This window comes from Xyrauchen texanus, chromosome 49 (assembly GCF_025860055.1).
Source record: "Xyrauchen texanus isolate HMW12.3.18 chromosome 49, RBS_HiC_50CHRs, whole genome shotgun sequence".
Lineage (NCBI taxonomy): Eukaryota > Metazoa > Chordata > Actinopteri > Cypriniformes > Catostomidae > Xyrauchen > Xyrauchen texanus.
In genome coordinates, this window is record NC_068324.1 from 6,907,988 (window position 1) to 6,968,935 (window position 60,948).

At 36.3% G+C, this 60,948-nt stretch overlaps 6 protein-coding genes across 10 annotated transcripts in view; 5 read left to right on the forward strand and 1 right to left on the reverse strand.

Annotated features, from left to right (window-relative positions):
* LOC127640524 (uncharacterized) overlaps positions 1-3,616 on the reverse strand; it is a 9,522-nt gene extending 5,906 nt beyond the window's left edge. The window contains exons 1-3 of the mRNA XM_052123139.1: positions 3,451-3,616; positions 2,792-2,833; positions 1,975-2,169 (exon numbers count right to left, since the gene is read on the reverse strand). Coding sequence (XP_051979099.1) covers positions 1,975-2,140 — 166 coding nt within the window. The 5' untranslated portion in view covers positions 2,141-2,169; positions 2,792-2,833; positions 3,451-3,616. The remainder of the gene's footprint in view (positions 1-1,974; positions 2,170-2,791; positions 2,834-3,450) is intronic.
* Positions 3,617-4,094: 478 nt separating this feature from the next.
* Positions 4,095-9,945, forward strand: LOC127640554 (AP-3 complex subunit sigma-2). Its single transcript, XM_052123176.1, has 6 exons — positions 4,095-4,255; positions 4,741-4,832; positions 4,967-5,078; positions 6,880-6,951; positions 7,642-7,749; positions 8,723-9,945. Exons 1-6 carry the CDS (start codon positions 4,187-4,189, stop codon positions 8,846-8,848), a joined length of 579 nt encoding a protein of 192 aa, XP_051979136.1. The 5' UTR covers positions 4,095-4,186; the 3' UTR covers positions 8,849-9,945.
* A 2,655-nt stretch (positions 9,946-12,600) lies between these two features.
* Positions 12,601-25,958, forward strand: LOC127640406 (aminopeptidase N-like). Of its 3 annotated transcripts, XM_052122938.1 has the most exons (21): positions 12,601-12,775; positions 12,842-13,349; positions 13,778-13,920; positions 14,174-14,307; positions 14,468-14,594; positions 17,710-17,864; positions 17,968-18,081; positions 19,520-19,663; positions 19,769-19,834; positions 19,936-20,001; positions 20,199-20,371; positions 20,465-20,541; positions 20,834-20,967; positions 21,093-21,148; positions 21,483-21,630; positions 23,403-23,494; positions 23,646-23,756; positions 23,924-24,091; positions 24,220-24,360; positions 24,652-24,733; positions 25,617-25,958. In XM_052122938.1, the coding sequence occupies exons 1-21, from the start codon at positions 12,607-12,609 to the stop codon at positions 25,767-25,769; spliced, it is 2,961 nt and encodes a 986-aa protein (XP_051978898.1). In that variant the 5' UTR covers positions 12,601-12,606; the 3' UTR covers positions 25,770-25,958. The 3 variants fall into 3 exon arrangements, with proteins under 3 accessions (XP_051978898.1, XP_051978899.1, XP_051978897.1); XM_052122939.1 differs by having other exon boundaries at positions 12,601-13,349; positions 20,465-20,564; positions 20,854-20,967; XM_052122937.1 differs by having other exon boundaries at positions 12,601-13,349.
* A 3,250-nt stretch (positions 25,959-29,208) lies between these two features.
* LOC127640407 (aminopeptidase N-like) lies at positions 29,209-40,722 on the forward strand. 2 transcript variants are annotated; one of them, XM_052122941.1, is made up of 21 exons: positions 29,209-29,450; positions 29,484-29,913; positions 30,493-30,635; positions 30,816-30,952; positions 31,049-31,175; positions 31,622-31,776; positions 31,963-32,076; positions 34,450-34,593; positions 34,740-34,805; positions 34,921-34,986; positions 35,275-35,447; positions 35,914-35,990; positions 36,172-36,305; positions 36,485-36,540; positions 36,634-36,781; positions 38,384-38,472; positions 38,595-38,705; positions 39,301-39,468; positions 39,565-39,705; positions 39,803-39,884; positions 40,276-40,722. In XM_052122941.1, the coding sequence occupies exons 1-21, from the start codon at positions 29,216-29,218 to the stop codon at positions 40,429-40,431; spliced, it is 2,952 nt and encodes a 983-aa protein (XP_051978901.1). In that variant the 5' UTR covers positions 29,209-29,215; the 3' UTR covers positions 40,432-40,722. The 2 variants fall into 2 exon arrangements, with proteins under 2 accessions (XP_051978901.1, XP_051978900.1); XM_052122940.1 differs by having other exon boundaries at positions 29,209-29,913.
* A 617-nt stretch (positions 40,723-41,339) lies between these two features.
* Positions 41,340-53,444, forward strand: LOC127640408 (aminopeptidase N). The gene is made up of 20 exons (XM_052122942.1): positions 41,340-41,874; positions 42,296-42,438; positions 42,692-42,825; positions 42,986-43,112; positions 43,406-43,560; positions 43,664-43,777; positions 44,812-44,955; positions 45,060-45,125; positions 45,257-45,322; positions 45,521-45,693; positions 45,787-45,863; positions 46,871-47,004; positions 47,159-47,214; positions 47,559-47,706; positions 50,203-50,294; positions 50,446-50,556; positions 50,724-50,891; positions 51,008-51,148; positions 51,440-51,521; positions 52,309-53,444. Exons 1-20 carry the CDS (start codon positions 41,345-41,347, stop codon positions 52,459-52,461), a joined length of 2,814 nt encoding a protein of 937 aa, XP_051978902.1. The 5' UTR covers positions 41,340-41,344; the 3' UTR covers positions 52,462-53,444.
* Positions 53,445-57,270: 3,826 nt separating this feature from the next.
* LOC127640582 (MHC class I polypeptide-related sequence A-like) lies at positions 57,271-59,769 on the forward strand. Of its 2 annotated transcripts, XM_052123217.1 has the most exons (6): positions 57,271-57,424; positions 57,674-57,919; positions 58,410-58,688; positions 58,899-59,189; positions 59,285-59,378; positions 59,633-59,769. In XM_052123217.1, the coding sequence occupies exons 1-6, from the start codon at positions 57,373-57,375 to the stop codon at positions 59,637-59,639; spliced, it is 969 nt and encodes a 322-aa protein (XP_051979177.1). In that variant the 5' UTR covers positions 57,271-57,372; the 3' UTR covers positions 59,640-59,769. The 2 variants fall into 2 exon arrangements, with proteins under 2 accessions (XP_051979177.1, XP_051979178.1); XM_052123218.1 differs by lacking the exon at positions 57,674-57,919.
* The last annotated feature ends 1,179 nt before the right edge of the window (positions 59,770-60,948 follow it).

Below are 60,948 nucleotides of genomic sequence, written 5' to 3' on the forward strand. Positions count from 1 at the left end.
CATCTGGGTTACAATGAGGCAATTACAATGGAAGTGAATGGGGCCAATCTGTAAATGTTTAAATACTCACTGTTTCAAAAGTATAGTCACAAAACAAAAACAATCTGATTGTTAACATGATTTCAGAGTGATAAAACCACTTACTAAACTTTTTTGTGTAAAGTTATATCCAATTTTACAAACTGTCTGCCATTACAATGTAATGTCAACAAACCCTAAAACGACTATAAGAATGATGATTGAAACAACTTTACAGCTCAAATAATACATGAGATTTAACAGAAGAATGTAGGTGCTTACACATAAAATTTTCACATTTCTGCCTTTAAACCCTCTGAAAATTGTCCCCATTCACTTCCAATTGTTAAGTGCCTCACTGTAACATTTTTAAAGAAAAGGACAGACAGGTCGAAATTAGTTATTGTGGTAATCATCATAAGGGCACAAATGCTGTCGACTGAGCTTAACTTGTATTGAACCTGGAATATTCCTTTAACCCTTGGAAACAGAGGAATGGCATCCAAAAATCTGTCCATTTAATTAGTTTTTTTTGTCTCACTAATGTCTGTTCTACTGGCAAATGCTGTCTTGAGTATATCAAACAATGGAATATGATGGTGATGATATTCTATTGTTTGACATACTTCAATACAAGCTCAATCAACAGCATTTGTGGCATAATATTGACTTCTACAAAAACTATTTCAAACTGCCCCTTGTTTGTCAAAAAAGGAAGAGAAAAAAGGGGATACTGTATGGCATTTAAAACAAAAGTGAACAGGGCAAGTCTATGCATGTTAAAATACACTCGGTTTCAAAAGTATAGCCATAAGACGTAAACAACATACACGTTACCATAATTGTAGTGTGCTAAAATCACTTACTAATCTTTTCTGTGTAAAGTTCTATCCAATACTCTTACAGGGTTCTGTTGTCATGACAATGAAGTTGTATTATTGGATCACTCTAGACAGATACGTTTAGTAAGTGATTATCATCACACTAAAATAATGTTAACCTGTATAATGTTTACTTCTTGTGGCAATACTTTTGAAAAAAATATACATTTTAGCATTTATAGACTGGCCCCATTCACTTTCATTTTAAGTGCCTCACTGAAACCTGGATTTATTGCTTTTTTACAGAAAAGGAAGCTAAATCAAACAAATCTGTCAATTTAAGCTTTCTGTCTGCATAACGTCTTTCTTTCATGTTCTACTGTTGAAAGATACTTAAAGTAACCAAACATTTTAATTCTCATAATTTACTCACCCTCATGCCATCCCAGATGTGTATGACTTTCTTTCATCTGCACAACATAAATTATGACTATGATTTGATATAATACCCACACCTATAATACCACTTCTGAAGATATTGATTTAAACACAGGAGTCTTATGGATGACTTCTATGCTGACTTGTGTTGATATTTTTTGAGCTTCAAAATTGTGACACCCATTCACTTGCATTGTATAGACCAAAAGAGCTAAACAATTATTCTAAAACATCTTCATTTGAGTTCAGCAGAACAAAGTCATGAGAGAATTTCTATTTTTGGGTGAACTATTCCTTTAAGTAAATCTAACAATAGAATATATTGGTGACTTTATCAGGTCACATTTTTAAACTTCATTTTTTGTTAAAGTAGTTAGACATGACCTTTATCCCAACATGCTAGCAAATACTCAAAAAAGAGCTGCTTACTATGAGATGAAAACAGAAGGTAAAGAAACAAGAACAGAATATACAGTCTGTGATATTCAATAGTAAATATATATATATATATATATATATATATATATATATATATATATATATATATATATATATATATATATATATATATATATATATATATATATACACACACACACACACATACATACATACATACATATATATGTATATGTATATCCAACAATTTAAGCACTCTACTAAAGGGTTATTTAAAATGTACTAAAGATAGCCTTACACAATGTCAGGTTACATTTTTCCGGGCCTTGCACAGTCCGATAAGACACTACACTGAGGTTATCATCCAATTGGTTAGACACACATGGAAGCACATGGAACCCCAGGATGGGCAGCAGGATCAGGATGGGGTGGACTGCCATGATCACATGAGAGACTGAGCTCATAATGTGAGAGAGGGGCACATTTCCAACATCTGTGGGATAAAGTCAATCAATTAAAAAAAACTGTAATATAATACACCAAAACCATGTATCATTTTCGATAGAAAGGATAGATAGGTAGACAGACAAGACTTCCAAGGTGTCAGAGAAACAAGTCAGATTGAATCCAAGACTGACTCAAGTATGCCATCTAGTATAAATTCCAAGACACTACAAAGATAAGTTACATTTTTTCTGTGATACCTTAAAAACAACAAATACAAGAATTTTAAACTGAACATTAAAATAGATTAAAAATACAACTGGAGTCAAAATGTTGGCATATCTTAAAGTTAGCTTTAAATGTAGTTTTTTTTTGTAAGGTGCTCCCATTCACAAGGACTCACCTGTTCTAGAGGCAAATTCACACTGCTTTGGACTTAAGTGTTCATATTGCACCTGATTTGTTGCAGTTACACAGACATGGTTGAGAATAAGAAAGTTACCAAAGTGAATAAATAGGCTTTGGGTGCAGCACTTAAATTACTGCCACACCCCTTTGCACATTGGTTACTGACAGCACTGCAAACAGCACCGAAGGGCTCATTAAACCTGTTCCAGGATGTAGAGATCATATGACTTCAATCTAGTTTGGAACAAAGGAATAAAACTCACTCAGAAGTAAAGTAGATCCACGGATGGTCCTTCCGAAGAGAACTGGAGTAAAACACAGTACAACAATAAAAAACGGATGTTTACATAACTATACAAAGAGGGCAAAGTTCAAATAAAAGCAAAATAATCTTCAGATATTATTACAGCTGTTCCTGCTACATGCGATTATGTTATTTAAGGCACACATTATGCTGATTGTCATTCCCCACGGTTTATAATTTTAACATATCAAATAATCAAGCCCAATTTCTTAAAATTCCTATGTGAGTGAACTCTAAATCAATTAGGTCACTTAAGCCATTATTAGGGTTATGTATGTCAGTTATGAGGCGTGTAACGACAACAAACAGGGACATTGTTGTTTACAAAGAAACACGTGTTCTATAAAATCACAATTTTAAATTCTACACAAACATTGTTTTTTTTTTTTTCAGAAAAACAACTTTCCCCACCCATATTATATATTGAATACACTAATTAAAAAATGACTTACACGTGCACTTGAATTATGCACGAGAAGCTTAACGCATGTGGTGTCAGTTATACAATTAATCTAAAATATAAACTTGATAGTTTTGTACAAACTGCCAATTAAAATATTTCCCACATTAACACTCAAACTTTGTGTAGATGTGAACAGCAGCGTTTGAAACAGTTACCTTAACAAACCAGCAGAAAAACAGATCCGTTACAGCCGTTTTCGAGCGCATTCAATTTAATACTCTAACATTCTTCATGAAGTGTGTGTTTAATGTTACTCCCCTGTCACATAATATTTTAAATCGACAAAGTAGCAGCTAGCTGACAGACACGACGCCAGGGTGATGTGACAGGAGGAGGCGGTGCAGGACGTCCGGTTCAAGGAACGTTGATATCTGACAGGATGTCAAAATAAAAGTTATTCACTTTATTTATTTATTAAATTTATTTTTAGACGTTTGCGGAATATTCCTGTTAAAGCTGTCGAACTCGAGTTGGAAATCTTTGATCTACATTTAATAGAAAAACTAAGCACAACACATATAGTGTATATGGCGGCCAAAAGGTTGGAATAATGTACAGATTTTGCTCTTATGGAAATAAATTGGTACCTTTATTTACCAAAGTGACATTCAACTGATCACAATGTATAGTCAGGACAATAATAACGTGAAACATTTATATTACAATTTGAATAAATAAATACAAATCTGTGTAATATTTCAATTGTAAACTTGCACTGAATGTATTTTTATTTTCTAGTCTTGGACTTGCGCGTTCATCATGGACTTTTATAATGAAACCATAAGCCACGTGAAAGGGAAGTACTTATTGTCGAATGTTTTTATTTACAAGAAAAAGCTTTGCGAATCAACCCCTTTTTACCCGACATTATACATTTAAACGAAAACAAGTATGATCAAGGCTATTCTCATTTTTAACAACCATGGGAAACCAAGACTCATTCGTTTCTACCAATATTTCGTAAGATCATCCAATAAAAAGACACGTACACTGAATTGAACACGAGCTGTTGTATTCTTTCTCTGCTATTGGGTGACTGTCAGCGGATTATGTGTTGTTATAACATAATTTAACGAGTTGTATCTACAAAAATCTTGTTACACAAACAATTTTAGCTTCACACATTGTTATAATTGTCAAATGTCATGTTTTATGAACAGAAAGCAATCTTATTGTATATTATTATATTTCCAGCCTCTCATTAGCTAAAACCAGCATAAAATGTCAGATTAATATTATTATTATGTAATGCGCGTTATTTTTGTGTATATATGTATAGGCCTACTCATGATTTTAATTATGTTAATACAATATTGTCTGTGGTGTATACTGTAATTATTTAATAGCCCCTCTGTTCATATATTTTTAATTAAGGTATAAAACAAAGTCAAAATCCATATATAATAAAATACATTTGAATCAATTTATCATTTATTGTCTTTCAGGCAGAAGACATGCAGCAGCAAATTATTAGGGAGACTTTTCATCTGGTGTCCAAAAGAGATGATAACGTCTGCAATTTTCTGGAGGGTGGAAGGTGACTGATGGGTTTTGCACACACACACACACACACACACACACACACACACACACACACACACACACACACACACACACACACACACACACACACACAAGTTATTTATTGTAGTTTTCCTTCCTATTTTTTAGTTTAATTGGAGGTTCGGACTACAAGCTGATCTACAGACACTATGCCACTTTGTACTTTGTGTTTTGTGTGGACTCATCAGAGAGTGAGCTAGGGATTCTTGATCTTATTCAGGTAAATATACTGCAGTTTTCATGCTCTAGTTAGTACTACCCTACATCCACAAGAGGGTGTTTAACATCTGCCATATTACATTTATACTCCCCCATAAGTAAGAGTAGTGTACAGATAATACAATACATTTTAAAGACAATTAATTGATTTTGTTTTTTGTAAGATGAAGACTTCTGATCAGTTATTAATTGTGTAAACATTTAATGTACAGGTGAAACTCGAAAAATTAGAATATTGTGCAAAAGTTCATTAATTTCAGTAATTCAACTTAAAAGGTGAAACTAATATATTATATAGACTCATTACAAGCAAAGTAAGATATTTCAAGCCTTTGTTTGATATAATTTTGATGATTATGGCTTACGGCTTATGATAACCCCAAATTCAGAATCTCAGAAAATTAGAATATTGTGAAAAGGTTCAGTATTGTAGGCTCAAAGTGTCACACTCTAATCAGCTAAACACCTGCAAAGGGTTCCTGAGCCTTTAAATGGTCTCTCAGTCTGGTTCAGTTGAATTCACAATCATGGGGAAGACTGCTGACCTGACAGTTGTGCAGAAAACCATCATTGACACCCTCCACAAGGAGGGAAAGCCTCAAAAGATAATTGCAAAAGAAGTTGGATGTTCTCAAAGTGCTGTATCAAAGCACATTAATAGAAAGTTAAGTGGAAGGGAAAAGTGTGGAAGAAAAAGGTGCACAAGCAGCAGGGATGACCGTAGCCTGGAGAGGATTGTCAGGAAAAGGCCATTCAAATGTGTGGGGGAGCTTCACAAGGAGTGGACTGAGGCTGGAGTTACTGCATCAAGAGCCACCACACACAGACGGGTCCTGGACATGGGCTTCAAATGTCAAACGTCTTACCTGGGCTAAAGAAAAAAAGAACTGGTCTGTTGCTCAGTGGTCCAAAGTCCTCTTTTCTGATGAGAGCAAATTTTGCATCTTATTTGGAAACCAAGGTCCCAGAGTCTGGAGGAAGAATGGAGAGGCACACAATCCAAGATGCTTGAAATCCAGCGTGAAGTTTCCACAGTCTGTGTTGGTTTGGGGAGCCATGTCATCGGCTGGTGTTGGTCCACTGTGCTTTATTAAGTCCAGAGTCAACGCAGCCGCCTACCGGGACATTTTAGAGCACTTCATGCTTCCTTCAGCAGACAAGCTTTATGGAGATGCTGACTTCATTTTCCAGCAGGACTTGGCACCTGCCCACACTGCCAAAAGTACCAAAACCTGGTTCAATGACCATGGTATTACTGTGCTTGATTGGCCAGCAAACTCGCCTGACCTGAACCCCATAGAGAATCTATGGGGCATTGCCAAGAGAAAGATGAGAGACATGAGACCAAACAATGCAGAAGAGCTGAAGGCCGCTATTGAAGCATCTTGGTCTTCCATAACACCTCAGCAGAGCCACAGGCTGATAGCATCCATGCCACGCCGCATTGAGGCAGTAATTAATGCAAAAGGGGCCCAAACCAAGTACTGAGTACATATGCATGATTATACTTTTCAGAGGGCTGACATTTCTGTATTTAAAATCCTTTTTTTTTATTGATTTCATGTAATATTCTAATTTTCTGAGATTCTGAATTTGGGGTTTTCATAACTGTAAGCCATAATCATCAAAATTATATCAAATAAAGGCTTGAAATATCTTACTTTTCTTGTAATGAGTCTATATAATGTATTAGTTTCACCTTTTAAGTTGAATTACTGAAATTAATGAACTTTTGCACGATATTCTAATTTTTCGAGTTTCACCTCTATTTATTAACTTGTATGTGTAATTTGCTACTGCAGGTATTTGTGGAAACCCTGGACAAATGCTTTGAGAATGTGTGTGAGTTGGACTTAATCTTTCACATGGATAAGGTTAGTTTTTACCCTATTACTCATGTATTATTGAACTTCTAATCCAGCTTTATCATCTTTTACTTTTTCATTTTCATGCATTGTTATTATTTCATAGTGTCTTAGACAACACTACCCCATTACATAAAAGGTGAACATTATGCTGTTAAATTCCCCTGGCGGTAAATAATAAGAGGGCAGAGGCTGAGATATATTGTGGTTTCTCTCAATATAAGAGAAAGAGTGGAGGGTCAACTGTAGGTCACAATATCCAGTCTGATAATAGCCATTTTGTTAAATCATGGCACCATCTTAAAATTCCCTACTGATAGAAATGTGCGCATTATTGCCTTCATTAGTGTGTTATCTATTCAGTTATACAATTTTATGAGTGGAAACAGTATTGAAAAGTTATAATCCAAGGATTTACGGTAAATGGACACAGATGTTTTTAAATATTCCGTTCTCTTTAAGTTATATGTAACATGTTTGATAAAATGTACCATTGTGTATTTTTAAAGATATGGAGGTCTCTCTGTTTCACGCTCTGATTCCTACAGCAAAGCTGTTTGGTGATAAATATTTCATGTAGCCTATTGTGTTCCTTACTCAGACAATGATACAAAGTGGTTCTAGTGTTAAATAAAGATCCAGCCGAACTGGATTCTGATGGTCTTGAATGTTTGATTTAAGGTTTGTTGTTAATTTCAGGTACATTACATTCTCCAGGAAGTTGTCATGGGAGGTATGGTGCTGGAAACGAACATGAATGAAATAGTTGCGCAAGTGGAGCTGCAGAACAGGATGGAGAAATCAGAGGCGAGTTCACATTTACAAGAAGCTGTCGGGAGTCAATCCAGTTCAGTTTGAATACAACAACATTAAGTCACTTTTTACCTTTAGTGTTGTGCAATAATGTAGCCTGATACCAAAAAGAAAGAAGCATTTGTAGATTAAAAGTAGTGTTAAATACTACACATTAACTTGATCTTAAACTGCATGTTTGGCACAGAGCTTTGAGTTTGTTTTGTACATTTAATTTGTAGGTCACATTAGGACACTTACTCAAAAGTAAAAGTTGTCCATCTGTCTTGTTTAGTTTTAGTGTAATGTCTTGGTTTTTCCTGCATATATTTTGGCTGTGAGAATAGGTGAAGAGCCTAAAACGATATATGATAGTGGTGAAAGGTGTCTTGGCCTGTATCAGTGGTTCACGGTCAGTGTGTTTCAGATATTCTATCTGAAAGCTGTGCAATCAATAATGTTTGACAACACTAGACATATTTGAAAGCATGACACTAACTTTTTTAAATTGAGGAAGCGTTACCTAATACAGTACACTGCACAGGGGTGACAAAAAAATCAGAATCAGAATCTGGGCACCATGTTTGGAAGGATACTAGAAAAGGTTGGTGGTGCAGTGTACTGTGGCCTTGAAAAAATAGCTCACACAAAAATTAAAATTCTCTCATCATTTACCTACCCTCATGCCATCCCAGATGTGTATGACTTGCTATCTTCTGCAGAACACAAACAAAGATGTTTAGAAGAATATCTCAGCTCTGTAGGTCCTCACAGTGCAAGTGAATTGTAGCCAGAAGTTTGAAGCTCCAAAAAAGCCCATAAATGTTGCATAAAAGAAATCTATAAGACTCCAATGTTTAACTACTCCATTAAAATACATTTTCATCTGCCTTAAGTCATTGTTTATAATATCTACTTTGTACTGTACTCTGCTAGACTGTACTGAACATTGTACATTTTGTGTGTTTGTTGGTTTTTTCTTTTTTAGGGTGGACTGTCTGCAGCACCAGCACGAGCTGTCTCGGCAGTGAAAAACATGAACCTCCCTGAAATACCCCGTAACATCAATATCGGAGACATCAATATAAAAGTGCCCAGTCTTTCCCCATTTTGAGGCTGCATGTTACTTATCATTACCTGTATGTTCTTTGTTGTTATTGGATGCTGAGCTTCAATGCCATACATACCGATACCCTGAAGCCATTTATGGACTCATAACTGACCATAGTCAGCAGGATTTTTAAACCCTGAGGACCTACATTTCATTTTAATTTTGTTGAAAGCACACTACTGGGTCCAAAAATGTATAAAATAACCTCTCATTTCAAACTTTGGTTTATAGACAAACCATTTTTCAAGTTTTGATTGTAGAATTGTTTTGTATTTTGTCTGTGATGTAGCAACATTCCATTGCATTGTTTGATTTCCGTGTTTTCTGCAATATTCCAACCACTAAAACTGTAAATGTTACACATGTATTATTTAAATTGTATCATTAAAATAATGTTTTTGTCCAATCTTGTTCATTCTTAAAGGGATAGTTCACCCGAAAATATCACCCTCATCCTCATGACACCCCAGATGTGTATGACAAACTAAGATTTTGAAGAATATCTCAGCTCTGTAGGTCCATACAATGCAAGTGAATGGTGATCAGAACTGCATAGCTCCAAAAATCACATAAAGGAAAAATAAAAGTAATCCATTTGAGTAAAAAAATAACTTCCACCTATAATATTGCTTTTGAAGGTACTGAACCACTGGAGTCTGGTATGTTTTCTTTATGTGATTTTTTGGGCTACAAAGGACTGGTCACCATTCACTTGCATTGTATGGACTTTCAGAGCTGAGATATTCTTCTAAAACTCTTTGTTTGTGTTCTGCTGAAGAAAGAAACTCAAAGACATCTGATATTGGATGAGGGTGAGTAAATGATGAGAGAATTTACACCATTTCAAAGAGGTTGTTTCTAATTTACTCAATGCATTATTCGTGTTTGTGAACTTCTAATTTGAAAATGTATTTGCCAAGTTTTACTTCCTTTTTTGCATTGTGGTCATTTCATTGTAACTTGACATATGACCTCATTAGAATTGTATGAGGGTGAGTAATTGTGGAGAGGAGGTGGAAGAGAGAGATATCATGGTGAGTAAAAATTACGCCACCAATTTATTTCCCCACCATTTCGGAGAATTAAAAAATAATTATTTGGACGCATATTTTACGAGTATTTCATTTTTGCTACTGTTTTTATTCACATGTTTTTCAACCATCCTTTACTGATTTTTGAAGCATCCATATCTTCTGCTGCTGTATTTGAACAGTTCAGTCTCACTTAAGATTAATGAAAATCCCTTAAAAAAAAGAAAAGTGTGTTAGATTTGAAATGATAATACATACAGTATACTCTTGAATTATAAAACAAAGCATTAGACACTTTTTGGTTGCCAAACACTAGTGGAACATTTCATAGTTAATGTGATGAACTACACATGTGGTAAATATATATTTATTTATCTAAGCAAATGAAATCAAAACATTTGATATGTGACCTAAGTGTCAATTTCCAGAACTAACATTGTACCTTATTGTATTTTGGAGATACATTGGAAATACACACACAAAGGCACATTCTTTCTTCATATACAGTTGTATCACCTATTTCATAAACTTCACATGAACTTTAGTTACAAAACATATATATATATATACTGTATATTTGAACTTGATATAAATTATACATGTAACATCACTAATCCAAGATATAAAAAAATGTATATGTGCATTTGCACTGATTACTTAAAAAAATAATATAACCTAAGGTCTGTTTCATGCATGGCAGCTATGCATCAGCATATTTTTGACAAATCACGATTGTGACCATTAACAACCTCACCATGTGTTTGCAGTGCTATCAAAACAGCTTAAATGCGTTTAAAAATTGTGACCTCTAAAGGTATAGTCAACAGAAAAGAAGTTCAAAAGATAACATTGGCATCATAAAAAAGTGACGTGATATATCTAATTATCTCTGATATCATGCAGTGTTATCTGTAAATACTCCCCCACCAGAGCGCTCAGGTCTTCTGATCAACTTCTATTGAAGTGTCCTTGTTGCCACTGTAGATCTAAGGATGACCTTGTCTTTTCTGTGATAGGTCCTAATCTATGGGAATAGTCTCCCTTTCCATGTGAGGTCAGATTCATCACTAGCCATTTTTAAATCTTTAAAAACTTGTTTTTATTCGGTGGGTTTTGAGTAGGTCATTGAATAGGTTGAAGTGGATTAATACATGATGTTGTATTTAAATGTTTTTATGTATTTATTACGTTTGATATTTAACATTAAATCAGTCTTTTTATATATATTTTGTTTGTTTGATCTGTAAAGCACTTTGCACTTGGGTCAACTTCTGTTATTTTTAAATGTCCTCTATAAATAAAGGTTGACTTGTCAAGGGCCATCAGTAACTCCAAGTAACTCCAATTTTAACTCGGATAAAGTGACTCAACATTTTCGTCCTTTTTTCTTTTGAGATATGTTTATCAGAGTGTTTAGTCGCAAGAGTTGAAGGTCCTCTGAAACAATTCTTAAAAAAAAAAATACAAAGATTTACATAGAAAGGGGAAATCACTACTGAGGTTCTGCTAGCCTTTTGATTAAGTGTTACTCATATAAAAAAAATCCATGATTGGACACAATAAATGGACACATAGAAATATTTTTTGTATGCCGTAAATGAAAATGCCTTTTAAAATGAATAGATAGATAATGAAAGTTTTAGGCCCTTTGTTAACATCCACAATTTTTTATTTAAAAATAAAGTTAATATTTATCAGTGTGATTTCTTAACTGCTATTTTATTGTATTTATGTATTTATTTTGACATACTACAGGTCATTTATGACACCATACTGTTAATAAATCTTTATAATGTTGCTTTGAGATTAGACAACAAAAGCCAAGGTCTTTATTATGAAGATTTGTGACTTTGTTGAATACCTCAATTATAGTGTAATTGTAGATAGGAGTTAATGTGATGAGGAGGAGGTATTATAAAGACTGATTACCTGTAACATCAATGCAATCACCCCTTACCAAAATACTATTTTGAAGTATGCACAAAAAACAGCGTGACAACCACAGGGGGAGTATTTTACAAGTTAATTAGTTATAAATCCTGTCCTTTGCTCATGGTAAATGCAAAGTAAATCAGCCAAACCAAGATTAAACTTGGGATTGTTTCACTCCTACTTAAAATGATGTTGTATGACATGAGAGTGACATTAAGTTATCCTTTTACATTTATTCCAGCAAGTAATTGTCTATACCAACAGTTACATGGTTACAACAGTGTACAATACATTTGCTTCTGAGGACATTGTCCTTTTTGTAAAATGCAAGTTTGTGTCAGCAAATTGAATCGATTTACATCAGTGAAATTATAGAAGCTTTATCAATATGAACCTACTTGCCTTTACTGCAGATCGCCATCCACTGTATTTCAAAATCAATAGAAGTAGCAAACAACAAGTTCAGAGTTCAGAGAATAGTCCCTAAAAGAGAGGCACTGAAAAATAAAGTTGTAACTAAAGCCTATTGTTCAAGAATAGTGGCCAACAACATTCAGAATTGTGTTTTGTTGTTTTGATCGAGCCTTATCACATTAAGATAATGGTTTGCATGAATTTACTGTCACAGATATCATTGACCCTTTGAAAGAGGTTCCAGATGCCCTCTTGTACACTGAAGAGTTGCTGTGGTAATGGATGAACCATTCATTCTTGTGGGTGGGGAGTTTTCCCTTGAATGCCTTAAAAAGTCATGCAGATGTCCACTCCTCTCATCCTGTCATACGGTAAACTTCAAGCATGGGGAAAGGTTTCTACATCAGTAAAACTGTCGGGATAGTGGGGATTGTGCTAGCTGCTGGAGCGGTAGCCACAATCATAGCCCTCTCGGTGGTCTACTCCCAAGAGAAGGCCAAGAACAATGAGAATGAGGTTCAACTGACCACCCCAAGAACAACAGCAGCAACAGGTTTGGTTCCAACAACATCAGGAACAATCACAGGTTTGGTTCCAACAACATCAGGAACAATCACAGGTTTGGTTCCAACAACATCAGGAACAATCACAGGTTTGGTTCCAACAACATCAGGAACAATCACAGGTTTGGTTCCAACAACCGCTCCATCCAATGAGCCTTGGGATCAGTGGCGGCTTCCTCAAACCCTGCTTCCAGAATCTTACAATGTCACCCTATGGCCACGGCTCCAGCCGGACCCTAATTTGGGTGTCTACTACTTCACAGGGATGTCCAGCGTGGTTTTCAAATGTGTGCAAGAGACAGATCTCATCCTCATTCACTCCAATAAGCTGAACCTGACCTCAACAGATGGATATCAAGCAAGACTGTTGGGACTTGGTACCACAGTGGTGCCCACAATACAGAAAACCTGGATGCAGGAGACAACTCAGTACCTTGTCATAGAGTTGAAGAGCAAACTGAAACCTGGGGACTTTTATGCGCTTTACACAGAGTTTGTAGGGGAGCTTGCAGATGACCTGGCGGGGTTTTACAGGAGTGAATACAATGAGAATGGAGTAAAAAAGTAAGTCCAATAATTTTTTTAAGCAACAAACTCATATCTGCAATTTAAAGAGGCAGGTACATAATAAACTCTCAGGCAGCAGATTGGAAATGAAGCTAACAAGAGCATCAAGGCCACTGCAATGAGCAGGTCACATGTTTGTTTGATGAATCTCTCAATAGCTTTATGTCAGTTTGACTCTTGTACAATTTAAAGAGGATAATAACTCACTGGATCTCTAAAGCTGTTTTTAGACATTACATAACATACACAAGGATATCTTAGTCAGGCATGATTAAATCATCATGTGCTTTAACACATTTCATTGCTCACTGAAATGGCATTCTAAAAACCCTACTCTTGTTGTATATTTTCTATCTACCTTTGGTGTAAATGTTGGGGACACTGTCCTTATCTTAGTGTGATATAATTAGAGTTATTTTCTCCAGGATAGTTGCCACCAGCCAGATGCATCCCACACATGCTCGCAAAACTTTCCCATGTTTCGATGAACCTGCAATGAGAGCAGTTTTCAACATCACTCTTGTCCATGACATGGGAACCGTCGCCCTGTCCAATGGAATGGAAACTGGTCAGTTCTCTTAACACACTTAATGTTAACTATCCTAATGTCAATGATAGCCATGAAGGCCAGAACAGGATCACTTGTCTACTGTAGTAGTCTGTACTGAAAATCAAATATGTGCGCTTCACAGTATGATGGTAGTTACAACACAGCAGTAGTTTTAAAAATGTGCAAGCAATTTAATCAATATATGACAAAGATTTAATTGAGATTGAGCTGAATCTATGCATTTAAACTAACCTTGTGTTTTTCAATGTAGAGAAAGTGGACACCATTCTTGAGGGCCAAGCTGTTACGGTGACAACATTTGAATCCACAAAGAAAATGTCCACCTATCTATTAGCACTGATTGTCAGTGACTACACAAATGTTATATCAGCGGAACAGACTTTGGTATGGCTCATATTTAACACATTTTTACAGCTGGAATGATCAATACAAGTTTCAGATGTGCTGTACAACTGTTTTACAAGATAAAAGTCTCACATTTATTGGCCACAAAATGCACCTTAAAGCATATTTGCAATTACTTAATTATGTTTACTCTGAATAGATACGGATATGGGCCCGTAAGAAAGCCATTGAGGATGGCCATGGGGATTATGCCTTGAGGATAACTGGACCAATTCTCATGTTCTTTGAAAAATATTATAATGTACCATATCCACTCTCTAAATCAGGTATGTTTAAATGTCTAAATCATCTCATAAGGTTCATCTTTGGAAAGGAACTGCTGTTCATTTCTGTTAGATCCAAATATACTTGAAGAAACTGATTATTTAGTGGTTCTGCTAACAAGTTAGAAAAAACCTTATTCCTAAGATTAAACTCACCTGTACAATGTTGGTTAGGCTGAGAAACGACTCGGTTACTAACGTAACCTCGGTTCCCTGAGAGGAGGGAACGAGTATTGCGTAAGTAGCTTACGCTATGGGAAAACTCCGTTTCTCGAGAAATATTGAAGTCTTTATGTAAAACGCATTGCAGCTGCACAGCAGACAGCAATGAGCGAGGCAGCTCGGTCATTGGCTGTGCTGCAGCAACTTGCTCGAACCAATGACGGGGCGACTCTGAACGCAGCGACCATGGCGCGCTGCCAAGCGCTCAGAGCCCGCCAAGATGGGCGTGGCTTAGGGCTATATATTAGGCGCCCGGCCATGAGAGTTCTTTAGGTTCAATCGACTGAAGCTTAACTGACCAAGCACTAGCACGGCAGCTTACGCAATACTCGCTCCCTCCTCTCAGGGAACCGAGGTTACGTTAGTAACCGAGTCGCTCCCTATCGAGAGGTCTCTCCTATTAGCGTAAGTAGCTTACGCTATGGGAACACCATGCAAAACGCCGTGCGTGCTGACTTCGCTCTATAAAGCCAGAGGCAGATGCCTGAGCCTTAAAGCAAAGTGATTATTCCACGAGCCGCCAACGCGCGAGCTACATAATGGGATAGTATAGAGCCTTCCAAGGTGGTCCATGGTGGGCGCTCATAGTACAAACACAAGCACATATCTTATGTACTGAGTTTTCTATGTACTGATATGCATAAAAAATCCTTTAAGTCAGTCAGAGATGGACCTATAAGGGAGGAGATAATGCTCAGCATATACATACTCCAGTCCATTCTATAGTCAGGCTGATAGAATGTTGGAATGCAATGAGGGGACCTGTAGGTTATAAAACCTGATAAATGTCGAAGGTGAGGCCCAGCCTGCCGCCGCACAAATATCTTCAATGGGTATCCCACTCGACCACGCCCACGAGGAGGCTATGCTCCTCGTAGAGTGAGCTCTGATGCCTAAGGGGCATTGAAGGCCATTGGCTTCATAAGCCAGCTTATAGCATCCACTATCCAGCCGATATTCTTTGCTTTGAAACTGCGAGACCTTTAGTGCGGCCGCCAAAGCATACGTAATAATTGTTCCGTCTGTCTGAACAGGGCAGAACGCTCCAAATATACTCTGAGCGCCCTGACCGGCAGAGTAAATTAGCGCCGCTGGCCTGCTGGGGACGATAGCGCTGCCAGAGATATCACCTGTACTCTGAAGGGTGTGGAGAGCACTTTAGGAATATACCCGTGCTTTGGCCTAAGGACAACTCTGCAGTCGTTAGGTCCAAATTCCAGGCAAGCAGCGTTGATGACAGCGCGTGCAGGTCGCCCACTCTCTTGACTGAGGCGAGCCAGCAAGAGCGCAGTTTTGAGCGAGAGCTGCTTAAGGATGCACGGTTCGGAGAGGTTCGAACGGGCACTCTTGAGTGCGTCCAGGACCGTGGGCCAGGTCCCAGATCGGCACCGAGGGGGCGCAGGAGGGTTCATCCTCCTAGCCTCTTAGGAAACATAATGATTAGGTCGCTTTTCCCTAATGAACGCCCTTTATCAGGATTGTGTGACGCCGCTATGGCAGCCACATAGACTTTGAGCGTGGAGGGTGTGCGGCCCGCCTCCAGCAGCTCTTGCAAAAAGGCGAGTACACTTGGTATCTCGCGACGATTTGGGGTTCAAGCTCTTGGTATCACACCAGTCACTGAACACTTTCCACTTTTGGGCATATAAGCGCTCGTAGAGGGCGCCACGCCTCAGTGATGGTTCTCAAAACTCCACTGGGGAGGTTCTCGGAACCCGTTGAGGGGCCATGCATGGAGGGCCCACAGATCGGGCGGGATGAAGAATCATCCCGTTGGCCTGCCTGAGGAGGTCTAGCCTCAACAGAATCGGCCATGGGGCAGATTGCATCATCTGCATCAGTTCTGGAAACCACGCCTGGTTTTTCCAGAGTGGGGCTACCAGGAGCACTGCACATTTCACTTCCCTGATCCGACTGATGACCTGAGGTAGCATCGCGATCGGGGAAAAGCATACAAGGGGCGGCTCGGCCAGACTTGGGGCGAAGCGTCCGTGCTCTTTGAGAAGAAAAGGGGCAGTGCGCATTTTCCCTGGAGGCTGAAGAGGTCGACCTCTGCCTCGCCAAAGGTTTGCCATAACCACTGAACCGTCAGGGGTGGAGAGACCATTCTCCTGGGAGAACCTTGTCTCTGGACAGCATGTCCGCTCCCTGGTTCAGGGCGCCTGGCACATGCGCTTGCTCTCAGCGAGCGCAGGTGGTGCTGTGACCATAAGATGAGCTCCCTGGCCATAGAGTGCAGGGAGCTCGACCTGAGTCCACCCTGGCGATTTATATACTGAAACTACCGGCCATGTTGTCCGCTCGACCAGGACGTGTTCGCTTTTCAGGTACGGAAGCAGGGCTCTGAGAGCCAAGGTGACCGCTTTCATTTCCAGACAGTTTATATGTAGGCGCTTTTCCGGTTTGACCAAAAGCCGGAGACAGGCCTGCCCTCGTAAAGGGCCCCCCATCCTATTTTGGAGGCATCTGTCGTGATCATTTTTCTCCGCGTATTTACGCCCAGACTCACGCCGGTTTGATACCAGTTGACGGCTTTCCAGGGCGTCAGGGCTTTTATACAGCCGTGATTCGCTCTGATCAAAAAGTGGCCCGAGCGCCACGCGTGAGTCGGGACACGGCTCTTGAGCCAGCGCTGGAGAGGACGCATGTGCAACAATCCTAACTGGAGTACAGCTGATGCCGAGGCCATGAGACCGAGCATTCTTTGACATCGTTTGACGGGGGCGCGCGTTTTCCCATAGCGTAAGCTACTTACGCAATAGGAGAGACCTCTCGATAGGGAACAGATCAGGGATGTTTCATTGATCTTCAAAATGTGGTGCAACCCACTCCAAGATTTCTTTTAACCAGAAATGCATTTGATATTGGTGCTTAATTTTAAATCTCCATCTTGAAGACCAGATTGCTCTGCCAGATTTTTACTTTGGGGCAATGGAGAACTGGGGGCTTGTGACATACAGAGAGACAAACCTTCTGTATGATTCAGTCATCTCTTCCAATGCAAACAAGGAGAAAACAGCAACCATTATAGCCCATGAACTGGCACACATGGTAGTCATTTTTTTAAATCTTGATATATCAGTATCTTTCACATTCTTACCTATTGTATGTTATCATATGGTGTAATGGCTTGTTTATACTCTTATTTGGTCAGTGGTTTGGCAACCTTGTGACTCTGAGGTGGTGGAATGAAGTTTGGCTGAATGAAGGTTTTGCCTCTTATGTATCATATCTTGGTGCAGACTTTGCTGAACCATCTTGGAATGTGGTGAGTTTTCACAGACTAATAAAGTTGTCAAACAAATGTTTACATGCAATGGTCCAAATTAGCTTACAGCTTAGAATTGTATTTTGTATTATTTAATTGGGGTTAAACAAAATTATATATATATATATATATACAAAAAATAATATATACATTTCCTATGGGTTGTTAAAAACATGTTTTTAAAAAATGTTGTTAACATGTTTCTAGATAAGAACTACAAATATTACTAGCATTTGACTAAACTGTACATGACTGATGAAATGGAAAACTCTTTTAGGCAATTTAACAACTTGTTGGCAACATGGTATTTAAAAAAAAATAAAAAAATAACTTAGGCTTTAAAATTCACTTTTGGGACATGAATGTGTGTAACTTTTTTTTTGTAGAACAAAATATCCAAGTATCTTAAAACAATATTTCGCACAGACCTTATTTGACTCAAATCCAGAAACGCCATTATAAAAACCCACAGGAAAATTCTGAGAACCAATGGCTCGAAAATGATAATTCTCTGCTGGGTTTTTTGGATTACAACCCAAACAGCTTGTCATGAGTTGTTGCTGAGATGAGACAGAGGACCTATTTGCAGGCTTATAATAAAAACCGATGACAAACAGAAACTCAAAACAACAACAAACAAGAACTGACAAAGGAATACAAAATCTAAGGGTTATTTATACACACAAAAGCTAATGATGAAATGGAAAACAGGTGACAACAATCAGAAGCAGATGGCAGTGCATGATGGGTAATGTAGTCCAGTGGAAACACTTCAAAATAAGTGTCCTATGAAACACAAGGGAGACCGACTGTGACACAGCTCTATTATTTTAGACATTATGTTTTTCAATCATGAGATTTGTAAGATTAATAAAAAAAAGTGTACTTAATTGTAAACAAAATCTCTTAAAATGTCCTCATATTTTCATTTTGTTTGCTTGTGTTGCCACGTGGACATATCGAATTTGGATAAAAATGCTCTTTTTGCTTTTTTAGATAAACTGTTGTTGGTAACTGTCCTTCCAGTGTGGTACAAGTTTGAGTATGCAAGCAACTTGCAACAGTCAATATTCATTTGACAGTTTATCACAAAGATTTTTGAAATAAAATAACATTATTATTTTAGACCTTTTTTTTTTTTTTTTTTTAATCATGAGAATTGCCATATTCATCAGAAAATTGGTACTTTGTAAGTGAAATTTCATAAAATGTCTAAATTAATTTTAGTGATATGTCAGCCTGATTAATGTGTCAAAAATCTAAACACTGAAAGCCTGTAGGCCCTAATATTATTAAGGAATTTAACTTATTATTAAATCTCTGATATTCATTCTGACCTCTTTTCCTTTTTACACATAGGCTTTGTGTGCACACATATAGACATATAGCATTTCTTCTTTTCTCTTTACTTCTTTTCTTTCTCTTTTCACTCTCTCAGAAAGATCTGATTATCCTCAAAGATGTACACCGTGCTTTTTCTGTGGATGCTCTGGCTTCCTCTCATCCCCTGTCTTCTAAAGAGGAAGATATTACAAAGCCAGAGCAGATCAGTGAGCAGTTTGATGCAGTGTCCTATAGCAAGGTGCAAATACCTTTCATAACTTTGACTTTGGTAAAAAATTTTATGGACTAATTCGGTTCTAAAATGGCTGACAAACTCAGTGTTATGCTCTTTTTTTATCTGTAGGGGGCGTCAGTGCTGAGAATGCTCTCAGACTTCCTCACCGAACCTGTGTTTGTCCAAGGGCTAAATGTGAGTAATTTAATTTACAGTTTAGTTAAAACACATCAGATATTTCTGTGTATTGTTCCTCATTTTCTTGCTCTATATTTTCCATGTCCCTCCTCTAAAAGACATATCTAGACACGTTTGCCTATCAAAACACAGTAGGTGAAGATCTGTGGAAGCACCTTCAAATTGTGAGTTGCACAAAAATAAAAGCATACTCTGTTCTCTTAATAAGTCCAAATAATGATTGAACAAATATTTAAATATTTAATTAAAGAGTAATTCAATCTCACTACTCAGGCCTTACTCATTTATGTTTGTCAATGCTGTCATCTAGTGGATGAGTGTGACCACATTTAATATAATTACTATAATTTTACACCACTAGGCAGTTGATAAGACTGGAACAGTTCTTCCCTTAAGTGTCAAAGAAATAATGGACCGTTGGGTTCTTCAAATGGGCTTCCCAGTGGTCATGGTCAACACTACGACAGGCCAGGTCTCCCAGAAGCACTTCCTTCTGGATCCTGACTCCATAGTGGAGCGACCATCTCCATTCAAGTAAGCACAGTGTCTTCTCCAGATCTACCTGAGAAGATATTCTTGTTGTTGTGGTCAATTCACTTTAGTGTTCCCTCTTTCTGATCCTTGTAGTTATGAATGGATTGTGCCCATCAACTGGATGAAGGCAGAAGTGGAGCAGTCACGATTTTGGCTCCTGGAAAGAACTGGTATTAATGAATTCCCACAAAATGTGATATTTTTGTCCTAAGAGTTTCTAATACATTTTGTATTTCTTTTTATCTTGGCATTGTAGAGACTCAAGAGTGGAAAAAAACAAAAAACAGCAATTGTGAAATTTAGCAATTTCCTGCAAAACACACACACACACACACACACACACACACACACACACACACACACACACACACACACACACACACACACACACACACACACACACACACACACACACACACACACGCACGCACATATAAGGGTTGTAATTCTTTCAATACGCAGCTTTTCACAATGAAATGAAGACAACTGGAAATGAGTGGGTTTTGGTAAATCTGAACATCACAGGATATTTCAGAGTGAATTATGACACTGACAACTGGGAGCATCTACTGAATCAGTTGACTGAGAACCACAAGGTAAAGACACAGAAACATATAAGCTACTGAAATCACAGAAACTCAGTTCTGATGAATGAAATTGCCCATGTTTATCTATTTCTTTTTCTTTCTTTCTTTCTTTCTTTCTTTCTTTCTTTCTATAGGTCATCCCAGTCATCAACAGGGCTCAAATTGTGGATGATGCTTTTAACCTTGCAAGGTAGAAATGTGTAAAATACTATATTTTAAAACAGAACATGCCTTTATCCCACTCTCCTAAATATATATTATATTATATTTATATTAAACTAATATGTATTCAAGCACAATCATTTAAATTAAAGAAATGCATAAAGTACCATTTTTTTAAATCCAGAACGTGCTTCTGTCCCACTCACCAAAATATATATTGTATTATATTATATTACATTATTATATATTGTTTTAGATTGTTTTAAATTATATGATCTAATATTATACATATTTATTTATGCATGATTATTGAAATTAAATTATTTGCATACTGAATCTAAAAATAGTTGTTCTTTTTCAAGGGCAAAGATGATTCCTGTCACTTTAGCACTCAGCACTACAAAATATTTATTTCAAGAAAGAGAATATATGCCATGGCAGTCTGCTCTTGACAATCTGGATTATTTCTACCTGATGTTTACACAAACTGATGTCTATGGGTTTTTACAGGTCCGTTCTTAACAACGATTTACTAAAATATTGAATGTACATATTAATGTAAAATGTATGTACTGTGTGTGTGTGTGTGTGTGTGTATATATATATATATATATATATATATATATATATATATATATATATATATATACATACAACAGTTAGTTCTGGTCCTCGAATCTGATTGGACGAGAGACGTTCCATTAGCACTGATTGTCTGACACCATTAGCACTCAGGCTTTTCACTCTGTGTGTATCACTCCGCTTGTGTTCGTGCCATTCTAAACTAAAGTGTAAGAGCAGTGCATATGTGTATCACAAATGCGTTTTTATGACCGTACTCAGTTTAAAAAAAATAATAATAATTTACTTGTTCATTGAACTGTTGTATATAAGCAATATAAGTGCACTTGCAATCTTGCTGCTGGATCAGCACTGCTGTGATTACCTGTGGCCGAATCACAGCAGTGCTGATGTAGGGCCATATCACACTCTTGCTCATGTTATATTTCTTAAATATATACATGTATGTACACTGGCAGCCAAAAGTTTGGAATAATGAAAAGTTTTAGCTGTTTTGAAAGGAAATTGGTACTTTAATTCACCAAAATGGCATTCAACTGATCACAAAGTATAGTCAGGACATTACTGGTATAAAAAACAGCACCATCACTATTTGAAAAAAGTAATTTTTGATCAAATCTAGACAGACCCTATTTCCAACAGTCATCACTCCAACAACTTATCCTTGAGTAATCATGCTAAATTGCAAATTTGGTACTAGAAATTAACTTGTCATTATATCAAATACAGTTGAAAGCTATTTGGTTTGTTAAATGAAACTTAATATTGTATTTGTTTATTTTTGAGTTGCCACAATATGCAATAGACTGACAGGTCTTAAGGTCAATATTAGGTCAGAAATGGCAACAAAGAAACAGCTTTCTCTATAAATTCATGAGGAATGAAGGCTGTATAATGCTTGAAACTGCCAAAAACTGAAGATTTCATACAAAGGTGTACACTACAGTTATCAAAGACAAAGGGCAACTGGCTTTAACAAGGACAGAAAGAGATGTGGAAGGCCAGATGTACAAGTAAAAAAGAGGATAAGTACATCAGAGTCTCTAGTTTGAGAAATAGATGCCTCACATGTCCTCAGCTGACAGCTTCATTGAATTCTACTCGCTCAACACCAGTTTAATGTACAACAGTAAAGAGAAGACTCATGGGAAGGCCTTATGTGAAGAATTGCAAAGAAAAACACACTTTTGGAACAGAAAAACAGAAAGAAAAGGTTTGAGTGGGAAAAGAAACACATTGAACAACAGGTAATTGGAAAAGAGTGTTGTGGATCTTAACCCCATTGAGCTTTTGTGGGATCAGCTAGACTGTAAGGTGCGTGAGAAGTGCCCGATAAGACAAATCTATGGCAAGTGCTGCAGGAAGTGTGGGGGGAAATGTCACCTGAGTATCTGGACAAACTGACAGGAGGATTTTTGATGAGAACTCTTTCAAGTAGTTTAAGAAGACATTTTCTCACATTTTAATAGTATTATTTCACATTATTAATGTCCTGCTTATACGTTGTGATCAGTCGAATTTCACTTTGTTGAATAAAAGTACCATTTTCTTTCCATAAGATCAAAATCTGTACGTTATTCCAAACTTTTGGCTGCCAGTGTGTATATATATATATATATAAAATCAATGATACATGTTTTGGATTCATTTAATATATATATGTATATAATTATTATTATTTTATTTTATTTTATTTGTAGAACTACCTCAAGAAGCAAGTGACCCCCCTTTTTGCATATTTCAAGAATATTACAGAGGATTGGTCACATGTACCCTTTGGACATACAGAGCAGTATGTGAACTTTACTGTATTTATGAATGTAATCAATGATAAAAGTTTCATGACGGCATTTTGTTTCATTAGAATAACAGTTGGATGATTATGTTTATTGGGTAAAAAAATCATAAATATTTTACAATGTTTACATTATTATTTCATGTAGATACAATCAGGTAAATGCTATTAGAGTTGCATGCAGCACTGGTGTAGATGGCTGTCAAAACCTTACCTTAAGCTGGTTCAGACAGTGGATGGACCTACCAAACCACAACCCGTAAGTTTACTCACTTTTCTTTACAGGATGACCAAAATATGGAGAGTGCCCTAAAGTGATCTAAATTTAGAAGGAACAAACTTTTAAATAACCAAACTAGACAAAAGTGATTTTCAATCTAGCCATGAATGTTTATCATTGACCTTATTTATGTCTCTGTTTGAAAGGATTCACCCCAACTTGAGGTCTACAGTGTATTGCAGCGCTATTGCTGCAGGTGGCTCTGATGAGTGGGATTTTGGCTGGCAAATGTTTAAGAATGCCACCATTGCTATAGAAGCTGATAAACTCATGTCATCCCTGTCTTGTACAAAAGATCGCAATCTTTTAGAAAGGTTTGCATTAAAGTTTTCAATCAGTGAGACCATATATAATTGTTAAACATTTTTTAAGGTATTTTAGGAAGATCATTGTACAGATTAATTAACAAAAGTTGTTTCCCCCTCCATTTTCATAAATCTAGGTACCTTGAATATACGCTTGATGCATCAAAGATCCGTAAACAGGATGCTACATCTGTTATTGTGTATATTGCCAGCAACCCAGATGGTCAGACACTGGCTTGGGAATTTGTCAGAAAGAACTGGGAGTACATGTTCACAGAGTGAGCACAAACATTCATATACAATATATATGTATTGCAGAACTTTTCATGGTAATTAATGAACTGTAAACTGTAAAGGAATACAGTATGACCAACAAACATGATAAACATGATGAACCTTCTTCCTGTAGCTTGACTGGTAGATCATGGCATTTGAAATGCAAAGGTCACGTGTTTGATTCCCAAGGAATGCTCATTCTGATCAAATGTACACATTAACTGCACTGTAAAATGCTTTGGATAAAAGCATCTGTCAAATGCACATGTAAAATCAGTGATTTCTCTCCATAGGTATGGTGTTGGGTCCTTTAACTTTGCCAACCTTATAAGTGGCATAACCAAATCATTTTCAACAGAATCAGAACTTGAGCAGGTTTGTATGGAATTAACATATTTGTTCATCATGTTTAGTTAAAGGGATAGTTCACCCATTATTTACTCACCCCATGCCATCCCAGATGTGTATGTCTTTCTGTCTTCTACAAAACACAAACAAAGATTTTTAGAAGACTATCTCAGCTCTGTTGGTACCCACAATGCAAGTGAATGGTGACCAGGAATCTGAAGTTCCAAAAAGCACATAAAGACAGCATACAAGTAACCCATAAGACTCCAGTGTTTAAATTCTTGTCTTCTGATACTAAATAATAGGTTTAGGTGAGAAACACATACATATTTAAGTCCTTTTTTACTTGTAATGTAAACGTTCACTTCCACATTCTGGTGTGTAATTGACATTCACTTTGACATTGAGCCACCTACTAGTTGGGTCTGGTCAATGGTGGAGATTGATGGTAAAAAAGACTTTTGATCTGTTTCTCATCATGAACTATCATATCACTTCTTATCATGAACTATCATATCACTTCTTAACACATGGATTTAACCATTGGAGTTCTATGAATCCCTTTTATGCTGCCTTTATTTCATTTTTGGAGCTTCTGAGATGTGGTCGCCATTCACTTGCATTGTGATGACCAACAGAGCTGAAACATTCTTCTATAAATATGAATTTGTGTTCTGCAGAAGAAAGAAATTCATACACATCTGGGATGGCTTGAGGGTGAGTAAATGATGAGAGAATTTTAGTTTTTGGGTGAACTATCCCTTTAATGCAATAGCATGATAAATGGGTTAATTGATCACCTTTCCTAAATAGTTAGCACAATTAATTCAGTACTTGGACACTATATCAAACTTTAACACATGACATGTCTAATTCATTTCTGTTTCCACATATCTTAATCTGTGTAAAGCTTCAGCAGTTTAAGAGTGACAATGCAGAGATTGGATTTGGCCCGGGAGCAACAGCTCTGGAACAGGCCATCGAGACGACAAAAGCCAATATAAAATGGGTGACCGAAAACCTGACAGAAATTAAAGACTGGCTTATGGCTGAAACAGCTTAAACACATTGCACTCTCTACAATTGACATCAGTCTTTTGTGTGTTCTGTATAAAGGATGCTAAAGAAAAAAAATATTCTTGTCTGTATAGGAGGACAGTGTATATATTAAATTAAAGGTGCACCCAGTATCCAAAATAATTGTCATTTTATAACATATGTATAAACCATGACCACTCACATGAGAAAACATTATATAAGCTTGATGCAGTGAGATCCAGCAGATGGAAAATATCTATATGGAGATGGTCCCCTCATGGGGAAACCATGTTAGAATCACATGACCTGCTGAATACTATTTGCTTCATCTCAGTAACTGCCCTATTATTGGACACTGCAGCTTGTATTATTATGTATTAAATTAATCATAGCTGACATAGAATAGTGAATATCTACAATGGCATCTGTGACTGGAATCTTCTACTATACATCTAATGCCTACAGGTGCCATTGGAAGTCCAAGATGACACAAGCACAAGAGTTACTCAGGGCACCTTTAAAATAATTTTATGAAATAATGAATAATCAGTCAATACTAATAGTAGTAAAAAAAATAGTTTAATTATTTAGTATAATTAATATTGTTTATAAGTTTTTGGTTGTTTGTTAAATTGTAATTTGCTCTGTATTGATATAGATGGTTTGTTTGTATTAAAAAAAGCATGGCTTACCATATCAACACTTTTAAATGCTCATTTCTATGAAGAGGCCCCTCTTTGTAGAGCTCAAACTCTCTTTGTCAACTTGTAATAGTCAACTTGCTTATAACTTGCTAATATGTCACACACACACACAAAGTTGAAAGTAAAATTGTGATTGGTTTGCCTACGTGACCATTATCCATCTCAGCTTATTTCAATCTGAGTTCAGAGTTCTTTGCACGACATGAAATATGAAGTTTTTATGGAGAACAAGTTCTACCCAGATTCTCTGAAAGGTTATGAAGGTGGGACAAAGCTGAATAAAAGATTAAAACACAAGCCTGAGATTCCAGTCTTCTGTATATGAACTGTGCTCGATTTTTCTTACAGTACAATGGTCAGATTTTCTATTCTTCTTGTCCTTGCACTTCTATCAGTGAATAAAATTGCTACATTAACAAATTCATTAATTGTTGCATGTGTATATTTCAATTTCGAGCAGCAGTTCCTCCACAAACATGTTTTATAAACTACTGTTGTTAAATATTCTCATCAGTTTCTTTCTTCTGCTTTGGTTCTTATTTTAGTCTTTCTCTACGGAAGCCCTGAACTGCAAGGTGTAAAAAACAATAATGGTTTCAGTTTCTTCCTGAGCCTAAGTCTGAAAAATGTTCTCTCTTCCTAAAAATGTCCTTTTCTCTCTTCTAATTTTTTTTTCTCTCTTCAAATTTTTTTCTCTCTCTTATTTCGTATTTCTCTCTAACAGTACCATTTAAAAAGTTTCATTTTAAAATAATGAAAAAATTAGATTTCTTTTTTACACAGGTTCCTATGTAAGCCACTCTTTGTGGCTGCTGGTGACTTACATTAAAGGAGAAACCCAATTTTCTGAATTCAATGCCATGGTGATGATGGGTGAGATCATTGCATGGTATTATAATTCAGAGACGAGGATGTACCAAGAGGAAATACTACAAATGAAGACGATGTAATTAATCCAGATCACACTGATGCTATAAGCGAGTTCTTTTGAGAAAAGATCAAATCTAGTGAGACGTGACAATGTTATAATGGGTACGTTAGCAACGTGTTCAATATACTGTATAACTGAAAGTTCTCAGGACAATAAATTTTTCATAAATGTCAGGTCATGGCAAGTTATCACATGGGTTTTGAAAATAATACATTCAGAAAATGTTATGACTGTGTTTCTTTGGCAAAACAATGGTTTGATTTTAATTGAAATCTTTTCAAGCTATGTTTGATGAACTGTATTTTTTCCCCCTTGGCAATAATGGTGGAAATGTGTAATAGTGTTTGTCGCCAAGACTAATAAACATTCTTACGGGTCTGCTAGTTCAGTGGAGAATAGTTCTGTGTGAGCAGTCGGACAATGACAAACCTGGGAAAATGATGTTGAGATGAGCCACACAGATGAGCTGCATTATATGGACAGCAGGTTTTATTCCCATGGCTCTTTAAATATCACTGCAGAAGAGCTCAGATGAGAGCTTGAAATGACTAAATGGTGGTATGAGCATTTTTTACTTTCCAGTCTGCAAGAAAACTGACAGAACTTATATAACTTTATGACATATTACCTGCAAAATATTGGAAATCAAGTGAACAGCATTGTTAAGTTTCAACAGCATCTTTTCTCCAGTTCTTTCAATGCAGAATATAAAGCCAATGTAAAATGAATAGATAGATAATAAAAGTTTTAGGCCCTTTGTTAACATCCAAACATTTTAATTTTAAAATAAAGTTAATATTTATCAGTGTGATTTCTTAACTGCTATTTTATTGTGTTTATGTATTTATTTTGACATACTACAGGTCATTTATGACACCATACTGTTAATAAATCTTTATAATGTTGCTTTGAGATTAGACAACAAAAGCCAAGGTCTTTATTATTGAGATTTGTGACTTTGTTGAATACCTCAATTATAGTGTAATTGTAGATAGGAGTTAATGTGATGAGGAGGAGGTATCATAAAGACTGATTACCTGTAACATCAATGCAATCACCCCTTACCAAAATACTATTTTGAAGTATGCACAAAAAACAGCGTGACAACCACAGGGGGAGTATTTTACAAGTTAATTAGTTATAAATCTTGTCCTTTGCTCATGGTAAATGCAAAGTAAATCAGCCAAACCAAGATTAAACTTGGGATTGTTTCACTCCTACTTAAAATGATGTTGTATGACATGAGAGTGACATTAAGTTATCCTTTTACATTTATTCCAGCAAGTAATTGTCTATACCAACAGTTACATGGTTACAACAGTGTACAATACATTTGCTTCTGAGGACATTGTCCTTTTTGTAAAATGCAAGTTTGTGTCAGCAAATTGAATCGATTTACATCAGTGAAATTATAGAAGCTTTATCAATATGAACCTACTTGCCTTTACTGCAGATCGCCATCCACTGTATTTCAAAATCAATAGAAGTAGCAAACAACAAGTTCAGAGTTCAGAGAATAGTCCCTAAAAGAGAGGCACTGAAAAATAAAGTTGTAACTAAAGCCTATTGTTCAAGAATAGTGGCCAACAACATTCAGAATTGTGTTTTGTTGTTTTGATCGAGCCTTATCACATTAAGATAATGGTTTGCATGAATTTACTGTCACAGATATCATTGACCCTTTGAAAGAGGTTCCAGATGCCCTCTTGTACACTGAAGAGTTGCTGTGGTAATGGATGAACCATTCATTCTTGTGGGTGGAGAGTTTTCCTTGAATGCCTTAAAAGTCATGCAGATGTCCACTCCTCTCATCCTGTCATACGGTAAACTTCAAGCATGGGGAAAGGTTTCTACATCAGTAAAACTGTCGGGATAGTGGGGATTGTGCTAGCTGCTGGAGCGGTAGCCACAATCATAGCCCTCTCGGTGGTCTACTCCCAAGAGAAGGCCAAGAACAATGAGAATGAGGTTCAAGTGTCCACCCCAAGAACAACAGCAGCAACAGGTTTGGTTCCAACAACATCAGGAACAATCACAGGTTTGGTTCCAACAACATCAGGAACAATCACAGGTTTGGATCCAACAACATCAGGAACAATCACAGGTTTGGTTCCAACAACCGCTCCATCCAATGAGCCTTGGGATCAGTGGCGGCTTCCTCAAACCCTGCTTCCAGAATCTTACAATGTCACCCTATGGCCACGGCTCCAGCCGGACCCTAATTTGGGTGTCTACTACTTCACAGGGATGTCCAGCGTGGTTTTCAAATGTGTGCAAGAGACAGACCTCATCCTCATTCACTCCAATAAGCTGAGAATGACAAAAAATGCCACCTTGAGAGCTCTCGAAAGCATAACAGCTCCTTCCATTGACTCAATCTGGATGCAGACGAAAACGCAGTATATGGTGATTCATCTGAAAGCTAACTTAACTGTTGGGGAAAGCTATGAGCTTTACACCGAGTTCTCAGGAGAGCTTGCAGATGATTTGGGTGGCTTTTACCGAAGTGAATATGAAGAGAATGGAGTTAAGAAGTAAGGATATACTATACATATTGAAATAATAATAATAATAATAATAATAATGATTATGATTATGATACATATCCAGTCTCTATTAGACTTTTGTGATGCTTTTTTAAAAATAATTTTCCTCTGTTTGTCACTTGTCAGTTCCACCTATTCTGAAAAGTGTTCATACATAGTTCTAAAGGTCAGTGGGGTGTACCCTCAAGAATACCTTTTTTTTTAGTTCATTGCTAATGGGGTAAGAAAATAAATTTGTTTTCTCTTTGAATAAGGGTTATTTCTTACTTCACTGCAATGTGAATAGTTTTTCCTTGTTAGTTTCTTTGCAGTGTACCTCTAGTTAACTCATTTTAGGTTCATAATTTTTCCCTCAGGACTTATTTGCCTACATTTATATGGTTATTCCTCTGGGAACAAAAATGTACCTGAACAGTATCTTTTTGTCCACTTAAGGGTACCACCCCAGTGACGGCCATTGTATGATTAAAAACAAACAAACAAACAAACAAACAAACAAACAAACAAACAAAACCATATAGTTTAGTAATGTTTTTTAATTAGTAGTTCAAATTCCTTCTTTTCCAGAATTGTCGCCACAACCCAGATGCAGCCAACAGATGCCAGGAAAGCTTTCCCCTGCTTTGATGAACCAGCAATGAAAGCTGTATTCCACATCACTATTCTACACGATTGGGGAACAACAGCCCTCTCCAATGGCATTGACACTGGTAACTAAAACACATTATTTTGTACAATAACGTATTTTTGTCATTAGTAGACCAATAGAGTGTAATAACCAAAATATATTAAGTTGATTTAAGAAGCTGTAATATGAATGTATCTCTCACTATATTGATAAAAAATTTCATTAGTGAATATGTTCACATCTCTTTTTTCTTTATGTTTAGAAACCACCAACATTACAGTGGATGGCGTTAATGTAACCAGAACCACATTTGCGGCCACAGAAAAAATGTCAACATATTTGTTGGCATTTATTGTCAGCGATTTCATAAGCATTGAAAAAGGTGATACAAATCCTCAGGTATGTATCTCTTTAAAAAGTTTGAGAAAACTTTAAACATCAATTCAAGATTCAAACAAATTTCCAACAACAAGATGTTGTATTTTTCGCATTTAGGTTCGAATTTTTGCCCGTCAAGAAGTGATAAATGCAGGCCAAGGACAATATGCACTTGACGTGACTGGACCAATTCTCAAATTCTTTGAGATATATTTTAATGCCCCCTATCCACTGCCAAAATCAGGTGAGAGAGTATGATATAGTATATGTTTATTCTGTTATGTCTTAAAGTTGAGAATGTTGTTCAGTATTTCATGATCAAAGTGAAAATTCATATATCATTGATTAATGATATGCTCAAACTTTAGATGAGTTTGGGTTATTTCCGTTTATTTTAAAGGGATAATTCACCTGAAGGGATTGTTCAAAAGTTACAATTCTGACATTATTTTCTCACCCTCATTTCATTGCCATATGACTTAATTCAGAATATCTCCTTCTGAGTTCCACAGAAGAAAGAAAGAAAGTCATATGGGTTTGGAACGACATGAGAGTGAGTAAATGATGGGAGAATTTTTGTTGACAATGCATTATATCAGTACATGTATTTAAGTGATATTTTGCCCACATAATCTTACATTTCAGTCTCAAAATTTGTAAGCTTTCTTCATTCCTACAATTGTCGCACAGATCAAATCGCACTGCCTGACTTCAGTGCTGGGGCAATGGAAAACTGGGGCTTAATCACATACAGAGAGACTGCCTTGCTGTATGATAAAGAAATATCCTCAAATGCAAACAAAGAGAGCATTGTTACTATTATTGCCCATGAACTTGCCCACCAGGTATGAGGTGTCTTTCTCCAATATCAAACTGTCAATGTGCAATGAGATAAGATCCCCAACATCCTTCTCTGATATCTACTGTTGCTTTGCTTGAAGTTCCTTTTTTATCAGGTTGAAGTAAAGGTTGTAAATGCTTTCTCATAATATCTCTCCCTCTCTCTCTCTCCCTGCCGGTTTCTTTATAAGTGGTTTGGAAATCTTGTGACTATAAGATGGTGGAACGACTTGTGGCTCAATGAAGGTTTTGCATCCTACGTCGAATATCTTGGGGCGAATGAAGCTGAACCAGAATGGAACATCGTAAGTGCTTGAAGTTAACGCCAAAGCCATACAAACACTATATGAAAAAAAACATTGGTGTGCTAATATATAATTTTTTAATCTTATCTTAATTTAGCAAAGTTTGCTTATGTGCAAACACAACTACCCGCTTTTAGACTGCCAGCCAGTGTTGATGAGGGTTGGACAAAACATAGAAAGATCTTGATATGAAACTTAAAATTTGTCTAACATTTTGACTAATTTAACCTACTGATTCCCTGAAGCATTTTAGAGACTATATTCTCTAAACTAAGGTCAATATTGTCAAAATAATTAACATTTTGATTTTGTTCCAAACTGAACAAACCAACGAACAATGATTTTTTCCTAAGTTTGAGCTCAAACTCAAACCTAAACATATCCATAAAGTCAAACCCCTCACCCAAACCCCAAACCTAACCTTGATTTTAATCGGAAAATAACTTTTGTGTACTACAGAAGATTGAAATCATTGAGGTTTGGAAAGAGATGTTATCGACATACGTCAATCATTTGTAGACCATAAATAAATATGGAATGAACAAGTAACCTAATTTGACATTTCCTTAAAACAAATGTTGGATAAGAGACTAGCTCAAATTTGCTGCCCGTATTGTAACAATTTGAAATTCTGTTTGTTTATTGGTTGGTCTCTATGGCAATAGTAGTTTGAACTTTTTGTATGATATTTTACAATTTCGCAATCTCATACAATTTGTTGAGTTGACATGATGTTGGTTGTTTAGATAGCTTTTTTGTTTTAATCTATTTCTGTATATATATATATATATATATATATATATATATATATATATATATATATATATATATATATATATAAAATCTTCAGATAATTAAAATGCATGACATTCTTATAGCAGAAGAGTTAATCATTGATAAGACAATATAAAAAGCAGCTTTAAAATACAATGTATTGTTTATTACCATATTATTGTTCATCAGTCATTGGCACACAGTTCACAGCAATCCATTTCACAAGTGAATTTGTCAATCAGTTGGAGATTTATTATGATTTCTTTAAATTAATGCTTACAAATCTTTTACATCTAGAGCCAAGAGGTATATTAAAACAAACAACATAAAAAGGAAAATAAATAAACAGTTTAAATAAAAATATCAAATTGTTTACATATTTCTATACACGTACACAATACAGCTTTCTTGTTACTCAAACTGGAAATTGTTCTTAGGTATTGCTAAACCTCTGAAAAAACTAATATATAAATGATAAAACTAATGGTTTATAACCATCATACTTACATTAATGAATACTAAACTTTGCCAACAAAAGCAGAAAATTAATCAAATAATATTCCTTATGAAGAGACATGTCATAGCTAAAAAAAAGAATAAAACATTTTCAAAACAAAGTTGAAAGCTGGGAATAATATGATCTCTAACAATCTTGCAGAAATCAGACCAAAACAAGTAGAGTAGAGACAACTCCAAAATAAATGAAAAAATGTTTCCTCCTGCAGACCACAAAATGTACAGAATATATCGACATCACAATTAAATCGATCTAAAGAAAATAATTAGTGTGGTAGTACTTATAAATAAGTTTGAAGGAAATTTCTTTGATTTTAATTGTGATTAGATATTTATGGGGTAATTTCCTAATTTTGCACCATCTCAATCCAGCCACACCCTGCGTTAGACATGCTTTTGTCGCGTCTTTGGTGTGTTGGATCATAAACATAAAATGTTTAAGTCACTGTCAAGTTAAATATAGTTTAATACTCAATCTTTAAACGCATCTTGAGATCCCTTCGTGTGTTTTGAACGCAAGAACGCCTAATGAAGTGTTTTCTTCACTGTAATAAACTGCGCGTTGCTCATACAGCTGAAGTTTCACTTACTGCCCTCTGGAGTAAACAGGTGGTACTACAAGCTTGAATTTCTCAGGAATCGTCCTTATTATGGTCTGGGGGAAGTGCGATTAAATGCGTTAATTATTTTTAACGCATTATTTTGTAAAATTAATCGCACTGGATTAACGCGTTAAATAGACAGCCCTATATATATATATATATATATATATATATATATATATATATATACTGTATTTATAGTTTTTAATAATGTATGATAACATATTCTTGTATAATTCATCCTAAAGAAAGAAACATACTACACATTCAATCCATTTAAATTCTGCTTCATTAAATTCAGATTTGAATTATAATTCTACATCCTGTTTGCTAAATTAAAACTCAACTTTAGAATTTCAACTGAATTTGAAAGGCATTCTCAACTAAATTCTGTATAGCATACAACCCTGCAGTTGATTTTATTATCTATAACAAAAGGGATGAAATACAAATACTTTATTCCTTTGTATCTATCCCACAGACAGACTTGATTGTTCTGAATGATGTGCACCGAGTTTTTGCCATAGATGCACTGGCCTCCTCTCACCCTTTGTCCTCTAAAGAAGAGGACATCCAAAGACCAGAGCAAATTAATGAAGTGTTTGATACGATCTCCTACAGTAAGGTAGCATGTCAGAACTGTTTGCTACATTTAAATGTTTATGACATTAATGTCTAATAATGAAGAACAACATGCTGAATATTATGTGGCATGCTGTTGGAAAGTTCAGCCACCTTCAAAGCCTGATAATGTGTACTCTCTTCTTCTAGGGGGCATCAGTACTAAGGATGCTTTCTGATTTCCTCAGTGAAACAGTGTTTACTGATGGACTCAAAGTAAGTTCCCTCAGTACATTAACCCTTGTTGTAATGTACATTCGAAAATAAGGTCAAAATTCAATATCCCTTTTTTTTGTGTGTGTGTTCAATGTGAGTTGGATTTTTTTAACAGACCTATCTAGATTATTTCAAATTCAACAACACAGTTTACACAGACCTTTGGGACCATCTTCAAATGGTATGTAACATTAAGATAAAATACAATTTCATCTATTAAGCAAAATAAGAATGTTCCTTTAAAGGTGATGTCATTTTGTCAATGTTAAAATACTTTCTCCTACCAAACTTAATACTGTATGCAGAGACAACTATGTATAGCAAGATTAAGATTAAGATTTTGTAAATTGTGACTCTGTGGTCACAAGATTCATGTTGAATGAAAGCTAATATCGACGTCATATGTACCATACTTTGATTTGCCGAGACAAAAGACAAGTACTCATGAGTCATGATGTAAACGATATAGGCTGTGGACAAGACCAGCACCAGTCTCCCCAAATCTGTGCGTGACATTATGGACCGTTGGGTTCTTCAAATGGGCTTCCCTGTGGTCACTATCAACACTACAACTGGCCAGATCTCACAGAAACACTTCCTCCTGGATCCTGACTCTGTTCCAATAAGGCCATCAGAATTCAAGTATGGAAAAAAAGACAAAAGAAAAAAAATTTGGTAACACTTTACAAAAAGGTTCCATTTGTTAACATTAGTTAATGCATTAGGTATCATGAATAAACAATGAACAATGTATTTTTTACCGCATTTATCAATCTTGTTAATGTTAGTTAATAAAAATACAACTGTTCATTGTTAATTCATTTTAGATCATAGTGCATAATGTGAACAAATACAACATTTTATATGTAGTAGTATATGTTAAAATGAACATTAACCAAGACGAACAAATGCTGTAAAAGTATTGTTCATTGTTAGTTCACGTTAACTAATGTTAACAGATGGAACCTTATTGTAAAGTGTTTTATTGGACCTATAACTGTTTAATTACATTAAAGATAACTAGAATTTCTTTAAGAATCCATTACTTTGTGTTTGCTCAATTGTTGAATTACTATTTAAGAATATATATATATATATATATTTTCAGTTATGAGTGGTTTGTACCAATTAAATGGATGAAAACAGGAGCATTGCAAGAACCATATTGGCTGCTACAAAAAACTGGTGAGTTTGGAAACTCCAGTCTCAATAAAGACCTAAAATTATTACTGAAAAGACACCTCCAGGAGTCAATGCTGTCAACCCCTTTGTTAAATATCATTGCAAATGACGATTGGGTTGAAAACGCTTCCCTGAATATAAAGCCATTGCATTTCTGCTTCAACTATATTTTTTTGTAATTTAGCTCAAAACGATGGAATGAAAACAAATGCAAATGAGTGGATTCTGGCCAACATCAATGTGGTAGGATACTACAGGGTAAACTATGATGATGAAAACTGGGAACGCCTCCTTAATGCTCTCCAGACTTCTAAGGAGGTAAGAAGAAATACATTGAGTGAATTGAAAGAGAAAGAGTTGTAAAATGTTATTTTAGCAAGCAATCTCAACACAAAATATTGATTCAACAATATTTGAAAATATTTGGATTGTTTTCAATGTTGAATTTGTTCTTTTATAATAATTAATAGCAACTGTTTAATTTGTTTTCAAATTAGAACATCCTCGTTATTAACCGAGCGCAGATAATTGATGATGCATTTAACCTGGCCAAGTAAGATAAGAAAACCTACTCCTTTCTTCAATGTTTCAAATATAATTTTCATTAGTCAGTCCAACTACTCAAATGCATTTCTACCCTAAACAGAGCAGGAATTGTTCCAACAACATTGGCTCTCAGGACCACAAAGTATCTCCATTCTGAAACTGAGTACATGCCTTGGGAGGCAGCCCTCGATAACCTGGAATACTTTTACCTGATGTTTGATCGCACTGAGGTTTACAGCCCAATGCAGGTAAGCTTGCCTTCAACTGTCAGGATCCTGTCACTTGTTCAGTCATATTTATTGTGGTGATAGGATCCTGACACTCTTGTTCTTTGTGTTGAGTGCATGGCTCAGGGGTACTCTCCTGACCACGCGCTCTACCTGTTCTTGTTTTTTCTCTCTGTGTGAGTACACCGCTTCAGTTGGCTTTGTGTTTCATGTTCAGAGCATGGTGTCTGGATCCTGACTCTCATTTCTGGTTCTGTTTCGGTTCTGGTGTCGGGATCCAGAAACTCATGCTCCATGTCCTGTCTTTCTTCGGCGACGGAGATGGCGATGGAGGCTGTTCCCCTGCTGACATCACTTCGTGCCTGGAGCTTCCTCCCTGGCTGTCGGACCCCACACCAGCGGTCAAAGCCCTTCTTGACCCTGTCCAGCTCCCAGCAGTCACTGCCCATTCTGACACCATCCCTGTCCCCTACCTAACTCTTCTCCAGCGGCTACCGCTGTGCCTATCCAGTCCCCTCCAGACACTGTCCAGCCTGTCCAGATTCTGTCCCTGTATCCAGTGCCCTTAAAGTCCGTTCTGGTTCTACTTCTGCATGAGGCCACAAGTCTAGTCTTGTCCCCAGCCACTTCACATACCTTCCTCTTCAAGACTGAGACATTCTCTACCCTTTCCTTATCCCTGACCTCGGTCTGCCTCCTCACCAACCCATTTCCCTACAGCTGTACTAGTCCCCTTTTTGGTCCCTTACCATTTCCTGAACCTCAGGTCATCTAGTCTGTCCCTTGAAGTCTTCCTTCCCTGTCTGGATCTACTTCCTTGTCTGCCCAGCCTGTTCCCTGCTCTTCACCTGATCTTGCACCTTTGTCAGATCCGCTAGATCCACCCTGTTCTGTCCTCAGGGGTACTCTCCTGACTATGTGCTCAACCTGTTCTTGTTTTTTTGTCTCTGTGTGAGCGCACAGCTTTGGTTTGTTGTGTCCCTGCTGTGCACTCTTTGGTTTGTTTTGTGTTTCATGTTCAGAGCATGGTGCCTGAATCCTGGCTCTCCTGTATGGTTCGGTTTTGGTTCCTTTTATATTGGTCTGTCTCTTGTGGATGCCAGGAGATGTCCGTCAGGGGAGGGGTACTGTCGCAGTCTGGCCTGACTCTGCCTCCCCTGACTATCTTTTTGTCTTGTCTAAGTGTTTATTCTGTGTTTGCCTTGTCTCTCATGCCCTCTTGTGTCTTGCAGGTGTAAACTCTGCCATGTTGAGTTTGCTAGCTCCAGTTGCTCTCCCAATTTCCTCTCCCTATATCAGCTCACTTCATGTTGAGTCCTATGCTGCATCGTTTGTGTGTTTGTGAGTTTATTGGTCTGTTCCCTGAGTCTGTTGGTTTGCTATTGAGCCTTTGGACGGTTCTAGTATTTTAGTAGATCTGTTTCTAGTTCACCTTTTTCTCCTTCGTGAGAGTTTTTGTTTGTATTTTGTCTTTTGCTTAATATAGCTAATTTTTGTCTCATCTCTGCATCTGGGACCTTCTTGTCTGAGACAACCATGACATCAAACATCAAACATCATAAGAACATCAAACAAATGGAACAGGTCTTGATGTCTAACATGCATTTTTTTTTTTACCTGTAGGCATATGTTAAAAAACAGGTAGAACCCTTGTATGCATACTTCGATGTTCTTACACACTGGACAGATGTTCCAGAAGGACATACTGATCAGTAAGTCAAACACATACAGGCATGATACATCTTCAATGTTTAGATTTGCTCTTGGGAATTTATTTGCAATATTTTGGAGTGGTTTCAATGAATCCGATTAATTTATGTCTTCATCTATGCAGGTATAACCAAGTAAATGCACTCAGAGTTGCCTGCAACACTGGTGTGGAAGCCTGCAACACTCTAGTCAAAACATGGTTCAAAGAGTTGCGGGACAATCCTGCCGTCAACCTGTGAGTTTCATTTTTATAACCTCATAGTTAAAAACTGTACTGAAGCAGATTCTTGTTGCATCTTAGTTAAATAAGATAATACAACTTAGAAAAAAAACTCATTATTTATAAAAAACAAATTGCAATATTAATTGCCAATATTATTAACAATCAATCAATCAATCAATCAATCAATCAATCAATCAATCAATCAATCAATCATATATAATTGCTATTTTGTTTTATGAGCATTTTCAGTATAGTGATCAACCGATATGGGTTTTAAATGGCTAATGCCGATCTACAAATATCTAGACAGCAGGGTGGCCGATAGTCGATACAATGCAGATATATATAAAACACTTTAAATGTAATCAAATTAAGTTTACAAAATTGTTGAATTTACACTGATTCTAAACATTATTTAAACAACATTCACTAAAAAATATTGTGAAATACTGGCCAATTAATCAGCCTGGTCGATATATCGTTCTATCACTAATTTTCAGTATTTTCAGAATTTTTATAGATCATAATAATAGCAGCCAATTATATTAGTAGATCACCAGAAAACTAAAGTTTTCACAATTGGTTCCTCCAAATTCCTCTGCATCAGTATAAAGCCCAACTTGAGGTCTACAGTGTACTGCAGCGCCATTGCTGCAGGTGGTGTTGAGGAATGGGACTTTGCCTGGGAAATGTTCAGAAATGCCACCATTGCCTCAGAGGCTGAGAAACTGAGAGCTGCACTTGCATGTACCAACCAGTCCATGTTACTGACCAGGTGAGCTCACTACAGGCTAACTAGGTCATATTTTTTCTCATGTGCATTGTCATAACTACATTGTTCTAAATCCACATTCTTTGATTTATTTTGTAGGTATCTGGAATACACTTTGAATTCAACTCTAATTCGGAAGCAAGATGCCACCTCTACCATTATCAGCATTGCAAGCAATGTGGTTGGCCAACCTTTGGCTTGGGAATTTGTTAAGGCCAACTGGGCATACATTTTCAATCAGTGAGTAAGAATCTAATACTGAGGGATTATACTATTATATGCTTAAAAATGTTGACAGCCATGTTCTGTAATGTAATGTTCTATCCTTTTCCATCAGATATGGAGGTGGATCTTTCTCTTTCTCCAATTTGATCAATGGTGTGACAAAGAGATTTTCAACAGAAGTTGAACTTAAAGAAGTATGTGATCTACACCAGGACTAATTTATTTCCTGCAATCAGTGGTGTTTGATGTACATTACTTGGCCAAAAGTACAGTATTTGGACACCCTTTCTACTGTAATTAATGGGTTTGGCTAAGCCCTTTAATTCCAGTAAAGACCAATCTTTCAAATGCTCATAGAAAAAACAATCACATATAGGTGTGGTGTTTGCTTGTCTACATAATTTTGGCCATCTAATGTGTAAATTCGAAGTTTAGTTAATGTTGTACCATCAAGCCAACATGATAAAGAGGAAGAAACAATGACTAACAATTTAACAAATGTCATCTTGCACAGCAGATTCTTATACCTGAATGTTCTATTTTACACCCTGTGAAATAATCCACTTCCCTGTTTCAAAAACACAGCTGGAGCAGTTCAGGGATGACAATGCTGAAGTAGGTTTCGGTTCTGCCACCCTCGCCATCGAGCAGTCCATCGAGAGGACTAGAGCAAACATCAAATGGGTCAAAGACAACCAGAAATCCGTCTTAGAATGGTTCAGTGAAGAATCCAAGTCCTGACTAATGCACATACTGTAGTTTGTTTGCTTCAAGGTGAAGAGAAAAAATGGCACTCATTGGTTTGCTAGGTCTAAATGGTTAGAACAGGAAAGGAATGGCTATTTATTCTTGCAATCTGTATGTTTTAGATTGTAATATTTTCCAGATGTACTTTCGTCCTATTACGTTGTATACTGTATGAAGACTTTCCTTAAAGAGTGCTTTGTTTTATGATTGTCAAAATTTCCCAGTTGATTATTTTTGTAAAATGTATCATTTTGGTATTTTGTCCAATGAAAATAAACCAATGAAAACAGAGTTTTCTCTCTATGTGTATGAGTAATAACAACTAATAATACCCGTTTAAACACTTGCACTTTTATGATCTACAATGCTGTTTATCTGTAAAACTACTTTGTACATTTCTAGCTAATTTAATCTAGGTAATTTATGGTACTTTATTCTTCGGATTTATCCCTTGTGTTGTATCATTCCTTATTTGTAATTAAAATGTATTAGTTAATTCATTATAATTTATGGTAATTGTTTACCTATATATTGCATAATCTTATAACAAATATCAAAAACCAATTTGTAAATCTAAACATATGACCAAAATCTATGTTAATCCAAAGGACTACGATGTTTGTTTGTTTTTCGCACAGAAAATGTGAGCTTCTTCCCACGGTTCTCACCTCCACGTTTTTACTGAAGAGTAATGGCTTCATAAACATGTCAGGGAAGAAGCATGCTATAATAATAAATTATCTCTGTGCTCCTCATCTTATCAGGTTCTCACATTCTTTCATTGGCTAGTCTCCATGTTAATAGATGAGCCATTATAACCTTTGGAAGGAGAAAAATTAAATACAGTAAAATGCTCCTCACAGTTTGGTCTGATCTTTGCTGACTTCTGGTGAATTCGATAGGGAACATGGTGAGAATCTATTTCAGTGCAATGTGTGTTGGATGCACTCTTCTGGGGATTGCATCAGTAGCCACCATAGTTGGGTTATGGACAGTTCAGATTCTTCCTTCAACTGAACCTCCTAATGAGCCATGGAATGAGTACCGTCTTCCAGACACTCTGATTCCAGACTCCTACAACGTCTCTCTCTGGCCTCGACTCCAGCCAAACATTGATGGCCTTTTTGTCTTCACTGGAAAGTCCATTGTGGTCTTCAAATGTGTGAAGGAGACAGATCTCATCCTCATTCACTCCAATAAGCTGAACCTGACCTCAACAGATGGATATCTAGCAAGACTGTTGGGACTTGGTACCACAGTGGTGCCCACAATACAGAAAACCTGGATGCAGGAGACAACTCAGTACCTTGTCATAGAGTTGAAGGGCAAACTGAAACCTGGGGACTTTTATGCGCTTTACACAGAGTTTGTAGGGGAGCTTGCAGATGACCTGGCGGGGTTTTACAGGAGTGAATACAATGAGAATGGAGTAAAAAAGTAAGTCCAATAATTTTTTAAAGCAACAAACTCATATCTGCAATTTAAAGAGGCAGGTACATAATAAACTCTCAGGCAGCAGATTGGAAATGAAGCTAACAAGAGCATCAAGGCCACTGCAATGAGCAGGTCACATGTTTGTTTGATGAATCTCTCAATAGCTATATGTCAGTTTGACTCTTGTACAATTTAAAGAAGATAATAACTCACTGGATCTCTAAAGCTGTTTTTAGACATTACATAACATACACAAGGATATCTTAGTCAGGCATGATTAAATCATCATGTGCTTTAACACATTTCATTGCTCACTGAAATGGCATTCTAAAAACCCTACTCTTGTTGTATATCTACCTTTGGTGTAAATGTTGGGGACACTGTCCTTATCTTAGTGTGATATAATTAGAGTTATTTTCTCCAGGATAGTTGCCACCAGCCAGATGCATCCCACACATGCTCGCAAAACTTTCCCATGTTTCGATGAACCTGCAATGAGAGCAGTTTTCAACATCACTCTTGTCCATGACATGGGAACCGTCGCCCTGTCCAATGGAATGGAAACTGGTCAGTTCTCTTAACACACTTAATGTTAACTATCCTAATGTCAATGATAGCCATGAAGGCCAGAACAGGATCACTTGTCTACTGTAGTAGTTTGTACTGCAAATCAAATATGTGCGCTTCACAGTGTGATGGTAGTTACAACACAGCAGTAGTTTTAAAAATGTGCAAGCAATTTAATCAATATATGACACAGATTTAATTGAGATTGAGCTGAATCTATGCATTTAAACTAACCTTGTGTTTTTCAATGTAGAGAAAGTGGACACCATTCTTGAGGGCCAAGCTGTTACGGTGACAACATTTGAATCCACAAAGAATATGTCCACCTATCTATTAGCACTGGTTGTCAGTGACTACACAAATGTTATATCAGCGGAACAGACTTTGGTATGGATCATATTTAACACATTTTTACAGCTGGAATGATCAATAAAAGTTTCAGATGTGCTGTACAACTGTTTTACAAGATAAAAGTCTCACATTTATTGGCCACAAAATGCACCTTACAGCATATTTGCAATTACTTAATTATGTTTACTCTGAATAGATACGGATATGGGCCCGTAAGAAAGCCATTGAGGATGGCCATGGGGATTATGCCTTGAGGATAACTGGACCAATTCTCATGTTCTTTGAAAAATATTATAATGTACCATATCCACTCTCTAAATCAGGTATGTTTAAATGTCTAAATCATCTCATAAGATTCATCTTTGGAAAGGAACTGCTGTTCATTTCTGTTAGATCCAAATATACTTGAAGAAACTGATTATTTAGTGGTTCTGCTAACAAGTTAGAAAAAACCTTATTCCTAAGATTAAACTCACCTGTACAATGTTGGTTAGGCTGAGAAACAGATCAGGGATGTTTCATTAATCTTCAAAATGTGGTGCAACCCACTCCAAGATTTCTTTTAACCAGAAATGCATTTGATATTGGTGCTTAATTTTAAATCTCCATCTTGAAGACCAGATTGCTCTGCCAGATTTTTACTTTGGGGCAATGGAGAACTGGGGGCTTGTGACATACAGAGAGACAAACCTTCTGTATGATTCAGTCATCTCTTCCAATGCAAACAAGGAGAGAACAGCAACCATTATAGCCCATGAACTGGCACACATGGTAGTCATTTATTTAAATCTTGATATATCAGTATCTTTCACATTCTTACCTATTGTATGTTATCATATGGTGTAATGGCTTGTTTATACTCTTATTTGGTCAGTGGTTTGGCAACCTTGTGACTCTGAGGTGGTGGAATGAAGTTTGGCTGAATGAAGGTTTTGCCTCTTATGTATCATATCTTGGTGCAGACTTTGCTGAACCATCTTGGAATGTGGTGAGTTTTCACATACTAATAAAGTTGTCAAACAAATGTTTACATGCAATGGTCCAAATAAGCTTAAAGCTTAGAATTGTATTTTGTATTATTTAATTGGGGTTAAAAGAAAAACCACAGGGAAATTCTGAGAACCAATGGCTCGAAAATGATAATTCTCTGCTGGGTTTTTTGGATTACAACCCAAACAGCTTGTCATGAGTTGTTGCTGAGATGAGACAGAGGACCTATTTGCAGGCTCATAATAAAAACCGATGACAAACAGAAACTCAAAACAACAACAAACAAGAACTGACAAAGGAATACAAAATCTAAGGGTTATTTATACACACAAAAGCTAATGATGAAATGGAAAAACAGATCAGGTGAGAACAATCAGAAGCAGATGGCAGTGCATGATGGGTAATGTAGTCCGGTGGAAACAATTCAGACTGTGACACAGCTCTATTATTTTAGACATTATGTTTTTCAATCATGAGATTTGTCAGATTAATAAAAAAAAGTGTACTTAATTGTAAACAAAATCTCTTAAAATGTCCTCATATTTTCATTTTGTTTGCTTGCCACGTGGACATATCGAATTTGGATAAAATGCTCTTTTTGCTTTTTTAGATAAACTGTTGTTGGTAACTGTCCTTCCAGTGTGGTACAAGTTTGAGTATGCAAGAAACTTGCAACAGTCAATATTTATTTGACAGTTTATCACAAAGATTTTTGAAATAAAATAACATTATTTTTTTTTTTTTTTAATCTTGAGAATTGCCATATTCATCAGAAAATTGGTACTTTGTAAGTGAAATTTCATAAAATGTCTAAATTAATTTTAGTGATATGTCAGCCTGATTAATGTGTCAAAAATCTAAACACTGAAAGCCTGTAGGCCCTAATATTATTAAGGAATTTAACTTGTTATTAAATCTCTGATATTCATTGTTACCTCTTTTCCTTTTTACACATAGGCTTTGTGTGCACACATATAGACATATATAATTTCTTCTTTTCTCTTTTCTTCCTTTCTCTTATCACTCTCTCAGAAAGATCTGATTATCCTCAAAGATGTACACCGTGCTTTTTCTGTGGATGCTCTGGCTTCCTCTCATCCCCTGTCTTCTAAAGAGGAAGATATTACAAAGCCAGAGCAGATCAGTGAGCAGTTTGATGCAGTGTCCTATAGCAAGGTGCAAAGACCTTTCATAACTTTGACTTTGGTCAATTCTTTTATGGACTAATTCGGTTCTAAAATGGCTGACAAACTCAGTGTTATGCACTTTTTTATCTGTAGGGGGCGTCAGTGCTGAGAATGCTCTCAGACTTCCTCACCGAACCTGTGTTTGTCCAAGGGCTAAATGTGAGTAATTTAATTTACAGTTTAGTTAAAACAAGTCAGATATTTCTGTGTATTGTTCCTCATTTTGTTGCTCTAAATTTTATGTTTCCTCATTTTCTTTCTCTATATTTTCTGTGTCCCTCCTCTAAAAGACATATCTAGACATGTTTGCCTATCAAAACACAGTAGGTGAAGATCTGTGGAAGCACCTTCAAACTGTGAGTTGCATCAAAAATAAAAACATACTCTGTTCTCTTAATAAGTCCAAATAATGATTGAACAAGTATTTAAATGTTTAATTAAAGAGTAATTAAATCTCACTACTCAGACCTTACTCATTTACGTTGGTCAATGCTGTCATCTAGTGGATGAGTGTGAACACATTTAATATAATTACTCTAATTTTACACCACTAGGCAGTTGATAAGACTGGAACAGTTCTACCCTTAAGTGTCAAAGAAATAATGGACCGTTGGGTTCTTCAAATGGGATTCCCAGTGGTCATGGTCAACACTACGACAGGCCAGGTCTCCCAGAAGCACTTCCTTCTGGATCCTGACTCCATAGTGGAGCGACCATCTCCATTCAAGTAAGCATAATGTCTTTTCCAGATCTACCTGAGAAGATATTCTTGTTGTTGTGGTCAATTCACTTTAGTGTTCCCTCTTTCTGATCCTTGTAGTTATGAATGGATTGTGCCCATCAACTGGATGAAGGCAGAAGTGGAGCAGTCACGATTTTGGCTCCTGGAAAGAACTGGTATTAATGAATCCCCCAAAACGTGATATTTTTGTCCTAAGAGTTACTAAAACATTTTGTCTTTAGTTTTATCTTGGCATTGTAGAGACTCAAAAGGGGGAAAAAAAACAAAAAACAGCAACTGTGAAATTTAGCAATTTCATGCATCACACACACACACACACACACACACACACACACACACACACACACACACACACACACACACACACACACACACACACACACACACACACACACACGTTGTGTTTCCATGTTTTATGGGGACTTTCCATAGACATAATGGTTTTTATACTGTACAAACTTTATATTCTATCCCCTAAACCTAACCCTACCCCTAAACCGAACCCTCACAGAAAACTTTCTGCATTTTTACATTTTCAAAAAACATAATTTAGTTTGATTTATAAGCTGTTTTCCTCATGGGGACCGACAAAATGTCCCCACAAGGTCAAACATTTCGGGTTTTACTATCCTTATGGGGACATTTGGTCCCCACAAAGTGATAAATACACGCTCACACACACACACACACACACACACACACACACACACACACACACACACACACACACACACACACACACACACACACACACACACACTTGTTGTGTTTCCATGTTTTATGGGGACTTTCCATAGACATAATGGTTTTTATACTGTACAAACTTTATATTCTATCCCCTAACCCTAACCCTAACCCTACCCCTAAACCTAACCCTCACAGAACATTTCTGCATTTTTACATTTTCAAAAAACATCATTTAGTATGATTTATAAGCTGTTTTCCTCATGGGGACCGACAAAATGTCCCCACAAGGTCACAATTTTCGGGTTTTACTATCCTTATGGGGACATTTGATCCCCTCAAAGTGTGCGCTCACACACACACACGCGCGTGCGCACACACACACACACACACACACACACACACACACACACACACACACACACACACACACACACACACACACATATATAAGGGTTGTAATTCTTTCAATATGCAGCTTTTCACAATGAAATGAAGACAACTGGAAATGAGTGGGTTTTGGTAAATCTGAACATCACAGGATATTTCAGAGTGAATTATGACACTGACAACTGGGAGCATCTACTGAATCAGTTGACTGAGAACCACAAGGTAAAGACACAGAAACATATAAGCTACTGAAATCACAGAAACTCAGTTCTGATGAATGAAATTGCCCATGTTTATCTATTTCTTTTTTCTTTCTTTCTTTCTTTCTTTCTTTCTTTCTTTCTTTCTTTCTTTCTTTCTTTCTTTCTTTCTATAGGTCATCCCAGTCATCAACAGGGCTCAAATTGTAGATGATGCTTTTAACCTTGCAAGGTAGAAATGTGTAAAATACTATATTTTAAAACAGAACATGCCTTTATCCCACTCTCCTAAATATATATTATATTATATTATATTATATTTATATTAAACTAATATTTATTCATGCACAATCATTTAAATTAAAGAAATGCATAAAGTACCATATTTTTAAATACAGAACGTGCTTCTGTCCCACTCACCAAAATATATATTGTATTATATTATATTACATTATTATATATTGTTTTAGATTGTTTTAAATTATATGATCTAATATTATACATATTTATTTAAGCATGATTATTGAAATTAAATTATTTGCATACTGAATCTAAAAATAGTTGTTCTTTTTCAAGGGCAAAGATGATTCCTGTCACTTTAGCACTCAGCACTACAAAATACTTATTTCAAGAAAGAGAATATATGCCATGGCAGTCTGCTCTTGACAATCTGGATTATTTCTACCTGATGTTTACACAAACTGACGTCTATGGGCTTTTACAGGTCCGTTCTTAACAACGATTTACTAAAATATTTAATGTACATATTAATGTAAAATGTATGTACTGTATGTACTGTGTGTGTGTGTGTGTGTGTGTGTGTGTGCGCGTGTGTGATATACATACAACAGTTAGTTCTGGTCCTCGAATCTGATTGGACGAGAGACGTTCCATTAGCACTGATTGTCTGACACCATTAGCACTCAGACTTTTCACTCTGTGTGTATCACTCCGCTTGTGTTCGTGCCATTCTAAACTAAAGTGTAAGAGCAGTGCATATGTGTTTTTTTTTTTACATGTATTTTATTTACATTACATATGTTAGCCAGCAGGTGGTGGAAAAATATCATTTTTATATATAATATGAGCCAGTTAGGTGACGTGAAATGAATCTTCTTCAGCCAGTGTTTACATACAGCACTATATGATCACTTGTATTACTACTACTAAAGCTAGGAAATAGCTTTAAATGGCTGTAAACGAACAACTTCAGAATTATGGCTCATCACAGCTGAGACACAACAGGCTGATTAATTACACAAACTAAAGGTGCTTACATCTGATCAGACTTTCCACACTGGTGTGAACACACTGTTTAAAATGGAGGACATTGCAGTTTCTATAGTGAATGACTCTTGCGCACCGGCTACCACGAAATAGGGAGAAAAATCCCCACATGGACCGATATTTTTTCACTGAGAAAGATGATCTTCTCTGCTTGGAAGTGGCAACAGGTGATTGCACATGCTCTGTCTCTCTCTCTCTCTCTCTCTCTCTCTCTCTCTCTCTCTCTCTCTACACACACACACACACACACACACACACACACACACATACACAAACACATACATCCATCCATCCATCCTTGTTCATCCAATAACTTGTTAGGTACAGCACAAGCCGTGATACTATTTCTGAAGTGAACTTTTTAAATTACTAAGGAAGGATTTGACGCATCATTTATTTTGAATCAGCAATGGCAGATTCAACCGCTGCATAAGAAAGTAGTTCCATGCACAAATGCGTTTTTATGACCATACTCAGTTTTTCCCCCAAAAAATGTAATTTACTTGTTCATTGAACTGTTGTATATAAGCAATATCACACTTGCAATCTTGCTGCTGGATCATCACTGCTGTGATTACCTGTGGCCGAATCACAGCAGTGTTGATGTAGGGCCATATCACACTCTTGCTCATGTTATATTGCTTAAATATATATGTACACTGGCAGCCAAAAGTTTGGAATAATGAAAAGTTTTAGATGTTTTGAAAAGAAATTGGTACTTTAATTCACCAAAATGGCATTCAACTGATCACAAAGTATAGTCAGGACATTACTGATATAAAAAACAGCACCATCACTATTTGAAAAAAGTAATTTTTGATCAAATCTAGACAGACCCTATTTCCAACAGTCATCACTCCAACAACTTATCCTTGAGTAATCATGCTAAATTGCACATTTGGTACTAGAAATTAACTTGTCATTATATCAAATACAGTTGAAAGCTATTTGGTTTGTTAAATTAAACTTAACATTGTATTTGTTTATTTTTGAGTTGCCACAATATACAATAGACTGACAGGTCTTAAGGTCAATATTAGGTCAGAAATGGCAAAAAACAAACAGCTTTCTCTATAAATTCATCAGTCAATCATTGTTTTGAGGAATGAAGGCTATACAATGCTTGAAACTGTCAAAAACCTGAAGATTTCATACAAAGGTGTACACTACAGTCTTCAAAGACAAAGGACAACTGGCTTTAACAAGGACAGAAAGAGATGTGGAAGACCCAGATGTACAACAAGAGGATAAGTACATCAGAGTCTCTAGTTTGAGAAACAGACACCTCACATGTCCTCAGCTGACAGCTTCATTGAATTCTACTCGCTCAACACCAGTTTCATGTACAACAGGAAAGAGAAGACTCATGGGAAGGCCTTATGGGAAGAGTTGCAAAGAAAAACACACTTTTGAAACAGAAAAACAGAAAGAAAAGGTTTGAGTGGGAAAAGAAACACAATGGACAACAGGTAATTGGAAAAGAGTGTTGTGGATCTTAACCCCATTGAGTTTTTGTGGGATCAGCTAGACTGTAAGGTGCGTGAGAAGTGCCCGATAAGACAGCCAAATCTATGGCAAGTGCTGCAGGAAGTGTGGGGGGAAATGTCACCTGAGTATCTGGACAAACTGACAGGAGGATTTTTGATGAGAACTCTTTGAAGTAGTTTAAGAAGTTCGGACATTTTTTTCTCACATTTTAATAGTAATATTTCATGTTATTAATGTCCTGCCTATACGTTATGATCAGTCGAATTCTACTTTGTTGAATAAAAGTACCATTTTCTTTCCATAAGATCAAAATCTGTACGTTATTCCAAACTTTGGGCCGCCAGTGTGTATATATATATATATATATATAAAATCAATGATACATGTTTTGAGTTAAATTAATATATATATGTATATAATTATTATTATTTTATTTTATTTGTAGAACTACCTCAAGAAGCAAGTGACCCCCCTTTTTGCATATTTCAAGAATATTACAGAGGATTGGTCACATGTACCCTTTGGACATACAGAGCAGTATGTGAACTTTACTGTATTTCTGAATGTAATCAATGACGAAGGTTTCATGACGGCATTTTGTTTCATTAGAATAACAGTTGGATGATTATGTTTATTGGGTAAAAAAATCATAAATATTTTACAATGTTTACATTATTATTTCATGTAGATACAATCAGGTAAATGCTATTAGAGTTGCATGCAGCACTGGTGTAGATGGCTGTCAAAACCTTACCTTAAGCTGGTTCAGACAGTGGATGGACCTACCAAACCACAACCCGTAAGTTTACTCACTTTTCTTTACAGGATGACCAAAATATGGAGAGTGCCCTAAAGTGATCTAAATTTAGAAGGAACAAACTTTTAAATAATCAAACTAGACAAAAGTGATTTTCAATCTAGCCATGAATGTTTATCATAGACCTTATTTATGTCTCTGTTTGAAAGGATTCACCCCAACTTGAGGTCTACAGTGTATTGCAGCGCTATTGCTGCAGGTGGCTCTGATGAGTGGGATTTTGGCTGGCAAATGTTTAAAAATGCCACCATTGCTATAGAAGCTGATAAACTCATGTCATCCCTGTCTTGTACAAAAGATCGCAATCTTTTAGAAAGGTTTGCATTAAAGTTTTCATTCAGTGTGACCATAAATAATTGTTAAAATTTTTTAAGGTATTTTAGGAAGATTAATTAACAAAAGTTGTTTCCCCCTTCCATTTTCATAAATCTAGGTACCTTGAATATACACTTGATGCATCAAAGATCCGTAAACAGGATGCTACATCTGTTATTGTGTATATTGCCAGCAACCCAGATGGTCAGACACTGGCTTGGGAATTTGTCAGAAAGAACTGGGAGTACATGTTCACAGAGTGAGCACAAACATTCATATACAATATATATGTATTGCAGAACTTTTCATGGTAATTAATGAACTGTAAACTGTAAAGGAATACAGTATGACCAACAAACATGATAAACATGATGAACCTTCTTCCTGTAGCTTGACTGGTATATCATGGCTTTTGAAATGCAAAGGTCATGTGTTTGATTCCCAAGGAATGCTCATTCTGATCAAATGTACACATTAACTGCACTGTAAAATGCTTTGGATAAAAGCATCTGTCAAATGCACATGTAAAATCAGTGATTTCTCTCCCTAGGTATGGTGTTGGGTCCTTTAACTTTGCCAACCTTATAAGTGGCATAACCAAATCATTTTCAACAGAATCAGAACTTGAGCAGGTTTGTATGGAATTAACATATTTGTTCATCATGTTTAGTTAAAGGGATAGTTCACCCATTATTTACTCACCCCCATGCCATCCCAGATGTGTATGTCTTTCTGTCTTCTACAAAACACAAAGATTTTTAGAAGACTATCTCAGCTCTGTTGGTCCTCACAATGCAAGTGAATGGTGACCAGGAATCTGAAGTTCCAAAAAGCACATAAAGACAGCATACAAGTAACCCATAAGACTCCAGTGTTTAAATTATTGTCTTTTGCAACTATATAATAGGTGTAGGTGAGAAACACATACATATTTAAGTAATTTAAGACATTCACTTTCACATTGAGCCACATACTAGTTGGGTCTGGTCAATGGTGGAGATTGATGGTAAAAAGGACTTATTGATCTGTTTCTCAACACATGGATTTAACCATTGGAGTTCTATGAATCCCTTTAATGCTGCCTTTATGTCCTTTTTGGAGCTTCTGGGATCTGGTCGCCATTCACTTGCATTTTGATGACCAACAGAGCTGAACCATTCTTCTATAAATATTAATTTGCGTTCAGCAGAAGAAAGAAATTCATACACATCTGGGATGGCTTGAGGGTGAGTAAATGATGAGAGAATTTTAGTTTTTGGGTGAACTATCCCTTTAATGCAATAGCATGATAAATGGGTTAATTGATCACCTTTCCTAAATGGTTAGCACAGTTAATTCAGTACTTGGACACTATATCAAACTTTAACACATGACATGTCTAATTCATTTCTGTTTCCACATATCTTAATCTGTGTAAAGCTTCAGCAGTTTAAGAGTGACAATGCAGAGATTGGATTTGGCCCGGGAGCAACAGCTCTGGAACAGGCCATCGAGACGACAAAAGCCAATATAAAATGGGTGACCGAAAACCTGACAGAAATTAAAGACTGGCTTATGGCTGAAACAGCTTAAACACATTGCACTCTCTACAATTGACATCAGTCTTTTGTGTGTTCTGTATAAAGGATGCTAAAGAAAAAAAATATTCTTGTCTGTATAGGAGGACAGTGTATATATTAAATTAAAGGTGCACCCAGTATCCAAAATAATTGTCATTTTAAAACATATGTATAAACCATGACCACTCACATGAGAAAACATTATATAAGCTTGATGCAGTGAGATCCAGCAGATGGAAAATATCTATATGGAGATGGTCCCCTCATGGGGGAAACCATGTTAGAATCACATGACCTGCTGAATACTATTTGCTTCATCTCAGTAACTGCCCTATTATTGGACACTGCAGCTTGTATTATTATGTATTAAATTAATCATAGCTGACATAGAATAGTGAATATCTACAATGGCATCTGTGACTGGAATCTTCTACTATACATCTAATGCCTACAGGTGCCATTGGAAGTCCAAGATGACACAAGCACAAGAGTTACTCAGGGCACCTTTAAAATAATTTTATGAAATAATGAATAATCAGTCAATAATTAAAGTAGTAAAAAAAATAGTTTAATTGTTTAGTATAACTAATATTGTTTATAAGTTTTTGGTTGTTTGTTAAATTGTAATTTGCTCTGTATTGATATAGATGGTTTGTTTGTATTAAAAAAAACATGGCTTACCATATCAACACTTTTAAATGCTCATTTCTATGAAGAGGCCCCTCTTTGTAGAGCTCAAACTCTCTTTGTCAACTTGTAATAGTCAACTTGCTTATAACTTGCTAATATGTCACACACACACACACAAAGTTGTAAGTAAAACTGTGATTGGTTTGCCTACGTGACCATTATCCATCTCAGCTTATTTAAATCTGAGTTCAGAGTTCTTTGCACGGCATGACATTTATTTTATTAAGTTTTTATAGGCACGAGACAAAAAAGTTCTACCCAGATTCTCTGAAAGGTTATGAAGGTGGGACAAAGCTGAATAAAATATTTTTAACACACAAGCCTGAGATTCCAGTCTTCTGTATATGAACTGTGCTCGATTTTTCTTACAGTACAATGGTCAGATTTTCTATTCTTCTTGTCCTTGCACTTCTATCAGTGAATAAAATTGCTACATTAACAAATTCATTAATTGTTGCATAATGTGTATATTTCAATTTTGAGCAGCAGTTCCTCCACCTTATTAGTCAAAAAAGAGCTTTAAATAAATGTGAAAGCATGTCTTGTTTTCTATTAAAGCCTTTTTATGTTTTTGTAAGGCATCATACAAATGCAGTATATTTGCTGAATCCTGTGTAACAGCAAAGCGAAAGTAAAAGTCCTACAATATCTTTCAAGTACTAATAACATTTGTGTCAGAAAATAATTCCTGCTCCTCAATCAGAAATGATACCACACTATAATTGCATATTATAAATTACATACTGTGTATACTATATATACATATATACAGTGCATCTGGAAAGTATTCACAGCCTAATTGCTCAATACTTTGTTGAAGCACCTTTGGCACCAATTACAGCCTCAAGTCTTTTTGTGTATGATGCTACAAGCTTGGCACACCTATTTTTGGGCAGTTTCTCCCATTCTTCTTTGCAGGACCATCAGGTTGGATGGGGAGCGTCGGTGCACAGCCATTTTCAGATCTCCCCAGAGATGTTCAATCGGGTTTTGCTCTGGCTGGGCCACTCGAGGACATTCACAGAGTTGTCCCGTAGCCACTCCTTTGTTTTCTTGGCTGTGTGCTTAGGTTCGTTGTCCTGTTGGAAGATGATCCTTCGCACCAGTCTGAGGTCTAGAGTGCTCTGGAGCAGGTTTTCATCAAGGATGTCTCTGTACTTTGCTGCGATCCTGACTAGTCTCCCAGTTCCTGCCACTGAAAAACATCCCCACAGCATGATGCTGCCACCACCATGCTTCACTGTATGGTATTGGCCAGGTGATGAGCGGTGCCCGGTTTCCTCCAGACATGATGCTTGCCATTCAGGCCAAATAGTTAAATCTTTGTTTCATCAGACCAGAGAATTTACCTGATCGCCCAGTTTGACCGGGCGGCCTGCTCTAGGAAGAGTCAGCTCTGTAAAAAGCAAATATTATTAATATGTAGGCTACCACTTTTTTTTAGACATATATTGTGCAGAATTTATTTTTCACCAACAATCTACATTTAATAATTGTGTTAGTTTTAGTGATTACAAACATGTTTTATAAAATACTGTTGTTAAATATTCTCATCAGTTTCTTTCTTCTGCTTTGCTTCTTATTTTAGTCTTTCTCTACGGAAGCCCTGAACCTCAAGGTGGAAAAAAAAAATAATGGTTTCAGTTTCTTCCTGAGCCTAAGTCTTAAAAATGTTCTCTCTTCCTAAAAATGTTCTTTTCTCTCTTCTAATTTTTTTCATTTAAAAATTGACACTTTGAAAATGTGAAAACATTTTTTACACAGGTTCCTACTCGTTGTGGCTGCTGGTGACTTACATTAAAGGAGAAACCCAATTTTCTGAATTCAGTGCCATGGTGATGATGGGTGAGATCATTGCATGGTATTATAATTCAGAGACGAGGATGTACCAAGAGGAAATACTACAAATGAAGACGATGTAATTAATCCAGATCACACTGATGCTATAAGCGAGATCTTTTGTGAAAAGATCAAATCTAGTGAGACGTGACAATGTTATAATGGGTACGTTAGCAACGTGTTCAATATACTGTATAACTGAAGGTTCTCAGGACAATACATTTTTCATAAATGTCAGGTCAGGGCAAGTTATCACATGGGTTTTGAAAATAATACATTCAGAAAATGTTATGACTGTGTTTCTTTGGCAAAACAATGGTTTGATTTTAATTGAAATCTTTTCAAGCTATGTTTGATGAAATGTATTTTTTCCCCCTTGGCAATAATGGTGGAAATGTGTAATAGTGTTTGTCGCCAAGACTAATATACATTCTTACGGGTCTGCTAGTTCAGTAGAGAATAGTTCTGTGTGAGCAGTCGGACAATGACAAACCTGGAAAATGATGTTGAGATGAGCCACACAGATGAGCTGCATTATATGGACAGCAGGTTTTATTCCCATGGCTCTTTAAATATCACTGCAGAAGAGCTCAGATGAGAGCTTGAAATGACTAAATGGTGGTATGAGAATTTTTTACTTTCCAGTCTGCAAGAAAACTGACAGAACTTATATAACTTTATGACATATTACCTGCAAAATATTGGAAATCAAGTGAACAGCATTGGTAAGTTTCAACAGCATCTTTTCTCCAGTTCTTTCAATGAAGACATATAAAGCCAATGTAGTCATTTTGCAAATTAGGGTTTAGTGCTCCAGTTTTTACTAAACAAATTAAAACAGTTAGAACAGGACAGATATAGAATAATGTTGGCATGTTGAGGTTTAAACTGCTAAAACCTCATTATAGATTTTATTTTGTATTTAATGCTTAGACGAGAAACAAGGACTTTAAGTGGCAGAGGCACTGAGAGAGCATTTATTCAGTGAAGATTTTGCAATTTTGTTTCATGTAATTTCTTTCCCCAATAATGTATTTAAAACAGTATTTTAGAAACAAATATTTCACACTATAAAACACAATAATATTTTACAATAATAATGTTTCCCAGCTAATTTTTGTAACGTTTGAAATGACAGTCAATTGATCAATTTCAACTCAAGTTTTACACTGAGAAAAATCTACATAGACAGTTTCAGTTCAAAAACAAAACCTCAGCAGAGAGATTGCACATTGCATCCCATATAGTGTGGTTTTAAAAAGCATTCAGAGACATAATCTCATAAACAAATATTTAAAAAATAATTTCACTGGTTGTGCACATCTTTCTGATTCAGACATAGCCAAGCACATAAATTAGCCAATATACAACATCAAGCATTAGCACTGATCTAATACTCTGGTTTAATATATTCAATATTTAAAAAAATAAAGTTCATTTTTGTTTGTTTAGGAGTTATCTTAGCTAATTTAGTCCAACTAAACTGAAAGTGTGCAGTGCCATCTGGTGGTCTGACTGAATAATTTGTCAATGTTAAGAATTATAATGCCTGGATTGGTAGAATATAAGCTTTAAAATATTGTTGTCCATGTTATTTGCTGTTGAAAGGAGTTCACAAAAAAGCACAAGCAATCGTCCCGTAAATGCAAATCATTATATTCTATTTGGACTATTTACCAATATCCTGAAGTTCATGTTAATATCATGACATATACAGACATTTCTTAAAACCTATGCGGATGTGTGATGTGTTCCTCAAACAGGAAATAAGTCCAGTTAAATTAATTCAAAGTCTTCCAATTTTAAAATCTAAGTGATTTAGTCATTGTAGAATTGTTGTATTCCGAGTTAATAGTAATGACAGTAAAATATTAGTGTGTGAATGTAGTTTTCAAAGTTTTCAATTTTCACATTAAACCTGTTTTTGTTTAGGACAAAGACAGTCACACAGTGAAGCTCTACAATACTGTACAAAAATAATCATGTCAGTCTGTAGTGATTACATAATTCACCTGAACAAAAAATCATGACCCTAAAAAACACTAGTGCCATTTATTGGGATCAGTTCGAACTAATTGAGTCTTCATCGCACATTTTGTTTAATCAGTAAAACTTTATTTAGCCTAGCTCTATAAATGTAGAAATGTGCCAGAGCAGAAATTGGGGATATGAAGTATTTAGTTCACAATGCTTTAAAAATGCTGTACTTGTGAACCAGAATTTCTGGTTTAATAACAGCCGTTTAGAGAGGAAAATTGGTGACTCATTTGTTTCAAGAGTGAATAACACCTGGTAAATAACATCTTACTGGTAGATTTAGATCGATACTTCTTTAAGAAAGTGCAGGATAGGTAATTTTCAATAGTATGCTCGAAAACCGAAGAAATCTGTGCGAATGGAAAGAATTCTCATCATACTTATACTTTCACTTCCTTCTGCTTTGAATGGTAAGTTTTAAAAAGATAGGAATGTTAATGCTGTTCAATGAATCAAAACTAGATCATTGTAGATGATCACACATTGTCTTATCTCTGACCTTAATAGTGCTCTTTTCTCCGTTTTAAGTTAAATGAAAGTGAAAGACATAATACCCCCCTGTTTTAACTCTATGCTGTCGTAAACTATAGATGAATAGATTGCAGTTTAATTCATAAAAAAACCCTAAAATGATCAGTATGGGCTGTTTTGTTTTTCAGGTTCTCACTCTTTATGGTTACTTGCAACTTACATTCAGGGAGAAACACAATTTCCTAAATTTAGTTACACAACCATTTTGGATGACATCATTGTGGGATACTATAATTCAGGGGTTTACATTCCCAGAGGGAACACTACGAATGAAGATGATGTAATTGATTCAAAATACATCAAGGGTGTAAGTGACTACATGTTTAGCTCCTTTGTGAGGAGATCAACACTATTAAGACCCAACCATAACAAGAGTAAGTATACTGCGATTGCAGCACCAACTTTGTTTTTGTTGATATTCCGTTGATGCATAGCTACTGCATAAACAAACTGTGAAATGTGAACATTTATTTATAAGGAATTTAACCTCGAAAATCAAGAGGCAAAACTTAATAAGAAAATAATTCACAAAAAGCTGCTATATATATTTTTTTTTTGTATTTTTTTTTTTTTTTATATATATATATATATATATATATATATTGCAACATAGAATCCTTTAGTTAGACTCTTTATGTTGCTGCAATGTAAACAGCACTCAGTCATTTGTACTGTATGAGACCTTAACTAATTCATGAGACTAGTGAACACCAGTTATTAGGAGATCTGACATGAACATAACTGGAATTTTGATCATTTTGTTTATACTCTGTCTAGAGTCATGTTGCTGATGGCTTGTGTGATTCTAGAGGCCATCCATGATTTCCTCTCCCTCTTTTCTTTTCTCTCTCATTGTTCTGACAGGTCTTGGAGTTTATCAGACAATGGTTCAGTGTAAACTGCTGGACAAAGACAAGCCTGGACAGATGATTACCAAAGATGCTGCCAGTGGCTCCACCACAGATGAGCTGTGCTACTACAACAACAGTTTTACTTATAATATTGTTTTTAATATTACATCAGAGGTGCTCAAACCCCATCTTGAAGACTTCAAGAAGAAATTCAAGACTTTTTATTACCCAACTTGTATAGAAACCCTCATGAATTACCTCAAAAAAAGAGTAGATAACGTGAATAGAAAAAGTGAGTCCTCAATATGCTGCTGAATTTCTGCTGTGTTCCTCACTTACAACAGACAGTCAGTATGTGCAAAAAGGACTGTTGTTTTTATCTTCAATTCAAATGTTTGACAGTAATAAAATGGCCTAATGTGACCCTCAAATTTAGAGATTGAAAAAGGTGTACAGTGTATCTGATCTAAAATAATCTGTTTTCAACTTTTTCCCTCCACAGTGAAACCCAGACTCAGACTCATTACGAAAGCAAACACAGATTCTGGAGGATCACAGGTGAGTTGTTTGGCAACAGGATTTTACCCTCGTCACATCAACCTGACCCTGTTTAAAGATGGGCAGCCTGTATCTGATCGTAAGATCACTGGGGGAGATCTGCTGCCCAATGGTGACGGGACGTACCAGATGAGGAAGACTCTGGAGATCAGTGCAGAAGAACAGAGAGAGAAGCACAGATACACCTGCTCTGCTACACACTCCAGTCTGGACAACAAATTGGATGTTTATTTGGGTGATGAATTCTTACAGAAACAAAAGGTATCAGACAAAATCATCTAGCTAATGTTTCGATCTCACTGTAATGCTTTTAAATGATTTATCTTTTAGATAATGGCCATTACAGATTTTGGATGGTTGGGTGTGTTGTTAGTGTCCTGGTGCTGGTGTGCATCATTTTGGCTATAAGATGGAGACTGCAAAGGTAACATGTTCTTGTGTGTTTTCTTTGAAAATAAAATGTTATCTATTTTAAATTTCAAAACGTCATTTTAAGTGTAATATAATTTATTTGGACTCATTTGTACAGTAATGTTAAGGCTGATGTTTATGTAATGTTTTTGGTGTTATATGTCAGCTATGATTAAGCCAATTCTAGGTTGATTTAAATAGTTATGACTGACCAATCCTGAGGACTGAATAACAGGTATTTTAAATCAGGGTTGTGTCAATTTACAGATGCTGAAGACAATCATCTTGAAGACAGTGGATTATGATTAAACATTTGACATCTGAGTTTTTTTATGTGTTGCCTGTTAGGAGATCATACCATCACATCTTCTGTTTGATTCAATTTCATATGGTGCAGTATTAATCTCAGATTGGTTTAGAAGTATCAGTTGAACGGTCGCAGAGACTTTTGCTATTTAACAAGCTGTGAGATTTCAATTGAGATCAGCCTACATTCTCATGTAATCTAAGATGAGCACATAACAATACACAAACAGTTGTTTCTTACTTAGGTGTAAAGGTTGTTTGTTTGTTTAATATTTTCACAGTTACAAACATTTTAAAGAATATACTAAAGTCAACAGGGTCTAGTTTCTATATCAAGAAGGCATGTCTGTATGGAGTGGTGGTGGTGTAGAGGTCTAAACCACATAACTGGCATACATAACCAGCAAACGGGTAATCAGAAGGTCACTGGTTCGATCCCCACAGCCACCACCATTGTGTCCTTGAGCAAGGCACTTAACCCCAGGTTGCTCTGGGGGGATTGTCCCTGTAATAACTGCACTGTAATTCGGTTTGGATAAAAGTGTCTGCTAAATGTAAAATGTATTATTGCTGTGTGTTTCTGGTTTTGTTTTTGTGCATTCTACAATAATAATAATAATAATAATAATAATAAGTTTATTTTATATAGCGCCTTTCACAAACCCAAGGTCGCTTTACATAGTGGAAGGCAATGAAACACAACTGCAAACAAACCAAAACAATTCAACAAAGACATGTTATCTGTATGATGCTATGAGTTTGTTGTGGAGAAATGATCATTAAACAGAAAGGTTTTGAGATGTGCTTTAAAGAAAGGAAGAGAAGCACAGTCACGAAGAGGTTGTGGGATGCTGATCCAGAGTTTGGGGGCCAATGCACTGAAGGACCTGCCACCCAGGGTTGAAAGTCTGGAGCGAGGGATAGCCAAGAGATTTTGGTCAGAGGATCTCAGTGAGCGTGAAAGAGTGTACGGGGTCAGGAGGTCGCGGATGTAGGGGGGAGCAAGGTTGTGGAGGGCTTTGAGGGTGATTAGTAGTACTTTGTATTTGATCCGGGACGGAACTGGTAACCAGTGGAGTTGGTGGAGAATGGGTGTGATGTGTGCTGATCGTCTGGTACGGGTGAGCAGCCTGGCTGCCGAGTTTTGAATATATTGTAGCCTTTTAAGTGATTTAACAGGGAGACCAAGGAAAAGTGCGTTGCAGTAGTCAAGACGGGACATAATGAAGGAGTTTACCAAAATCTGTGCATCACTAGCAGAGAGAAAGGGTTCGGAT

What these genes read in the sequence shown, in the direction of transcription:
- LOC127640554 (XM_052123176.1), top strand. Translation starts at nt 4,187, where the DNA reads ATGATCAAGGCTATTCTCATTTTTAACAACCATGGGAAACCAAGACTC. An exon ending in AATTTTCTGGAGGGTGGAAG is followed by an intron (nt 4,833 to 4,966) that starts GTGACTGATGGG and finishes CCTATTTTTTAG; the next exon opens with TTTAATTGGAGGTTCGGACT. An exon ending in TAATCTTTCACATGGATAAG is followed by an intron (nt 6,952 to 7,641) that starts GTTAGTTTTTAC and finishes TGTTAATTTCAG; the next exon opens with GTACATTACATTCTCCAGGA.
- LOC127640408 (XM_052122942.1), top strand. Translation starts at nt 41,345, where the DNA reads ATGGTGAGAATCTATTTCAGTGCAATGTGTGTTGGATGCACTCTTCTG. An exon ending in CTGAACCATCTTGGAATGTG is followed by an intron (nt 43,778 to 44,811) that starts GTGAGTTTTCAC and finishes TCACTCTCTCAG; the next exon opens with AAAGATCTGATTATCCTCAA. An exon ending in TGTGGAAGCACCTTCAAACT is followed by an intron (nt 45,323 to 45,520) that starts GTGAGTTGCATC and finishes TTACACCACTAG; the next exon opens with GCAGTTGATAAGACTGGAAC.
- LOC127640582 (XM_052123217.1), top strand. Translation starts at nt 57,373, where the DNA reads ATGGAAAGAATTCTCATCATACTTATACTTTCACTTCCTTCTGCTTTG. An exon ending in ACTTCCTTCTGCTTTGAATG is followed by an intron (nt 57,425 to 57,673) that starts GTAAGTTTTAAA and finishes TTTGTTTTTCAG; the next exon opens with GTTCTCACTCTTTATGGTTA. An exon ending in AAGACCCAACCATAACAAGA is followed by an intron (nt 57,920 to 58,409) that starts GTAAGTATACTG and finishes TTGTTCTGACAG; the next exon opens with GTCTTGGAGTTTATCAGACA.
- LOC127640406 (XM_052122939.1), top strand. Translation starts at nt 12,607, where the DNA reads ATGGGGAAAGGTTTCTACATCAGTAAAACTGTCGGGATAGTGGGGATT. An exon ending in GATGCTTTTAACCTTGCAAG is followed by an intron (nt 21,149 to 21,482) that starts GTAGAAATGTGT and finishes TTCTTTTTCAAG; the next exon opens with GGCAAAGATGATTCCTGTCA. An exon ending in GACCTACCAAACCACAACCC is followed by an intron (nt 23,757 to 23,923) that starts GTAAGTTTACTC and finishes TCTGTTTGAAAG; the next exon opens with GATTCACCCCAACTTGAGGT.
- LOC127640407 (XM_052122940.1), top strand. Translation starts at nt 29,216, where the DNA reads ATGGGGAAAGGTTTCTACATCAGTAAAACTGTCGGGATAGTGGGGATT. An exon ending in TGTTTACTGATGGACTCAAA is followed by an intron (nt 34,806 to 34,920) that starts GTAAGTTCCCTC and finishes TTTTTTTAACAG; the next exon opens with ACCTATCTAGATTATTTCAA. An exon ending in GACAATCCTGCCGTCAACCT is followed by an intron (nt 38,706 to 39,300) that starts GTGAGTTTCATT and finishes CCTCTGCATCAG; the next exon opens with TATAAAGCCCAACTTGAGGT.